The sequence below is a fragment of the Benincasa hispida genome, chromosome 9 (assembly GCF_009727055.1).
Source record: "Benincasa hispida cultivar B227 chromosome 9, ASM972705v1, whole genome shotgun sequence".
Lineage (NCBI taxonomy): Eukaryota > Viridiplantae > Streptophyta > Magnoliopsida > Cucurbitales > Cucurbitaceae > Benincasa > Benincasa hispida.
Window position 1 is genome coordinate 88,563,513 of NC_052357.1, and position 72,089 is coordinate 88,635,601.

General features: G+C 34.4%; 3 protein-coding genes, 1 long non-coding RNA gene and 1 pseudogene across 8 annotated transcripts in view; 4 read left to right on the plus strand and 1 right to left on the minus strand.

Annotated features, from left to right (window-relative positions):
• Positions 1–93, plus strand: part of LOC120084980 — a 690-nt gene extending 597 nt beyond the window's left edge. Inside the window, exon 1 of the mRNA XM_039040790.1 lies at positions 1–93. This exon is cut by the window's left edge and continues 597 nt beyond it. Within this exon, the coding sequence (XP_038896718.1) occupies positions 1–93 (93 nt within the window).
• Positions 94–15,558: 15,465 nt separating this feature from the next.
• LOC120086655 lies at positions 15,559–18,514 on the plus strand. Of its 5 annotated transcripts, none has more exons than XM_039043392.1 (5): positions 15,559–16,506; positions 16,606–16,791; positions 16,882–16,986; positions 17,449–17,949; positions 18,042–18,514. In XM_039043392.1, the coding sequence occupies exons 1-5, from the start codon at positions 15,718–15,720 to the stop codon at positions 18,303–18,305; spliced, it is 1,845 nt and encodes a 614-aa protein (XP_038899320.1). In that variant the 5' UTR covers positions 15,559–15,717; the 3' UTR covers positions 18,306–18,514. The 5 variants fall into 5 exon arrangements, with proteins under 5 accessions (XP_038899320.1, XP_038899317.1, XP_038899319.1 ...); XM_039043389.1 differs by having other exon boundaries at positions 15,561–16,506; positions 16,600–16,791; XM_039043391.1 differs by having other exon boundaries at positions 15,561–16,506; positions 16,600–16,791; positions 18,048–18,514.
• A 1,358-nt stretch (positions 18,515–19,872) lies between these two features.
• On the minus strand, positions 19,873–20,658 carry LOC120084981 (probable protein phosphatase 2C 55). Its single transcript, XM_039040791.1, has one exon. The coding sequence runs from the start codon at positions 20,656–20,658 to the stop codon at positions 19,873–19,875; it is 786 nt and encodes a 261-aa protein (XP_038896719.1).
• Positions 20,659–25,431: 4,773 nt separating this feature from the next.
• Positions 25,432–28,213, plus strand: LOC120085089. Its single transcript, XR_005483808.1, has 3 exons — positions 25,432–25,866; positions 25,965–26,110; positions 26,881–28,213. It is a non-coding gene; the product is annotated as an uncharacterized LOC120085089 (long non-coding RNA).
• Positions 28,214–48,238: 20,025 nt separating this feature from the next.
• Positions 48,239–49,096, plus strand: LOC120084982 (annotated as a pseudogene).
• Positions 49,097–72,089: the final 22,993 nt, after the last annotated feature.

Here is a 72,089-nt window from a genome sequence, read left to right on the forward strand (position 1 = left end):
CATAACCGCCAAAATTGTATCGAACCGCTTACAACCGTGCGACATGCTGAAAATGCCAGAGACCAAGACACAAACACCCCTCATCTAGTTTAGTTTGTAACTAACTTGTAACATTTCATTTGTTATAAATACCATTGATCCGTTTTTCATACATCATACTTATAACATACTTCATAGTTTTTCATACTTGTAACATACTTCATATTTTTTCATACTTCATACTTGTAACACTTCATACTTCATATTTTCATCTTGTAAACAAAAAATAATAACAAGTTGAAGTATTTCTATAATAGAAATCTTCATACTCTCTCAATCTTCATACTTGTAACAAAAAACAATAACTTCATACTCTTTCAATCTTGCTCCCTCTCAAAATCTCGCTCTCTCTCAACATCTCGCTCTCTCAATGTTTGAACTTTGAACCTTGAACCATATAATGTTCTACATACCATCGATACAATGAAAAGAGTAGTAGCTCAATTATGCATGCTCTAATAAAATTCTGATATTGAACTTTGAACTTTGAACTTACATAAAAAATACATGTTCAATTATACAATGAAAATAGCAGTAGCACCATTATACATAAAAAATGCATGTTTCGATAAATTTATGATATTGAACTTGGAACTTTGAACTTACATAAAAAATACATGTTCAATTATACAATAAAAAGAGCAATAGCTTTATTATACATAAAAAATAAATGTTTTTACATAAATAAAAAATACAATAAAAAATACATGTTCTATACACATAAAATATGGAGTGTTTGCCTATAGTTGACAAACTAACTGCATCCTATATTCACTCATCTTCTCCTGAGTGATTACGGATGGATCAGCACCAATCCCCAGGTGTTCTAGTAATTTGATTGCGAAGATGCCGCAATCAAGCGACCTGTGTTGTATGTCGACGTTCATAGGTTGCGAGATTTTCCAACTGGCTGTGGATAAGTCCGACTTTGAACGATCCACATCACAGTAGTGAAGTAGGGATTATACTGTGACCGTCAATGGCTCTAGCCAATTTACCAGCTTTGTCGTTGGTGTGTATGACGAAAGTGAATCGAACACGAACATGTGGCCTCTGTTAATGTCCATTGCAAGGACCATCCAGTGGTCACTGATATTCATCGCCGTATAAACAAAATCCACATCTGCCCATTTGACATCCGAATTTACCGGTGACGTAGTCTTTATATGTGTCTTTATCTTCCCATGCTAGGGCAGCTTCTAGAAGTGTCTTATTCTTTATTCGTTTAAATACCCCACCACGAGCATTAAGGTGACTCTGTCAAATAAAATGAGAAGTTAATTAACAAAATATAATGAGAAGTTAAGAAACAAAATATCAAAATTTATCGTTACACCAATTGGCAAGATGGTGAACTTGTGCATGCACATGTCGGGTCGGGTATAAAATTTTTATTTCATAAAATAAAATAAAGTATTTATAGTCTGCACAAAAAATTACTATGTCAGTAAAAGTACAAGATAGCCAACATGTAAATAAGTAAAGACTAGGAAACTTACATCGCACTCGACCAACGAATTCGGGGTAATCAATTCCTTGAAGAATTGTTTGGCGACTGGTTTAAAGGAGTTCTTTTGAACCTCGTTGTCCGTATTGTCATCCGAGATCCAGCCCATCATTTCTATAAGGATATTGTGTGGAACATCATGTGCTATGTTATATGTGACGATTACTCTGGATAGTGACGTAGCTACACCTGGGAGAGGATGCTTAACCACACTTTTCTTATTTACTTGAGCTGGGAGTGTATATTTATCAATAGGTTTTCTCTTACAACTAATTCTTCGAGATTCCTACATAAACAGATAACAAAATGTTACTTATCAAGAAATATAAAAATATAAACAAAGATTACTGATTATTTGACCAGTGTAACTCCTTCTGTGGTCGTAACAATCCCAAAAGTGTCGGCCTCTAGGATGCCAGACATGTCAGCCTCTATATGTGGCATGGTGAGTAAGGCAGACATGTCGGGCTCTGTTTGTAGGATGTCAGCCTTTATAGGTTCGACATCAATTGGTGATGTCATGGTGGTATCGGGTTGTAGAGGGGGGTGGGAGTAGGTGAAGTGGTGGTATCGAACTGTAGAGGGGGGATGAGAGTGTCAGAGGTAGTTGCATTATTGGTATCGGGATCTCGAGATGGGATGGGTGACCTGGTCGTCTCCTCATTCACCGTGGAACCCTTTAACTAGTAAAGTAAAATGATAAGTTCATGAACATGTAAAAACTAAACACATAAAGACATAAAATGATAGTAAATGCAAACCTTGCACATGTTGGGATTGGTGTCCTAATTCTCCCGGAGTCTCGTTGTTTTATAAAGATACACATTGTTCAATGAATAAAATAAGTGTTATTTAATTCTGACGTTTACTCATATCAAATAAACAAATCTTCTTGGTTATCTTATGTAAACTTAAGCATGTATATGTGATAAACAAGTGGATCATGCCTTAAAAGATAACCTAAATCGATATGTAGTATAAGGATTAAGGTGAGATACCTGATCCTGGTGACACTACGGATACGACCCGCTTTGTAGAGGTTTGCAAGTGTTGTAAACTACTACAGATGGTAGATCTTGACCATTCGTGTGGAGATGTGGAGCAGGGGTGTCCTATACAAAGAGTTTGTATAAGATTTAGACCAACGAGATGACTAGACTTTGTATATAAAGGCGTTTGATACTAGAGACTTGCATCTCACCTAAACAACCATAGGTGACACGACGTCAATCTCGAATGTTTTGAAGCCTTTGAGGGCGGTTCTTTGATTAGTATGGGTGAGAGTGGCAAGATTGCCAACTCAACATGCCTACCTTTTTGGGAACTTGTCTGATCTGGGAGCTGGGAACTCAATCCACAAGATGGAATTTACTCATTTCCCGAAACAGGGATAAGTAGAGAGATTGCTCCCTTAAGGGCTGATTCCGGGGCTTGAACATAATGGCCACTACTTCTCTTTGGAAGAGAAGACTCAGTCATAGTAAAACTATGACTTATGTTCATTAGAGGGATCAGTGGTACTTAAGAAGACAGATGTAACTACAGGGGCATAACGATTATTGGCCCAGCTGTATTTACGAGCGATCTGTGAAGGGTTATCGCACTGTTGATTAGTTAAGATGGACACATAATATATCTGTAGTAAGGAGAGTTCAACTGTCGATCTTTAGTGGAGTGCCTGGCAGTTAACGGATGGTGGATCCCGTGACTAAAGAGTTTAGTCAGTTATTCACGTAACGTTGGAGCTTCAGAGCTACAGGTTCATGAGGTTCCCTTGGTAGCTTGGATTCTGTTGAGGATCAGTTCTTGGTATTGATTTGAAATGTTCAAATTGACAAGAGGTATTTTGATTATATATGATATAATTGGTATGATGTATAAGATACATCTAGTGGAGGATTGATGTAAATGAAATTTACATTAAGTACCATGGAATAGAGATAAAATATGGTTTATATGTTTCATGAGATGAAATATTCAAACTATAGGATATGAATATAGTAAATAAGTTGGTTATCATTTATGTTATATAATAATATTAATTATTAGATAATTAATTATTTTCTTTTTAAATAATCAAAGTAGTGGTGGTATGGATCATGGTAACCGTGAATTTAAAAGGAAAGTGGTTTCCTATTTTGAAAAAATAAGTTTTTACAAACAGTTGAAAAGGTTTTTGTTTTTTCTCTTGCGAAAAAGAAACTCACGAAGTCGCCAAGTAATAACAGATTTACTAAACGACGGCTGGGCGAGCTAAGCGATCATGCAGGTGCAAGCTAAACGATTGTGCAGTGTTTACTAAATGATCGAATAGCTTTGTTAGACGATCGCTGGCCCAAGGTAAACGATCATGTAGAGTCTGTAGGCGACAGACAGCGATAAATATCGCATAGCTTTTGCTAGACGATCGCATAACTTTATCTAAACGATTGGGCATCGACCTATACGATAGGTCTCCACCATCTCCCACTTGCCCAGTCGTGTATACGATCTGTGTTTCCTTCGCTCGTCTGCCTCATACCAAGTTTGAACAGAGCCCACCCTCTGGATTCCACATCGAGAATACCAAGGTTGCCTTGTTGGTGGTGTCAGACTCAATTCGACACTGTCGAGGTGTTCTGGAGGCCGTTCGTGGTACTTGGAGAAGTCCGTTCGTGTTGCGGAGGAGTTCGTGACTAAGGAGATCGTTGAGGACGAGCGCGAGTGTTTGTGCTGTGTTGCGGTTGTGTAGATCGAGTGTTCGTGGTCGCTATTGTTCGAGCGGTCACGCAACGGAGTGTGAGACGCTTCTGCCTATGTGCTTAGAGTTTTACTCTCTGTTCCTTTGTTTATTACATGTTGTTTTTTATATTGTATGAATTGCTAATTGTTTGTTTTGAAGTCGATGTAAATATATGTTGATTTCATGATTGTAATTTGAAATAGTCTTATTCTGCTGCTCATGAAAATCTCAATTTCGATTTCCTTCAGCACATAGACTGCAACAGTGACAGGTGGCCGACAATTTCCCTTTCATGTCCGTCATGTTTTCCTCATACTGGATTCACGACTATCTAAACCCGATATATGGTTATCCAACCTTGATAGTGAGCTGTCAATGGTCCGCAGGTACGAATAAATAGACTTGTCGGATTGGCTCCTTCTCTGCAGCGGGCAGCACACTCAGGACCACTCCTCATCCACCAGGTCGCTCTCTATGGGAATCCGCAAGTTAGGCATCAAAGTTGGTTCAACTCGTCCTCATCGCGTACGTCCCTCATCACATCATGGAACGTATCATCACTAGGTGTGTATGTCCCTCCTTCCACCCTTCCATATTCAGCATCCTTGTACTTAGAATGCTCGTTCATCCCCTCCCTCCACCCTGACAACTTCATCATTGTCATCTCCACGATGATCATCATCGTCACTTTCACTTTCAGGACTACCCTCATCACTAGTCGATCTATTGCCACTTTTAGAACTATCATCATCCGCACTTAGATCAAATATAGGTCAGTCATCCACTGGGATATCCCTAAACTCCTTCTCAGTATCTGACATGACAGTACCCTCTTTAACCTTTATCTGCATTAACAACTTGGTAAACTGGTTAGTTTCAATTTAACAACTAGATAAACATATTATGCATAGAGTAAACGGATATTGCTAGACTCGAATATCTCTCTCTCGAGTACTTTGAAGGACACTGAGTGAGAGCATGACCATTGTAATATACGGGGCAAAGCCACCTTGCTCCTTCACTCCGCAATGTTCCTAGTTATCGATGAAGTTAGGATCTCGTACGTCTATAACTAAATAAAATTTAAAATATATTAAGAACAATAGTAATGTTAAATCAAACAACACGATTATTATGTTAAGCAAATTTACCTGGAACGCTTGTGGAAATCCACGTAAAGAGTACTTCACCACGTAATTTTTATTTCCTTTGACCCTCGTCTTGTATAGACTGCTCTTATCACTCAACGCATTCTTTAGGGCATCCAATGTCCTCTCCCAAAGAATGGTACCCCAATCAAGATTGTTGTAGTACTCTAAGTTTTGAACGTCCTTAAAATGTTTGAGGTCCACTGCATTTTTTTGTTTGTTTTTCCCCATCATTGCGACCTCAGTATAGTAAACTGTGATCTTCACAGCATCATCATCATTTTCAAACTCCAAGTCCTTGTATTTTTCTTCAAGTTGATAGAGATGTAAGGTGTCCTTTGTCACTCGATTACCAAAATACTTGATAGCAAGTTCATACGAGGACTACTGGTTCTGATCAACTTGTGTTGGGGATTGCCACTAACTAGTCATCAACAAAAAAATCACCCTTCGAAAAAGTGACAATCTTTCCACAAACAGAGAATGACATTGAGTCTGATCTCGTCCTCTTCACCTCTCACAACAACATGTGATGGATAATTGGGCTGTTAAACACCATGTCAACGTCTATAAAGTGCCAAAAAACTGTTCTCTTGAACATGTCCAACTGCCTTAGCGTAAGCTTCTCTTTCACAATCTTGTTTGCATTAGTAATGTGGGTCAAGCTAGTTACTTGACCGGGAAATCGATCGGCTTCGAGTATTATGAAATGTGTTGCCATCTTAAATCACTCCTGCATGAAATAAAGATTCAATCAGTAAACTCCTTCAGGAAAAAAAAATTGTAAAATAACATTCTGTTTAAATCTCGCTGGATTTGCTCTCGCTAGACTCGCTCTTGCTAGTGTCGCTCTTTCCGATATCGCTCTCTCCGATGTCGCTCTCACTTATCTCACTCACAATCTCTCTTTTTACTCGTCTTCAACCACATAACACATCGAAAACTAGAAAAACAAACAAAAAAAATCATAGGTTCACTTATCTCGCTCACATTCGCTCTCTCCAGTGTCGCTCTACCGATTTCGCTCTCACTTATGTTGCTCCCAAACTCTTTTTACTCGTCTTCAACCACATAACACATCAAAAACCAATAAAACAAACAAAAAAACCATATCAGTGTATTTTTAAACCCAGAACGACCCACAAAGTCCCATTACCAATCATAAGACATTTTCAAGCACATATTTACCGATCAGATTCGATTTTTCAGCAGCAGTAGAATCGTTTGCAAGTCGAAATGATGGATTCTAAAGAGTTTTTTAGTTTATGAGCGATATGAAGCCGTTAGCCTTGGAAATTTTGAATGAAGAGTATTTAGTTTTGGTGGGTCCTCAGTAAAAAGGTAAGAAGACGAAGAAGTAAGGGCAATTTACGTAATTTGGTATGGTGATGATGTTAGCAGAGGGTCAATTGACATTTTGGACCCAAAAATTAGGTCTTCCGTACAAATTTTCTTAGCAAGAGGTGGAACAAGGAATTTGAGAAATTGTAAGATGTAATCTGGGCAAGGGTTATCATTGAAATATAATAAACACCTCTTGCTATAGTAAAAACTATTTCAGAACCTCCAATTAACTACAGTCAATATTATTTCAAAACCCATATTTGTTACAGTGTTTACTATTTACTATAGTTTTTACTATTTTACATTATCATTTTTTTAGATTTTCTATTATAACCCAAACTAAAATAATTACACCCCAAACACAAACTATCATAACCCAACTATAATAACATAAGATTATAATAATTAACTCATTGCCCCAAACGCCTCCTAAATCTTTTGCAATAGCACACTTTTCAAATAATTCAATTAAATAATTTTTCTCGTCCTTCCCGATCAAGATTGACCACATTTTCATCTTTTTTTGAAATTGTTTTTAAGCTTAACTAATTTAAAATAATCAACCTTAAAACTTAATTAATTATCATTCTTTTAGATTTTTAAATTAATCATTTAGTTTTTTAGTTTTTTTTTTTTAAAAAAAAAAATCTAGACTACAAATCTAAATCTTGAAACCAAAGAATCAAATTCAATAAAACTCAAATGTAACATCACACTTACCGATCCATAACTAAAATTAGTGTGATTTCAATGAGATTCTATTGATAAATCAATTATATAATATTTCACGCAAACGCAATTGTGAACTAAGATCACTTTTACCAACATGTAATCATCCTCTGTTTCTTGATATGTGTTTTGGTTATAGCTTTGGAGGTGGGCCTACAATTCATTATGAATATAAAATACACTAAGGCCATGTTTACTAAACCGTAATGAAAATTGGTATAATGGTAATGGAATTCCATTGGTGGATCGATTATAATGAGCCTGAATCGTAAATATAATTGGATTGTTTTTATCAAGTTTACTTAGAATTACGAATTTTGTCACATTTACTGTTGCTATTATCGTTGCCTCTGAGGGCCAAACGGTAATAGTAACAGTAAGGACGTCGATAACAATAATGGTAATAGTAACGATACAACGTAATTTCCATATGCAATTGAACTGAGCACTCTTCACTTGTCAATCAGCTTGTATTTTTTTTTATTACAAATTTAGAAATGGGTCCCATATGTCATTTGGAACACAAGTAAACAACACTAATCAAATGCGACCCACTTTCCACATTACCATTGATTTATTATGTTTTCTATTAGGCACACGACCTAAAAAACAAACGTAGACGTAATCATTGAACCAACTAATAACTTAGAGTCTGTTTGGTAGAGAATCTAGAAACAAGAACTTAAAAACAATGAGTTCAATGAAAATAATGGTGTATTTCATGTTTTCATATATGTGTCAGGTAGACGATTCTTTGAATTATAATTTAAATAATTGTTTAAAATGTGTTTGATATTATATTTGTAAATCATAAAACTATTTGTAGTTATCACTAATGTTTAATTGACAATAAACTATTATTAATTTATTTATGAATATGATTTATGATATAAAAAATTTATGTAATTATTATTTTGTAGCATTATATAATTTACAATACATTGAATAATGCATCTCTTTTTTAAAAATGAATTTAATTTATAACATTAACATACTCTATTTCAAAATATTTTTATCTTTATTTAACATCATTATGCATTTTAAAGTTTAAAATTCAATATCCGAATATAATGAAAATATAAAAACGTTATTTGTAGAATTTACACTATTTGAATCAATCTAAAAACATAAAATATAATCTAGATTTTTTGTCAAACAAAACCTTAAGGGGGGTGTGTTTGGCTCACCAACATGAGTTGACTTGGTATAATATACCAACTTAATGTTTCGCCCACTAATTTTAAATGTTGGTAGAGTTGAGTTGGTATATTTTATCAACTCACCCGAACTTTCTATTTTTCCAATGTTTTCAATGGCTCAACCCATTGACCACTATCGACGACTATCGTTGTCACACTTCAGGCTCCAACAACCACCTCTAGTGATAACTATGCGTGACCAACTTTAGGTTATGACAACCACATTTGATGACAACTTTGGCAGCCAACTTCCGACCCCAACAACCACTTTCGGTGACTAACTCTAAGCCCCGACAACCTTTGCATGACCAATTTCGGCTCCCGCAATTACCTCTAATGACAAACTCCAACGACTACCTTCACACGACTAACTCCGATGACCAATTTTAGGCTCTAGCAAACCACCTCCGATAACAAACTCCAATAACCAACTTCAAAAACTGCCTTCTAGGCTCTGACAAGTACCTTCGACTACAAATTCCGATGAAAATCACTTTTGACGATCAACTTTGATGACCACCTTAAAGCAAGTAACTCCAACGACCAACTCGAGGCTTCAACAACCACTTTCAATGACAAATTTCGACAACCAACTCTAATACCATCTTCTGAAACCAACTTCAAGCTCCGACAACAAAGTCCGATAAAAATCATATTCAATGACCACCTTTATGTAACCAACTCTAGGCTCCAAAATCCACATCCGATGACAAAACTCCGACGATCAACTCCAATACCACCTTCATGCAACCAACTTCAGACTCCGACAACCACCTTCGATTATAAACATCAACAAAAATCAACTTCGACAACCACGTCGGTCTATTATAAGATTGATGACTGTTAAAGTATGTTGTAAATGAAGGAATTGAATTCCTGAAGAGGAAGCGTATGAACACATTTGTGTCTCAGTTTTCGTTTTACAAAACTTAAGAAAACAGAGGACAGAAACAAGGATAAACAAGTTAAGTCCTAAGCATGTATACTACTGAATTAATAGAGAGGAAAATGGATGACGATATGCATACCCTTGAAGAACCATTTTTTTCACTTCCTCTTCGATGAGTGTTCACAAACAAAAGGTGTGGGCTTTGCAAAATTTTGGAAAAGGGAGAGAGTTTGAGAGGAGAGGCATTTTTCTTAGGAGAAAAAAAATTACACAAGATTCTCTCACTTTTTTTTTCTAGTCTTTCTTCTATGATGGGATGACTGAAAAGAAAACTTTTGCGTGAATATATATATATATCTCCCCATTTCCACGTTAATTGAGAGAGTTAAGGGAAGGAAATTATAATCCCTCCCTTTACTTTGAAATTTTAATTTTAAAAAAAATTAAATAATAATTATATATATATAACTTATTATATGTAAATATAACTATATGTTATACCAAATAATACACATAACCTATAGTTTTTATATTGTATCAAATACAGTATAACCTATAGTTTTAATTCTCTCATTAATTTGTGGTATTTAATATAAATCACATTTATACTAAATTTAATTATATGAATACAATCTATATAATTAATATTTGAATCATATTCAAATATTTATTTTCTCTCAAATAAATTTTATATTATAATGTATCAAATACATTATATTAGTTATATCACATATAATTAATTCCCTCAATTATTAAACAATTCAAATTAATTCTCAATAATCCATATTGAGCTAAAAGGGGACCTTATGGACCTATAGATTGAAGCTCCAATGGTACTCGAATAATTGATTAAACTCTTTAATTAAATTACTCAACATATTAACTGCAAATCACTCCACCAAAAACCAACATATGCACTCTTCGCACTATAGATATATTTTTGTGTTCATTGATTAAGCTACATATGATAACTTTAGATGTTAGTTTATTGGTTTATGGGTTAATGCTACTAAATATTAAATAAAACATCTCATAGTTTATTAAATAAATAAAATGTTTGTATATTACAATTACAAACTACCAAACCCACGAGATTTAGGGCATCGACCCCAACAATAAATGCATGCAATCATATAATATAACAATTATATTTAATATGATGCATGGACATGCTTAATTAAATAATGCAACTATATAATATAACACTTATATTAAAATGATACATGATTTTATATATATTATATAGTGGAATTTTTATACTATGTGACATACATTATGCAATATAATAAATAAATCATACATTACATGTATAAAATAATAAAATAGCAACATTGGACCAAAACTTGGCAACCTAATTAATTAAATCAATATAACTTTTATATTAATTTAATCAATTAAATTACTAAGTTAATTCAAAAATACAAAAAAGTGCATCAAACTGTCGCAACCACGCTTGAACCCACGATTAGGAAGTTTTCTGCCTGCATGCGTCCCACTTGGAGCGTAACAACGCTCGACGATAGCGTCATTAAGTTGGATTTCACTTTGTCGCAGCATAGCGTTACACTCCACACAACGTTGCTATGCTCCACATCATTGTTGCAATGTTGCTGCCAAGTGTAGCTACGCTGAGCATTCTGCCTTACAACATAAGGCACAATGTCGCAACGTTGTGTGTTACGCTCCAAGGCAGATTGTTATCCTCTGCTTCGATCTCCAACCTGTTCTTGCTCCAATAGCCACCAAACTCTTCAATAACCCAAGCAAATAGATAGACACGAACTTAAAGACTTGATAGTGAAAAATAAATGCCCAAAATACCATGCCCTTACAACTTTAAACTCTTTAAAGTAGTAAATCTAATGCCAATTTTTTTAAACATCCAAGTGCAAACCGAAATATACATTCACAATGCAATACTGAAAACCCACCAAAATTCTGAACTCAAGTTAGAAAACAAAATTCAGAGACACTACCTGGCTCTTATACCAACTGAAGAAATTGAATTCCCAAAGCGGAAGCATATGAATGCATTTGTGTCTTAGTTTTTCGTTTTACATAACTTAAGAAAACAAAGGACGGAAGTAAGGATAAACAAATTAAATCCTAAACATACACACTACTGAATTGAAATAGAGAAAAAAGGATGACAATATACACCATTGAAGAATCCTTCTTCTCGCTTCCTCTCTGGTGAATGTTCACGAACAGATTTCCTATGCTTCCCACAAACTCAACAACACAACAAAATCTCAAACACCACAATGAGGATACCATCACAATGTTACCTTGTTATTCTCAAGGTGAGAATCAAGGAAAGTCTGGTGAGCTTCCTTTATTAATTTGATGAAGGAGAGATAGATTGTTCTTGAGAGAACTTGGTAAAGGAAGAAGATGAAGAGGTAGAGAGACTCTATAATAAATTCATAAAATGTGAAAAGTAATCTTCCAAAAACCAAACTCCTCTGCACATCATGAGAGATAGGAGGGATAACTCCCCACGTAGTGAAAATATCCCTAGGAGTTATTTAATTTGAATTTTGAAAAGTCAAATTTAATTTAATTATATTAACCAATTAGTATAACTAAAAGATAAATTATATCTTAAATAATATATAACCTATAGTTTATTATATCACATAATATAACATATAGTTTATATTTTCTCACATAATCTATAGTATTAGTATGAATTATCTTCATATTGATTTTAACTTAAAGGTTTTATATGGAGCATATTCATATAAATAATATGTGAATTACATTCAAATATTTATTTCTTTCATTTAAACTCTATATTATAATGTATTAGCATACATTATATCAATTGTATCACATGCAATTAATTTTTTATAATTAATTTGAACAATTCAAATTAATCCAAAATTAATTTGATTCTTATTAATCTTTAATTAGCTAACACGAGACCTTATGAACATACAGATTGAAGCTCTAATGATACGAGATCAATTAATTAAACTTTTTAATTAAATTAATCAACCTTCATTAGCTGTCGGTAACTTCACTAAAGACTGATAGCTGTAGTACTTATATTTTTGTGTTCATTGGATATAACCAATCAATAGTGTGTTGACGACTCTTCACAAATTGCTCGTAAGTACAACTGGGTCAAAATCACCGTTTTACTCATGTAGTTATATCCAACTTCTTAAATACCACTAATTCCTCTACTGAATAATTAGTCATAATCTAACTATAATTGAACCCTCTCGAGTAGGCTGTGATGCCACAGTATTCAAGACCCAGAATCAACCAGAGCAATTTATTTACTTGCCCTAACATCTCATATTAATGCAACTAAATGTCAAATAAAATAACAACTCATTTTATTAAATAAATAATTTGTTTATGCAAATACAATTTACAAACTACAAGACCACGGGATTTAAGGCATCAACCCCAATAGTAAGGTTGTTAATTATATAATGATAACAATTTGTCTACGTTAAGTGCAATATTTATACGTAAAAATTTGTTAAGAATATTTAGACGAAAAGTATGTATATAATTAGAAAGTATGTAACATATAAATAGAAAAACCATAAAATGAAGATTTTTTTCCCAAAATATTTTTTAGCCAGAATTAGTGAAAAATAGAGATTTGTTATCCTCCAGATTTGGAGACATTGAAAGTGAAACTGTTGAAGAAATGTGGTGACATTCCATTACATGCTATTCTGCTAAGATCTGTGGGAGATTCAACTAAAAAAATTCATGACAGAGTAAAAATGTAGAGTGACATCAGGAAGAAGAAAAAGAAGAAGATGATAATAAGATTTATGGAGAAAAATTAAGAATCAAAAGTTTTGATTTATCTTTGGTTTCTCATTTATTGATTTAACCATATTTTGCAATAAATGTAATATGTTAATTTTTGTTCATCACAAAAAAAAAAAAAGAAAGACAGAGAAAAAAAAAAAAAAGAAAGAAACAAAGAAATTAAAGCTTTAAAAATTAGAAGAAAAAAAATTACAATTAATATTTTATTCAAACAAAGCTTGGCAGAATTATTGAATATAAGAGTTTTAAAACAACATAATAATAATAATAAAAAAAAACATATTATTTAAGTCCCGTTTGGTAACCATTTTGTTTTTTGTTGTTATTTTTAGAACTAAACTTATGGACACTACCCCAGCTCCAAATTTCCTCATTTGTTATTACTTTTTCACCAGGGGCTTAAAAAAGCAAGCCATATTTTGAAAACTAAAAAAAATGTAGCTTTCAAAAAATTGTTTTTATTTTTTAAATTTGACCAAGAATTCAACAATTGTACTTAAAAATGATGCAAATCATAGTAAGAAATGTGGGTGTTATAGGCTTGATTTTCAAAAACAAAAACAAAAAATAAAATGATTATCAAACGGAGCCTTAGATTTCAAAAATCTATCCTAGATACCCTAGACATATGAACCCAAACCTTTCAACCTAAATACATAAAATAAATATGAACTTCTGAGATTCTATCTCAATTCAACTCTCCAGACCTAACTACTTCTAGATTTATAAATCGACTAAAATGGACCCGAACATTTAGAGGGAGTTTGGCGCACAAGTTTGAAATTTTAAACCTGGGAATGTTAAACTTGGGAATTAGGTTGGGAGGTTTAAGTAGCCCGAGTTTAAGAAAATTGTATTTGGAGTGCATGTTTTGGAAGTCTAAGTTTAAGAAGGCCGTGTTTGGAGTGCAGTCTTAAGTAGCTAGAGAATGAAGTGCAGATTTATAAATGTTTTGTTTGTGAAATATTTTATTGTATTTAATCACTAGTTAGATTTTAGATTAGTTTAGATTTGTCATCTTAATTATTTTAATATAGTTAAGTTAAAAATAAACTAAAAAAATTTAGAAGAATATTTTTTAAAAAAATTTGAAATAGAGATTTTGACTAAAATTATAATTTTATTTAATCTATTGTTTTAATAATTTAATATTTTAATCTTACTAGATTTTGAAATAAAATTTCATAGATTTTTGTCACTTTAATTAATTTGAAAATGATCATTTTTTTTACTATAATACACGGACTTAAAATTGAAATAAACTAGTATTTTAATATTAAATTCAATGATTGGGAAACTATACATTTTTTCTTATCAAATTACATTTGTGGAATAAAAAATTATAAATTTTGAGTTTTAATTTTTATTTGGTCAGTAAGTTATTTTAAACATTTTAAATCCTTACGTTTAGAAAATGATTCTAAGTCTTCGAACTAATTAAATTGACCAACAAAAAAAATTTAAATATTATTAAATTAAGAGTTTTCAAACATATATAGTTCCACACATATAACCTAAATAAATATAACTATACAATTGCAGTCTATTGGCATGTTTGAAATGACCTAGAAAAAAAACATCTTTTAAAAATTCATTTTTAATTAAATACTTTTGATAAAAACTCATTAAAATAATAAAAAAAAACATACATGTATTGCAATTCTTTGTTTTTATATACAAATTTGTCTAATTTGTTATATATTAAGAGTATTTTTTATTATTTTTTTTCAAGGTTGGTTGGTGGCAATTGTTGGAGGTGCCAGTCGAAGGGTGGCTGGAATTTTGCCAAGGGTTGCTAGAGGTTGATTAATTGTGATTGGAGTTGGCTAATGTTGACTGGAAGTTGGCCGACGATGGGCGCCACCGGAAGTTGCTCGGTGGTGGTTGGAGTTGGCCAATGACAGTCACAGGAGGTGGCGACCAGAGTTGGTCCACGGCGGCTGTCGGTTGTCGGAGGTGGTGCCGAAGTTGGCCAATGACGTTCACCGGTGGTGGCTATTGGAGTTGACTGTGATGGTCATTGAAGGTGGTGTCCAGAGGTTGACCGACGTATTTTCTATATTAAATTAGAAGAAAGAAAGAGGGATAACCCATGGTTTGAATACTGTTAAAAAAATGATAGACTTCCTAAATCCATGTCCCACACAAGAGTTGGACTCAGGATGCTTAACCCATCTAATCCCAACCCTATCAACCAAACCGAAATTTTTCAAGGAAAAAAATAATAAAGAAAGGAAGAAATGCTCGTGCGTTGGAGTTGGGAATGGAGACGATGATACGGAAGCGATTGACACCAAACCTCCACTACACTGTCTCTTGATTACGCCATTTTTCCACCCATGGATCCCTACTCCGAGGAAAGACTCACCGAAGAGGTCCTCCATCTTCACACTCTCTGGCGCCGAGGCCCGCCGAGGAATCCTAAACCCATTCACAACCATTCATCCACCGTCGTCGCCGCTGCCGCCAATCGTAACCCCTCCAACAAGAGACCCACAGATCCAAAGAATCGAAACAACAAGAAGAAGAAACCACGCCTCGAGCCACGGCAGGACTCCGGCCCGGAGTGGCCCTGTCCAGAGCCGGTTCAAAACCAGCCCTCGACGTCATCTGGGTGGCCACCAATTGAGCCCGTTGCCACTCCGGCGGCCCATCCCGTGTCGTCCGAAGAGCGAGCAAATCTTGCTGCGTTGCAATTGCAGTACAAGGGTTCCGATGCTTGCCGGGGTTTTTTCGCTAGAAATGCCGATTCGGGGAGTGACGAAGAAGGGGAGGAGGAGGAAGCTAATGGGGAAATGATGGAGAGTGAAGAGTATAAGTTCTTTTTGAAGCTGTTTGTGGAGAATGACGAACTTAGGGGTTATTACGAGAAGAATTGTGAAAGTGGGTTGTTTTGTTGTTTGGTTTGTGGTGGAATGAGGAAAAGGAAATTTGGGAAAAAGTTTAAGAACTGTGTTGGGCTTGTTCAACATTCGATTTCGATATCGAGGACGAAGAAGAAACGGGCTCATAGGGCTTTTGGACAGGTTGTATGCAGGGTTTTTGGGTGGGATATTGATCGACTTCCGACGATTGTGTTGAAGGGCGAGCCTCTTAGTCGATCATTAGCCGATTCTGGAAACTTGAAGGTACTTTACTGGCCTGACCATGTATTTGAGAAGTTGAATTATTTTATAATGGGATTCAGTACAAAATTGCTTTCGATTATAACATAATTGTAGGTTCAGCCAGAGGAAAATCATGTGGCTAAAGAGCATGATTCTGGGGTTCAAAATGAAAATGTAGCTATTTCAATCGATGACATTAATAAGAAGAATGAAGTGGTTTATTTGGATGGGAAGAAACAAAAATTGGAGGAAGAAAGGACAGCTGAAGATCCTACTTCTAATTCTAAAGATTTGATTTCTGGCAAGGTTAGTTTTCATGTAATAATTGGATTAACTTGTATTTGATCTGTGTGGTTGCTTATGTGAAATACCCATTTTGATTGCTTTTCATTATAGAATGATGATGCCTGCAAAGTTAACGATGTCAAACTGCAAGCGGAAAATACAGATAATTCAGTTTTAGGAATGGAAGAAAGCAATGCAGAAATGGATAATTTGCCTGTAAGATGATCTTATAGCATTTACTCTTTTCAAATTTGCAAGGTCTTAAAGTTAGTCAATGGAGAAAACAATCTAATGCAGTTTTGAACTGTCATATTCGTGATGGTTTTCTTGAAGTGACATTTACTAATTTTATGTGATCCTTTCCCTAGTATATTTGCACAGACAGCATAGAATCTATGGTTCAGTTCAGGTGTTCTTTATGAGCGTGCAATTGATTTGTCTTGTGTTCATTAGAAAAAGAAAAACGATGATTTCTTTTTTTTTTTTTTTAATTTAAAGAAAGTGTTTTACGGCGTTGTGAAAACATGGATTATGGTTTCTTGGCAGCAGTAACGAACTTACTTGAACAGATCTGTTCCATAGTTTGTACATCTGTGTCCTTGAGTTCTAAGGTTTCTTTGGCAGCAGTAACTGAATGCCTTGTCCAAAATTTGTAGTTTCTGCTGATGGGTATTTAAGTCGAATGTGTTGCAGGTACCAGAGTCGATTTTGAAAGCATGTAAAGAATTTTGTGCAGCCTTCTTTACATCTATGAGCGACAATGATGTTAGTGAAAACAACTTAATCGACGGAGAGGGAGTTGAGGAACGCGAAGAGTTCAAATTCTTTTTAAAGTTGTTCACCGAAAATGAAAGCTTGAGAAGATATTACGAGAACAACTATGATGATGGAGAATTTTTCTGTTTAGCTTGTGGAGGGGCAGGAAAGAAAATGTTAAAGAGTTTTAAGACATGTGGCCGCCTTCTCCAGCATACAACTTCTCTAGGGAAGAACAAAATAGTGAAAAAACCGGTTCAGAAGCCTCACATCGCTAAAATGTTGAAAATGAAGATGGTGGCTCATAGGGCATGTAGTTTTGTTATATGCAAGGTTCTTGGTTGGGACATTGAAAAGCTTCCTGCAGTTGTATTAAAAGGCGAACCTCTTGGTCGTTCCTTAACGAAGACAGACGGGGCGAAGGTATGCTAGTTCATCCAATCAATCTCTTACTACACCGTAACTTCATGTTCATGTTATTTATTTCTATTAACAACTTCGTTGCTTCACTGAAGTTGCAGGATGAATCTGTTGGCAATTCAGTTGATAATACGAAGGAAGACGACTCTACAAAGATTAACAAAATGCAGGAAGAATCTGTTGGCAATGCAGTTGATAATATGGATGATATCGTCGAAGATGACTCGACAAAGGTTAACCAATTACAGGGTAAATCCGCTGGCAATGCAATGGGTAATATGAATGATTTAGATGGTGTCAAAGAAACTGATTCGATGAAGGTTGATAGCAATGGTGAAGCAACTGATTCTGTAAATTGAGGTGTTGATGGCAGTTAACCAAGTATAGAATATAGATAGGACTTTATCAGGCGGCAGGCTTAATGGTAAAATCTGCCTTCAACAAAGTTCTCAATTATTTTTCTTGTTATTTCTTTATCTCAGACTGTTAGATGAAGGTTTTGTGAGATTTTGACTGTTTATGAGATATGGGATAAGGCTTTTTCAAAAGAAAACCAGTTTACAATTTTTATGCTTCTTCCTTTCATTCTATCTTTTGCTTCTGATGCATAAATAATATGAAGTTTTAATTTTTTTTTTTAAGAAAAAAATATAAATCAAGTTAAATATCCTATATTGGTGAAATGTGAATTGATATTTCCTTTTATAGTGTAACCGAAAACAAAATATCACAATATAATATAAATAAAGTTAAAAATCTCTTTTAATCTAAAAGTAATAATTTTTTAGTCTTCGAATTTTGGTTTGTAATGATTTAATTCCTAAATTTTATTATATAATAATTTAATCTTGTTAAGATTTCATGAGAATTCTTGCATAAATAAATAGCGATTAAATTATTATAATTTTGAAAGCATAGGGATTAAATTATTACAAACAAACTTAAAGACTAAATTGTTATGAAATTGGAAATAAAATGAAATTATTACTTTATTTTTTAACCTATAAATAATAAGTGTTTTAACTCATCGATAAATCAAAAAATATGTATTCATTAATCTAACTAATTTTGAATTTGTTGTTTAATAGTTTTTTAAAATCTATTGAAATTGATATTTTAATGGACATTTTAAATTTACAATCAATTTAATTAAGAATATGCTACAAATTAAAATTTTCTTTTTTTAATTACATAATTTATCCATATATTTTATTATTATTTTTTATATCTAATTTTTTTTTTAAAAAAGCGTGATAAAATAAATCGTAATTGTATTAAATTTCACCCATTGAAAAGTAAAATCTTTTTCTAAAGATTTGATTGAAGTAGATATGATTCAGAAAAACAGAAAATCTTATTAAACATCAAATTTGTTATCTCGTAACAAATCTAAAGATTCAATTTAAAATAAATAATAATAAAATAATAGAAAATATACATTTTTGACCCTTACATTTTGGGTCTAGTTTCCTTTTAGATCATAGGTTTCAAAATGTTATAATTTTATCTTGACATTTGAGTTTTGCTTTAATTAGTCCTATATTTCAAAGATTACGCTTCTAACTTTGATTTTTTCAAAAATTACACTTCTAACCTTGAATTTTCACAAAATATCCACTTATCTTTAGAGTTAAGTTGTGTTAATAAATTAAAAATCACTAAAATAATTATAATTAATTAAGTTTTATTATTTTTATCACTTCTAAAATTAAATTTAAAATTTTACTTCATAATTAAATTTAATTAATGAATAGGAATTGATGTTAATGATTGAAAGTAAATATTTAATGAAAAATTGAGATAAAAAATGTAAAATCTTGAAACCGATAGGAATCAAATTGAAATAAAATAAATCCCAAAAGTAAAATTATAATCTTTTAAAAATTATGGACTAAAATGAAACAAACTCTTTTAAGGAAAAATAAATTACGATTCTGCTTCTGCACACACAACCCGTCCAACAATTACTGTAATGTCATCGATTTTCCCTCCGGTTTGCATCCGACCGGCGGCCCGAACCGCCACCGAAAACGGGCTAACAAAATTTTCATCGTACGAGTTATACATCGCCGCCATCGCCAATTGAGAGGCCAAACTCTCTGGCGTCGCCGTCTCTGCCACCGCCTCCAAAACCCTTTCTATCTCCTCCACGAACAAGTTGTCCATCAACCCGTCAGTTCCGACGACCACTATATCTCCGGCCATTACAGTAATAGACGGACATAATGCAACCCCCGGTTCATCCGAACCCGGTTCTCTCCCCAGCTGATTCGGACAGTTAAACTCTTGTTGTTGAACCGGCGATTTGTAAATGCACTCGTATCTCCTAAACACCATGAACCCACTGTCTCCGACGTACACCGACCGGAGCTCATCGCCGTCGAGCCGGACAATGCAGACCGTCGACGTCCCACGTGCGACGGTGGTCATGTGGAAGGCCGTGTGGAGCACTGTCTGGAGGAAGTCGCCGGCGGGTGCTTCAGTGGAGGCGTCGACGGCGACGGCGCAGTTGGAGATTAGCTCTCTGGCATACTCTCCAGCGTCGATGCCTTTCGTGACCCACCCGCCGACACCGTCGGCCACGCCGGCGGTCTGTTTATCGGCGGAGATAAAATGGGCGTCTTCTCCGAGGGGCTTTGAAGGGTTGTCTTTGGGAATGTAGAAAGAACCCATCTCCAATTTCAGTGTCGGCGCCGACGGAAGGTTGCTCATTGTGAAAGGAAATAAAAAAAATTGGAAAAGAAAAAAATAGAAGATTATGGAGGTGAAAGAGGAGGCGTTGGAGTTTATATATTAAAGGATTCCAAGTGGGAAATGGAGAAAATAGGGAAAAAATTGCTCAATATGATTCCAGAAAGTCTTCATTTGATTTATATATAATAATAATATCACTGAAGTATTTAGTTGGGCAGTTATTTTAGATCACACAATTCTTTACTATATTTGTAAATAGATTCATTATTTTTTGATTTTATTTTTCAATATAGGAATATCACTAGCTAGCTCATTCAATATTTAGCGTACAATTTTTAAAAGTTTAGTTTAGTTTAGTTTTTTGTTTTTGTTTTTGTTTTTTTTTTCTTTCTTCTTCTTCTTCTTTTTTAAATCACTTTCTTGATATATGGTTAATTTTAATAATACTCGGTAAGCTTTACATGTATTTTGTTAACAATGTTGAAAGACATTATGTATATACGTTAATCTCGAGATTAGAAGTTCGATCATCATTTTTTAAGTTCGATCATCATTTTTTTTATTTATATTTTTTATTTGAGTTATTGTCTATCAGAGGTGTACATGAGATGGATTGGATTGGATTGAGAGAATTTTTTAGACCAACCCAAAAATTCGGATTAGTTGTGTTTGTTACCCCAATAACTACTTAAAATTCGGATTAACTTGGGGTGGGTTGTCCGATTATTTATTTTTCTTTTCTTTTTTAATATATTTTTTATTAACTTAAAATACTTAAATTTGTCACCAACACATATTAATAATTACAATTTCATCAAACTCAAATGTTAAATATTTATTACGAACTTCGAACAAACGTCATAAAGATGTATATGAATTACAATATTTATACATTATAATATNTATTTATTTATTTATTTCCAATAACATTAGAAATTTCAGTTTGATTGGATCAATCCGAATTTTTAAAAGTATAACCCGAATCTAGTCGTACTCGAAAGAAAACATAAAAAATTCACTCAATTCAACCAAAGATTAAAATAAACCTCACTCAAGTTTTATAATTTAGGTTAGATAGTTCAAATGGTTTGGATGATGAGTTATTTGAACACCCGTATTGACTATTCAATTATGATAATTCTTTCCCTCGATTATTATGTCAGGACCTTAGTTTTAAACTAGAGGTTTCAATATCTCTGTGAACGTTTTCTTTATTTCCTTTATTTTTTACATTTAAACTTTTCAAATTCGATTTCCTCTCTTTTTTGTTCCTTTGTAATTTCAATATCATACATCGAGGATTTTTTTTTTTTTAATTTTTTTACCATATTTTAAATTTAATACTAAATGCTAGTTTATTATTCATTTTTAGAAACATTTTGATGTATTAGAGTTTTCACTATAATTTTTAAAAATATAATAACATATTATATTTCTTTTCATGAAAATTATTATTATTATTTAACTAATTTCAATAATATTTCATTTTAGGGATTAAATTTAAGATTTATTAAAAATATTGGACCTAAAATTCAATTGAAAATATAGTATTAAAATTGAACAAAATTCAAAATATAGAGATGATAGTCTAACTTTTTTTTTAATTAAAATTAAGAGCAATCTATGGACTTTTATTGACTTTCTGCATATTAATTTTCTCCAATTTTCACTTATTTATTTTCTATAAATTAATTTTCTAAATTCTTTCAGACTTTGGGTTTTATTAGTGTTTTAGCACACGCAAATTCACGGTGAAAAAATTTATTGGAATTCTTTGTAAAGGAATAAATAAAACTTTTTGTGGCTCATCCTTTTAATTTTTAATAATTACAACTTTTTTATTTTTTAATACATGGTCGACAATTAATTTACTCTTTATAATTGATTAAAAAAGTTTAGACACGAGGTTACATAGTTTTTTTTTCAACGAAAGGAACATACACGTATAATAGATTGATCTATTGTGTTTTCAAAAATCATTTTAAATAAAATAATAATATACAAATTATTAAAAAAACGCAAAAAAATAACAAAGAAAATTTAAGACCTTAGATATACACATTCCCCATTGATTCTTTTTATTTTTTCAACAAATATTTAAACAATCTAATGATTATAAAACAATAAATAAAAATAATCAACAAATAAATAAAAAAAACATTAGTTATACAGTCATTTCACCATCACAATAGGTATGCAAACACTCTTTATTCAACTTCATCAAAATTGAGATATCACTTCATAATCTTAAGATTCAAGATATAGATGTGAGACATGTTTTTTTTGCTACTTGAATGGAACAACATCTTGAGATATTTTGAAAATTGAAGAGACGGGAAAGCATCGAAACAAAAAATAGATAGAAAGAAGCTTTAGGTGTCGTCGAAAAATGGTGATCAAGATGTTGAGGTTGATGCCCTAAATCTCGAAGGATCCTATAATTTGTAAACCTTGTATAAACAAATATTTCAGTGATTTATATATTTGATATTTTATTCACTCTGTCTATGAAATATATGATATTTTAGTTACATTAACCACAAACCAATAAACGAACATCCATGGTCATCGTTGTAACTCGTTGTAACTTAAACATGTATGTGGAGACATACAAGTAGATCGTGTTTTAAGTGATAACCTAAATGATCTATAGTATATGGATAAGGAGGGATACCTTATTCTGGTGACATTACGAGTATGGCCCGCTTTGTGGGTGTTATAAATGTTGTAAAGTGCTACAAATGATCTGATTCTGATCATCCATGTATTAGATATGTGAACGGGAATATTCTATACAAAGGAGTTTGTATAAGATCGGACCACAAAATGTTCAGTCTCGTTATATAACGTTGTTCATAATTGAGACTTTCATTTCCTAGGCCTTAATTCTGAGTGAGTTGTGAACTTCTGTCTATGAGGGCGGTCCTTTGATTTGCATGGGTGAGAGTGACCAGATCGCCGATTCAATAAGCCTACCATTTTGGGGATTCGTCTGATTTGGGAGCTGGGAACTCAGCTACACAAGATAGAATTCATTCCTTCATCGAAGTAGGGGTAAGTAGATAAATTGTTCCCTTAAGGGCTCGAGAGGGATTTAGTCATAGTGGGACTATGATCTATTGTTCATTAGAGGAATTAGTGGTACTTAAGGAATTAGATGTAACTACAAGGGCAAAACGGTAATTTGGCCTAGCTTACTTACGAGCAATTTGTAAAGGGTTATCGTACTATTGATTAGTTATATTCAATGGACACAGAAATATATCTATAGTGCGAAAAGTGCATCTGTCGGTCTTTAGTGGAATGCCCGACAGTTAACAGATGATGGATAATGTAATTAAAGAGTTTAATCAGTGAATAGTTTATTCACTTACCGTTGGAGCTTCAAGCTACAAGTCCCATAAGGTCCCTTGGTAGCTCAATGAATTTAAGTTAAAAATTAGTTTTTGGGTTAATTTGAAATGTTCAAATTAACAAGAGGGAATTTGATTAATATATATATAATATTAAATTCATTCATTATATATGAGATAATTGATATAATGTATTTTATACATTATTGTTTAATTGGAGGAACAAATATTTGAATATGATTCAAATATATTTTCTATGAATAAGATTCATAGTTATTAAATTTAATATAATTATGATTTATATTAAATGCCATAAAATAGAGAAAAATAACTATGGTTATATATATTGTATAATGAGCAATATTAAAACTATAGGTTGTAAATATAATATGATAAGTTAATTATCATATTTATTTATAATTTATTAATTATTTGATAATTATCCTTTTTCTCTCTAACCATCCTTAGTGGATAGTTATTTAGTTTTATGGAAAATGTGGGATAAATAAAAATGTGATTTGATTATTCCAGAGATCAATTTTTAACCGTCGAGTAAAAGAAAGTCTTCTACACGATTTCTTGAGAGGCCAAACGATCGAATAATATAGTCTATGCGATAGACTTGATCGTCTACACAACAACCTCGTTCCTTCTCAATTGTCTTCCTCCTCTAACTCAAAACTTTCCTCTAACCAAAATTAGCCAGAGCCCACCACTCATGGATTCTCATATTGAGAATACCAAGGTCACCAAGTGGTAGTGTCCTCCTTTTGGTTCGAGTTCGCGTTGTTGTTTGATGCTGTTCGAGGGAGTTTGTGACTTGTTTGACGCGTTCGTGAACGAGTATGGACAAGGGATTAACTTGAAGAACGGTTCTTCAAAGGTATAATCTCTAAACTTTGTTTTTATTTTAAAAGCATGCTGTAATTTAAGTTTTATGCATATTCTGTTCTTGTATGACTGTAAATTAATGCATTCAATCGAAATGGGATTTGGACGATCCACTTCCGCTCAAAGTCCTCTGTAAATAGAGTTCCTTCATAAGAAACTCATTTGTATAGTAGTTGTGACATTTCAAATTAGTTCGTCATTTAAACTCAACATTTTGTGGTAATTGCGAATTTTTTAAATTTCGGAGGATAAATTGAATTGTTGTAAGGGATGATTCGATTTAATTATTTGCTCAGAGAGGAATTTTGGAATTTAAATTTGATTAAAGGACAATTTGGGACTCATGTCTAATTGTATCAATTTTTAATTTAATTTAGAAAATTGAATTAAAATTTGAAATTTCGAGTTCTTTTTGTATTTTATGGAGAAGATAATTAAATTAAATCGAGTAATTGTGATAATTGGTTTAGAGTATTCTTCCCAAAAAGGATTTGAGATTCTAAATCCAAAAGGGATTTGGATATTTTTTTTAGAAGGTTGGAAGGGTTTAAGTTGCTTTTTCATTTATGGGTTGAAAGAAAAAAAGAGAGAGAGAAAAAAAAGAAGTGTTATTATTTTCTCTTTCTTTCTCTCTCTCTTTTCACGCACACGCCAGAGCTTCTTTCCCCCCTTTCGTTTTTCCTTCTTTCTGGTATGCGAGCCCTAGCTGTTTGAAGCCACCGCCACCAAGACTTCCAGCCGCCGTCGCGTCCCAGACCGCCACAGACCCTCGTGTCGAGCATCGATTAGCTTCGCCGCACGCCCTCGTCCGTGCCAAGCCCCAGCCATCCGTTCCTGTCGCCGCACCGTCGCTCACCACACCCAGCGTCGATCTCCGTCCTATCCGTCAACCTCCATCAGTGGTAAGTCGCATGACCCCGCCAGTCGCCGATCGGTGTTGTCACCACTGCCCTAATTCTTGCCAGAATCTTGAAAAATTTGGGTAAGATTTGTTTTCTTTGGATATTAGGGAGTTTAATTTACCCATTTGGGTTTTGGATTAAATTTTTAACCTCTTTTTGTTTGGAAATTTGATTTAAGATTTAGGAGTCTTAGGGTCGTCGTTCATCAAAGTAGAGACCACTCTTTTTGGCGGAAAAAGAAAGTTGAGGTTTGGGCTGATTCAAGTTGATCCAAGAGGTTTTTAAGAAGATTAATTGCGTGAACTTTTTGGTTACCAATTTGAAGTAAGTGGTACCGATGCCTTCATGCCAGGCAGCCTAGATTAGATTTATCAAGTTAATTAATGGACTTCATGATTTTGTCTTTGTGATACACTTGTTGCATGACATTATGGGTATTATGAGCATGTTTGAACTTCCATGTTATGTTATGATCTATGCGGTGGGATCAATATTGAAATTTTGTATGTGATGCATGATTAGACCAGCAGAGGCAATTTACTGTTTGTCTTTGCCTTGATGCATGTTTTTATTTCAGGTGACCGACGAGTCTAATTTCATGTCATGTCTTGACGGTGTGTCTAGACATGCGTGAGTTCAAGACTGCGTCTAAGTGTTAGAGATTTCTTTTTCAGTTAATATTTTATTTCAGTTTTTTAAATTTTATTTTCATGTTTAAGGGGTACCCCGAATCAGATGGTTTGAAATCTTGAGTTCAAGACTAGATTTTTTATTCACTCAAGCAGTCCAAAATCATATTATTTTCAATGTAAGCATTTATGCATGCATGCAGTAACGACCTCTTTTAGCTGTCTTAAGAAATCAGGTTGTTATAGTTGGTATTAAAGCCCATGTTTTGGGTTCTATAGACTGACTTACTATGTCAGTCTAGGTTGTTCCTTCGGCCAATAACGGATTCTTCATCATCGCCAGATATGACCGTTATGAAAAATATTTAGGATAATATGCACCAGAATATGTAGTGTTTATGATCGTGTTTGACATGTTTTATTGGTAAGGAGAGTTGTTAAAGGTTGGTTGTGAACAATTTTCAGGGAATGGTACGTTTTAGGGGAAGAGGCAGAGGCAGTCACAAGATTACCAGAAAGGGGTGCGATCTCGAAGGGCAGAATCCAACGGTTCAGGATCAAGATCCACATGATGAGGATCCACAAATTCAAAATTCACAAGTATAGGACCCGCTAGGATCCCTTGCCGCCTAGAGACCCCTCAGGGTCAGGGTAGCAGCGAACCCATACATGACGTCGAGCCCAACACACGGCTGTGCCCTCGCAAACACAACACCCCCAGTTGTCCCAACAGAGTTCACTGATTGGGCAACCATTATAGGGGAAGCAATCACATCAACTGTATTGAGTAAGGTAAAGGACATGTTGGATGAGCGAATGACCCAATTTTCCCAACAGTTACCACTGTCGCAAGTTTAGATACCGCAAGTTTAGACTTAGAACATAACTCTAAATGAGAGCATGTCGGACCTTTTAGTGGAGGCCAAACACTTGTGAGATTTCAGGAAGTACAACCCCAACATCTTCAACGGGTCACTAAAGGATCCTACCAATGCAGAGTTATGGATATTAACGATTGAAATAATTTTCCGTTATATGAAATGCTCAGAAGATCAGAAAGTGCAGTGTGCCGTCTTCATGCTCATTGACAAAGCACATATTTGGTGGCAGTCGGCAGAAAGGATGTTAGGTGCAAGGGGGGAAACATGGGAGCAGTTCAAAGAGCGCTTCGACGTGAAGTACTTCTCTGCCAACTTGAGGTACAATAAGCAAAAGGAGTTCTTGGAGCTGAGGCATGAGCACATGTCGGTGGAGGAGTATGACCAGGGGTTTGACACCCTGTATTGTTTTGCCCTAAAATTGGTTGCTATGGAGGCTATGAGAGCGGAGAGGTTCGTTCAAGGTCTAAAGGACAGTATACGAGGTATCATGCGAGCCTTCAAACCGACCACTCACACTGAAGCACTTCGTGATGGAATACACAAGCATGCAATGAAAGAAAATAGAATCAATAAGCACTCTAATTATATTTAATTTGAGTTCTAAAGCATGCTATTTCATCAACTCAAAAGAAAGTTTCAAGAAAAGCATACCTTTGACGATTTCTCACGATTCCAAGCTGCTCTTCACTCCAAATCAGCTCCAAATCGACAGTGAACCACCAAAAGATCTTCTCTACTATTCTAAGCCTTGAATTTGAGTGGTGGAACTCGAATTTGAGTGAATATGGTGAAGGATATTGAGGGTTTTTGTGAGGAAGAAGATGAAGAAGTAGAAACTCTTTTCAGCTCCAGAACCACTTACTTTGTTCTTCAAAATTGAGAGTTTTATAATTCTTCAGCATGCAAGCATTTCTTAACCATCAAATGGCCAACACCTACTTCTTAATTCAAGTGGGATTTGTGTATGCTTGTATGAAGAACACCTCCTACTCAAGGTGTTTTGTGTGCAAAACCCATGTAATCCAGTTTTTCCAATTCTACACTTCAATAATCAATTAATTCAAAAATTAATCAAAAATTGATTTTGTCAATCCATAATTAATCAAATATCAAAATTCAATTTCTTAAATTGAATTTAAAATTGGAAATTAATTTGAATTTTAATTAATTAAACATATTTATTTAATTAATTAATTTAATATCAAAATATCAAATTAATCACACATTTAAATTTAAACATGAATCTAATTCATGTAATTGATATTTAAATCAATATTTAAATATCATAAACTCTCCAATTTCGTAAAATATAATTTATACAAACCTTAATTTGAATTTGAACTTATCCAAATTCAAACCCTAAATTTAATTTAAATATTTCAAATCGATATCATTCCAAATTCACTCAATTTAATAATTCAAGATGTTCATGTTACGAGCTAGTAAAGGGGCCTTATGGATCTACAGATCATGAGCTCCAACGATTTAAGATTAATTGGCTAAAACTCTTTAGACTAAATTAATCAGTATTCATTCGTTAACTATCAAGTCACACCACTGTAGCTCAATAGTTGCATTCTTCTCACTGCAGATATATTTGTGTTCACATAATTTAACCATAACTAGTAAGTTGACCCTTCACGGGTTGTTCGTAATACCGACTAGGTCATTGTGTTGTTTGTCTTGTTCCTTAAGTTCCATCTGATACTCTAATGAATAATTGGTTTATGATCCAATCACTAAACCAGATCACTCTCAACCCAGTGAGAGGGTAGGGCCCCTTGTTTAAGACCAGGATTGAACAACCTTTATCCTATCCTTAAATCTTGTAGGCGTGAATTTCGTCTTGCACCCTATGTTCCCAGCTATCTACCCGTTCTTACTCATGAAATGGGAGGCTTATTAAGCTGATGCTGTTGAGCCAACCCTCACCTATATAGATCTAAGGATAATCTCGAATAAACAAGAGTTCATGGTTAGCTCAAGATTAAGATCGAGTTACCTAGCTCATCTGAATGAAATAGTCAGTCTTATACGGTAAACAACGTTATAAAGTAAGAGTGACTTATTTCTTAGTCCGATTTTATGCAAACTCATTGCATAGGACACTCCCACTCCTCATGTCAGTACATGAATGAATATGGATCACTTCATTTGTAGTATCTTTACAACAATTTAACAACTACAGAGTAGATCGCATCCAATAGTGTTACCAGAATAAGGTACCCAACCTTAATCATGTACTATAGACCGTTTTTGCTATTTACTCGAAATTGATCCATCTTATGTCTCTACATAAAGTTCAAGTATTCATATAATAGCCATGGATCTTAATTTATTAGATTTAGACTTTTACGTATGCAATTTATAGAATCAATAATAAGTTTATTGACTATAGAATATGTTTACTTTTACAAATTGCGAGTTTTAGGACATAAAACCCAATAATACTCCCACTTGGACTAAAATTCTAGTGGATCAATATATATAAATATATATAATGTTGAGTTTACACAGAGAGAACAAAAAAGTATAAATACGATAAACTAGGGCATTAGATACCCATAAATTCTCCCACTTGCCGTAGTGATAAATATCTCATAGACCTAGTCCTACTAGGTGACCCTCGAACACTTTAGCCGAGAGAGCCTTTGTAAATGGATCAACTAAGTTGTCTTGTAAGGCTATCTGCGTGACAATCATGTCTCCTCTATGTACAATCTTCCTGATGAGATGGTACTTCCGCTCGATGTGCTTTCCTTGTTTATGGTTTCGAGGTTCCTTTGAATTTGCAACTGCTCCACTATTGTCACAATAGATGGTGATAGGCAGGTGCATATTAGGAACTACTTCCAGGTTAGTCAGGAACTTTCTGAGCCATACGACTTTTGCTGCTTCACTTGCAGCTACATACTCAACTTCCATTGTGGAGTCAGCAATACAACTTTGCTTGATACTTCTCTACACAATAGCTCCTCCATTCAGAGTGAATACTGACCTTGAAGTTGATTTCCTAGAATCAATATTGGTTTAGAAGTCAGAATTAGTGCATCCAGTAAAGACAAGATCCTTATCACTATACACGAGCATAAAATCTCTTGTTCTCCGAAGATACTTGAGAATGTTCAACGCTAGTCCAATGATCATATCCAAGATTGAACGAAAATCTGCTGACTATTCCAACGGCATAGCATATATCAGGACAAGTACACAACATTGAATACATTAAACTCCCTACTGCTGATGCATATTGAATTCTTTTCATTTCCTAAACCTCTTGAGGTGTCTTAGGACTTTGTTCCTTAGACAGATGAATTTCATGTCTGAAAGACAATGTTCCTTTCTTGGAATTTTGCATTTTATATCTAGACAACATCTTGTCTAGATAAGATGCTTGAGATAATGCTAATGTCTTGTTCTTGCGATTCTGAACTATTTGGATCCCAAGAACATACTGTGCTTCTCCCAAATCTTTCATTTGGAATTGCACAGCCAACCATCTCTTAAAGTCAACTATAAATTCTACTTTATTCCCAATGAGTAGAATATCATCAACATACAAAACTAGATAGGCGACAGTTTTGTTAACGATTTTCTTGTAAACACAAGGTTCGTCAACATTTTGTTCAAAGTCATAAAATTTGATCACAGTGTCAAATCTCATATTTCAGAATCTAGATGCTTGTTTCAACCCATAAATGGACCGATTAAATTTGTAAACCTTTTTCTTTTGATCCTGTTCAATAAACCCTTATGGTTGAGACACATAAATACTCTATTCAAGATAGCCATTGAGAAAAGCTGTCTTGACATCCATTTGCCATATTTCATAATTGTAAAATGTAGCTATGGACAAGAGTATTCTAATTTACTTTATCATGGCAATCAGAGAGAATGCTTCTTCATAATCTACTCCCTCTCTTTGGGTAAACCCTCTTGCCACAAGTCTTGCTTTGTAGATCTGTACCTTACCAGCTTAGTTTCATTTTCTCTTGTAGATCTATTTGCAACCGATGGGTTTTACCCTTTCAGGTTGTCTACAAAATCCCAGACAGAATTGAAATACATAGATTCCATTTCAAGGTCCATGGTTTTAATCCATTGGTCTTTATCCACATCATTCATTGCTTGTTTGAAAGATAATGGATCGTCTAAGCCATCATCTAGTATGATGACTTGAGTTTCAATTAAACCCATGTACCGGTCAGGCTGTTACATAACCCTCCCACTACGACGAGATATTCTCAACTCTTGAGAATGATGTGAAATACCAACTTCATCAATAACTCTTGTTGATGGACCTGCTCTGTCAACAACTCTTATTGATGTGTTTGCCATTTCTCTGTACATTTCATCTATTACTAGCTTACTGCGAGGTTGATGATTCTTTATGTGGTCTTCCTTTAGGAAAGTTGCATTTGTCGATACAAATACCTTGTCTTCCTGAGGATCGTAAAAGAAACCACCTTTTATTTCTTTTGAGTAGCCTTTAAATAGGCATACTTTTGAATGACGTTTCAACTTTTTAGGATTTTGCACTAGGATCGTAAAAGAAACTACCTTTTGTTTCTTTTAGGTAGCCTAAAAATAGGCATACTTTTGAACGACGTTCCAACTTTTTAGGATTTTGCACCAACACATGTGCTGGATAACCCTAAATTCTGAAGTGACGTAAATTTCCTTTACATCCTCTCCAGAGCTCGTAAGGTGTTTCAGAAATACTTTTTGAGGGAACCATATTCAAAATATATGATGCAGTCTAAACTGCATAACCCCAAAAAGAACTTGGTAATTGAGCATAACTCATCATGAAACGAACCATGTCCAACAAAGTTTTATTTCTTTTTTCTGCCACACCAGCTGAGGTGTGTCAGGGTTTGTGAGTTGAGACTGGATTCTATGTTCTATCAAATAGTTCTGGAATTCTAAGTCCCTATACTCACCACCTCGATCTGATCGAAGCGTTTTAATCTTTTTACCTAATTGGTTTTCAACCTCAGCCTTAAATTCTTTGAACTTTTCAAATGTTTAAGACTTTTGGTGCATCAGGTAAATATGCCTATACCTGGAATAGTCATCAACGAAGCTGATGAAACATTCATACCCTCCTCTAGCTCTAACATTCATAGGACCACAAAGATCTGAGTGTACGAGTTCTAAAGGTTCTTTGGCTCTAAGACATTTTCCTGAAAAAGATCTTTTAGTCATTTTACCCTCAAGGCAGGATTCACAAGGTGGTAATGAATTGTTTTCTAACATATTTAGATGACCGTTCTTAACCATTCTCTCAATCCTGTTGAAATTTATGTGACCCAGTCTCAAGTGCCAAAGATAGGCATTTGGAGAAACTTTCCTTTTCTTATGAGTCTTAGCAATTTTAAACATCTCTATGTTCAAAATAGCTCTAACCTCAGTCAGTTTTAACAAATACAAGTTATTTTCTAATTTTATAGAACAAATTTGTTTATTTCTTGTATTGATGAACACTTCATCATTTTCAAAAGAAACTTTATAATTTTGTTCTAGCAAACAAGAGATAGATATTGGATTCCTTTTCATAGAAGAAATGTAATAAGCATTTTTCATATAAATGTACTTATCTCCTATAAATAACTTCATATCTCCCACTGCTTTAGCTAAAACAACCTCCCCGGTCCCTACTTTAAAGATTGTTTCGCCTTCTGCCAACTGTCTCCAGGAACTTGTTTCCTGTGAGAAAGTACAAACATAATTAGTGGCACCTGAATCAATTATCCAGGTTTTATCGTTTTTCACTAAACATGCTTCGATAACAAGTAAATCATATTTATCTCGTTGTTCGAATTTTGCATTCTCATCCATATTATTCAAAATTTTAGATGAGTTAGGAGATAGAGGACAATCCTTTGTTAAAACTCTTTTGGTATTATCAACTGCTAGTAATTTGTTTTTTGATTCAATTTTATCGTTAATTAATTCTAAAGTGAGCATTCTAGAAGAATTCGACATCCTGGAAAAATTTAAACAAATTTTAATTAGCAAATTGCAACTAAATCCAAAATCTAGTTTTAGCAAAACAAGTAATAATGTACCCATAACCATCATTTATTTGCAACGATACTCACTATCTCCAGAAGAACTCTTATTCCTATAGTCGTTTAGTTACCGTTTTTAGTCAGAAATTACTAACACTTTAGTAATTCTGTAAGTGTAACCCTATGTTTTTCAGACGTCAGAGGTCGGGCCCAACTATGCTACCGAAATGGAGAGTCAAGGTTGGGAATGGACCTAAAAAATTCTATCCATTTCTAGAGTTTGAGTTGTTCCGAATCCTATGTTACAACCCTTCGTTGGGATAGCCGTCGTTAAACGACTAGCAAGGGTCGCCTAAAGCAAACCAACAGACGCAACATAGGAATCTCACGGTTTAAACTAATGGAAGAGACCGCAGGATATGTTGACACATATCCTTCACCCATTTACTATGAACTACTTCCCCCATTCACCTTGTTATTGACTCATACAAACACTTTCCAAATGAAGCAGTCGAGGTATAATCGACACGAAACGTTGTATGGATCTCACGACGTGAATTTTATGAGGACGTGAAAGTTGAAATCAAAATGTATCATATACTTGATTCTTATATTTGAACGACTTCCCCTTATTCACTGAAATCCAGATTTATGCAAACACTTTCCAAATAGAGCAGTCGAGTAATCGACACGAAGTATCGCTTAAATCTCGATTGTGAACTCTTAGGGACGTGAGAGCTAAAAATAATGTATAGTATATGTTATTAATCTCCCACTGACGTATTTTAATAACTTTATCATATATAAGTTATTAAACTCCCACTGAAATGTTCTATTAATTTGGGTAAAATTATACTTAGGTTCTTTTTCGGCTAATTTAAATAATCCCAAGTCTATGTGGTTTATCCAAGTATAACGCTTACAAATGGATTTTAAACATAAAATTTCTAGGTGATAAACCATTTTATTACCTCATAATGCTCACGTATGCTTATAAAACCGGTTAACAATGCTCAATTATTCGGCCATAATCCCTAAGTAGAAGGTGTTCCGTAGACCGTCAACTTAAGTACCTCCAGCCTTAGACAAGATTATCTATTGGTTGAGTTTGTAACCACATTTTACAAGATGTCAACCTATTTTAACTTATTTAAAACGGGTGATTAACTTACGTGAGCATGCAACTTATCTTTGTTATAGATTTTAATGTCTAATCCAATTTTATAACAACTTATAAAAAATAGACATGCTCTTACATCCACAACATGCATCAAAGGCATTCAAATTTAATATAACAATTAAATAACAAAAACCTTAAACATGCATTCTATACATTATAACAAATTATAACATATACGTAATGCGTGTAACATGCTTCCTATGGTGGGTTTTTAAATCTAAATGGCATACAATATGCACAAACATGTTTAAATTTAAATACAACATACATCACATGCACTTCGATCAGATCGAAGTGGTGAGTACATGGACTTAAAATTCCAGGACTATTTGATAGAACATGAAATTCCGTCACAACTCACAGCATAGGGCACACTTCAACAAAATGGTGTTGTATAAAGGAGAAATAGAACATTGTTGGACATGGTTCATTTTATGATGAGTTATGCTCAGATGCCACGTTGTTTTTGGGGTCACGAGTAGGGATTGCGATGTATATATTGAATATGGTTCCCTCGAAAAGTGTTTCTGAAACACCTTACCAATTATGGGGAGGACGTAGAGGTAGTTTACGTCACTTTAGAATTCGGGGAGGACTTAGAGATAGTTTACGTCACTTCAGGACTTGGGGAGGACGTAGAGGTAGTTTACATTACTTCAGAATTTGGGGATGCCCAACATATATGTTGGTGCAAAATCTAAAAAAGTTGGAACACGGTTCAAAGGTATACCTATTTGTAGGCTCTCCCAAAGAGACAAAAGTGAAGGAACTCTAAATAGAGAACCAGTGATCGGAAACAGATCGTTCTAAATCCCATTAAGAAATAACACAAACAATTACAGTCCAATGGAACAAATTATGCATAAACAATAAATTACAGCATGCTTCTTTAAATGAACAGACAAGGAATAGAGTATGCAAACCTTCGAAGAACCTTTCTTCAAGTGTCCCTTGATTATTCAGCAACTCGTTCAACAACATGAACTCGAACGAAACGATCAGAACTCGATCTCAGTGAGTGATTAGATGAACCTCGATCATAATAGAGTTCAACTCATTCCTCAAACCTCGAACGAAACATAACACCACTACAAGAATTACCTTACTATTCTCGGTGTGAGAATCCAAGAGGTGTGGGTTCTGTATGACTTTGGAAAGAGGAATATAGGAGGTAGATGATCGAGTAAGTGGGATATGGATGAAGTGACACACCCCGCCTCGAGCCCGTCTCCTGAGCATGAGGAGAGGCGTGAGGGACCGTAGATACCACCCTTTTGTGATACCTACTGCCCTCTGAACCTTTTTACTCTCAGTAAACTTTAAGTCAAGGAGATAAACAACAACTGATTGAGTAGGCCCATTTTATTACAACAATGTAATGTTTATACAACTCCAAGACTTAACTACAAAGTTTACAACAACAACTCTTAAACCCCGGAAGTGTAATTGTGGTTGTGGCAGACCTTGACCTAAGCAGCACCCTAGAACTCCCCACCTTTCGCTACCTGGGAAGAAAAACATGAAAGAAAAGAATGAGCTTCAAGAAGCTCAATGAGTGGTAAGAAACTTCTAGAGTCTACTTCAACTCATAATACAAGCATATCATAAATACAAGGTTAATACTCAAACCTCAGTGTTTGAATGAGTCTGATCTCTGGCTACACACATAGTAGATAGTTAATTGTTATTAATCATAAACACTTACTCTCTTGCGTTTCCCCTTGCTCCCTATGTGCACATAGCTCCCCACTCATGGGCTCAGAAGCTAGGCCTGCGATCACTTGATTTATGCGTTGATCACGATTCCTACCTTCGTTTTGGATTGTTCCCACGGGTGTAATGCGAACATCCAACTACGAGTAGGATCTGATCTCAACGTTATGATTTTTTTTTTTTTAATGAATGTCTAAAAGTAGCAATTGAAAATAAATACTGGCACCCTCAAATTTAAACGCAGCAATGTCCTCATTGCTGATAGACTGAAATGATTCATGCGATGCTCTTAGGAAATTTCGTAAAAGTCATTTTGAAAGAAAGCTGGTGGACCACTAACTTCTAGAAATATTTTATGAAGTGACTGCTCTGAAATTAAGTTGATTCTAGTACATGCGATGAGAAATAGAGGCATGCGTTTCATCATTGAAATCATAATTGGTACAGAAAAAAAATGTGGTGACGAACTAAAGTAATCAATCATTCAATGATTGCGCTAACTAAAGAGGATGCGATGATAAAATTTTCAATGTTATAAATGAGATGCGCGAGTGCAAAATTTGGAATAGAAAAGTCAAAGAAAGATACAACCCCCAAATTTGCTCTGTTGCCTACATCATCTGTGATCGCATCCTTCTTTGCGGCAGGTTGATTCTTCGATTGTGATGGGTTGAATGAACTTGTTGCGTTTTTTTGTTATCGCGTAGCTCCACCGTAGTCGTTTACCACGATCGTTGCTAAAAAATCAAGAAGGTAAAAAATATGAAAGCCAGAGTTGATAAAAAAAATCTTTTTTTTTTCTTTTTTTTCCCCAAATAGTGGTGTTTGTATGAGAAAAGGTAGATTAAGTTCATGAAATAAAGATATAAAAAGGATACTTCAAAAAATTTGCGTCCCTGATGAGTTTGTATCGCATACTATCGTAGGGACTGCTCATTTCTTCTTCAGTCAGGAATTCCTCAGGTCCACCGAGGTTTTCTCGCGATGCAAGTCTCCTCCATGATACATCTTGACTCTTTGCCCGTTGATCTTGAATGCGTTGGTCCCTTCTTCATTGGTTACCTTGACTGCACCATGTGGGANCGTTGATCTTGAATGCGTTGGTCCCTTCTTCATTGGTTACCTTGACTGCACCATGTGGGAATACCTCTTTGATTATAAATGGTCCGGACCAACATGACTTTAATTTTTCGGGAAAAAATCGTAGCCGAGAGTTGTATAACAAGATCTTCTTTCCAACCTGGAGATTCTTCTCGCATAGTTGTTTGTCATGCCAACGTTTTGTGCGCCCCTTGTAGATCTTGGCATTTTCATATGCTTGAATTCTCCATTCGTCTAGCTTGATCAGCTGAAGTTTTCTTGCCTCCCCTGCTGTCTTTACATCAAAATTGAGCTTCTTCACTGGCAGTGCTTTGTGCTCAAATTCAAAAGGTAAGTGACATGTCTTCCCAAATACCAGCTCATATGGGGACATGCCTATAGGTGTTTTATAGGCGGTCCTGTATGCCCTCAAGGCATCATCTAGCTTCATGGCCCAATTTTTGCGTGAAGGATTTACCACCTTCTCTAGGATCAATTTGATTTCCCTATTGGACACCTCGACTTGGCCATTTGTCTGTGGATGGTATGCGGTGGCGACCTTATGGTGGATATTATACTTGAGCAACAATTTTTTGATGACACTATTAACAAAGTGGGAGTCTTCATCACTTATTATGGCACGTGGGGTGCCAAAACGAGTGATGATATTTTTTCGCAAGAATTTGGAGACTATCGCCGCATTGCTTGCGACGTGCGATACTGCTTCAACCCATTTAGAAACATAATCGACGGCTAACAGAATGTATTTGTGACCATTTGATGGTGGAAATGGTCTCATGAAGTCTATACCCCATACATCGAATAACTCTAATTCTAAGATAATATTCATTGGCATAGCATTCTTCCATAAAATGTTTCCCGTGCATTGGCACCTGTCATATCTCATAGAGTAGTCTCTTGCATCCTTGAATAAAGTCGACCAAAAATACCCACTTTGTAACACCTTTGCTGCTGTGCGTTGACCTCCAAAATATCCACCATATGGTGAATCATAGCATTGGGATAATATGCGCTGGTGAGCAGCCTCTGGTACATATAGACACAAGATCTGGTCTGACCCTCTCTTGTAAAGATTTGGCTCATCCCAATAATAGGATTTACATTCGTGCATGAGTCGTCTCTTTTAGTGGGCTGTGTAATTCTCCGGAAATTGTTCACAAACCAGATAATTGACCACATCTATGTACCATGGTAATTCTTCAATTATGAACAGCTGCTTATCTGGGAAGGTTGTGTTCACCTTCGACTGGTTGCAGTCGACTTCCGGATTTTCTAATCTTGATAGGTGGTTCGCAACCTGGTTCTCCATTCCCTTGCGATCAATGATTTTCATGTTGAATTCTTGAAGGAGGAGAACCTATCGAATTAACCTCGACTTTGCATCTTTCTTTATCAATTAATTATTTAATTTTCGAGTGGTCGGTGTGAACGATCACTTTGGATCCCAGCAAGTAAGCTCTAAATTTTTACAGCGCAAAGATCACTACAAGAAGTTCTTTTTCAGTGGTAGTGTAATTCGCTTGGGCAGGGTTCAAGGTTCTACTCGCATATGCGATAGGGTGCAACATTGCTTTTTTCTTTTGTGCTAGCACTGCCCTTATCACATAACTGCTAGCATCGCACATCAGCTTAAATGACTTTTTCCAGTCAGGTGTGATTAACATAGGTGCGGTTATCAATGCGTTCTTCTGTATTTTGAATGCGTTGAGGCATTCTTCATTAAAGTCAAACGTTCTTTCAACCTCCAAAAATGCACTCAATGGTTGAACAATCTTCGAAAAGTCCTTCACAAAACGATGATAAAATCCTACATTTCCCAGGAAACTCCTGACAGCCTTCACAATTGTTGAAGGTGGAAGCTTTTCAATGGCCTTAATCTTCGCCTTATCCACCTCCAGCCCTTCCTTGGAGATTTTGTGCCTGAGCACAATACCTTCATTCACCATGAAGTGGCACTTCTCCCAATTCAGCACAAGATTTGTCTCTTCACATCTCCTTAGTATCTTTTTCAAATTGTTTAGACAGACTTCATACGTTTGCCCGTAAACCGAGAAATCGTCTATAAAAATTTCCTCTGAATCTTCAAGATACTCAGAGAAGATGGCCATTATGTACCTCTGGAACGTGCTCGGCGCATTGCATAATCCGAACGGCATGTGGCGAAAAGCAAACATTCTGTAGGGGCAAGTGAATGTGGTTTTCTCTTGGTCTTCAGGAGTAATCATTATTTGGTTGTAGCACGCATACCCTTCCAGAAAACAGAAGTAATCATTTTCTGCTAGGCGATCTAGCATCTGGTCAATAAAAGGCAGGGGGAAATAATCCTTCTTCGTCGCCGCATCAAGTTTGTGGTAGTCCATGCAGATCCGCCAACCAGTGACGGTCCTCATTGGTATTAATTCATTGTTTGCATTTGGGACTACCGTCATTCCTCCTTTTTTGGGCACACATTGCACGGGACTGACCCACGTGCTATCGATGATTGGATAAATAATGTTTGCGTCCAACCATTTTATTATCTCCTTTTTCACAACCTCCTTCCTCGTAGGGTTTATTCTGCGTTGAGGTTCGATAGACCCTCTTTGGTTTTCTTCGAGACGTATCCTGTGCATGCAATATGCGGGGCTCATTCCTCTTATGTCTGCTAGCGTCTATCCTATTGCTTTTATATACTTCTTCAGGATGCTAAGCAACGCATTTTTTTGTTCTTCTTGAAGCATAGAGGAAATTATCATTGGCAAAGTTTCATTTTGCCTCAAGAAAACATACTTCAGATGGCTTGGCAAGGTTTTTAATTCCACGGTAGGTGGTTGTTCCAAGGATGGTTTTTGTGCTTTTCTCTTTTGATTCAACGTCAATTTTTCTTCTTGTGTATGTTCCCTATTGAAACCAGTGTGGTGAATAGCTTGATGTGAGAATTAATGTGTAATTGTAGAGAAAAGGGTGAAAAGTTAGAAGAAAAGTTTGAGTTTGAAAGCTTGACTCTTGGGTGAAGCTAGAAGAAATGGCTAAGTATAACCCATGCGTTGGAAGCAAGAAAAATGGCTAAGTATTTGTCAATGCATTGGCCTTGTGCTAAGTATTGGAGTTGAGCCAAGGGCGTTGGCCATGCTCATTTGAAAGGTTATTTGGGCATTGAAAGAAGCTAAGGTATGGCCAAGAGAAAATCTATGTGTGGGAAGGCATGTGGCAGCCTAAGTCTTGAGAGGTTAGCATGCATGTGGCAGCCTCAAGTGTGCGCGAGCATGGGCGCTGGGCGTTGAAGTTGCACGTGCTGGAAAATCGTGTAGCAATGAGCAGGCGCTGGATGATCGTATAGCAAATTAATAGCGCTGAAGGATGTGGTAGACGATCGTATGGCAATAAACAATGCGAAGAGTCGTGGTAAATGATAATGTTAAATGATGGGGGCGTTGGCACTACATGATCGACATCAACGCTAGACGATGATGCGGGGCGATGGCACTACGCGATGGATGTGGGCGCTAGATGATAGTCGAGACGCGTTAGACGATGGGTGTCAGCGCTACACGATGAGCATCAGTGAGATTTGCACGATGAACGAGATTTGTGCGATAGGTTGTGTGCTGCGCGATGGGCGAGAACGAGATCGTTGGATGACAAGCATCAGCGTGAGATCACTGAACAATGAGCTACACGATGGGGCGGTGAGCTAAACGATTGAACTTGTGTTGATTGGTATTAATCACCGATTAAAAGCACCAGCTGTCTTTAGCACCGAATTTAACTCCATGAAAGCTGAAGGTGTCATGCTATGCTTTAATGAGAAGCGGTGGAAAAACAGTGTAAAAAGGGGAGGCCGAACTTCAAATGATCAGTTTGATCATTTCCTCCATGCAAATTTAGAGTTCTTAGTGTCGTTGGAAAGCTCTGATAGTCTACTTTCAGAGGTTAGACTACCGGAAGAAGTCCTAATCGAAGGAGAAAAAGGACTAGAGGTTCTATTCTTGGGTGAATCCCAGCCATCATTACAAAATTGAGTCTCTAGGATAGACCACGAGAATTTAAGGTAAGCTTCTTGAGACAATTTTTAACAAGTTTATAGAAGAAAATTTCTTGAGATGAGCTCTAGAATTTGAGTTATTGTAAGTTGAATCTGGAATTTCATGAACAAGCAAGCAACTGCTTGAGTTTAGTAAGCTGACAGCTTGAAGGAAACGCTTGGACAGACCAAGGGCTGAACTTTTCCATGCATTGGACCTGCTGTGTAGGCCGAGGAGAGCTTGCAGTGGAGTCTTGGACGCATAAGCAATCTTGAGGACGACCATGTACAGCTATAAGAACACTTAAAGAAAAAAGTGTTAGCTACATAAGTGGTGTTGCATTTGTGAAGAGCGGTTGGAAGCTTTGCATGAGCTAAATCCCAAAGAAATTCCCAAGTGTTAAGACATACATCAAGGTACGTTGAGTGAAAGTCTTCAAAAGGGAAGGTTAAATTCAAAGCTTACTTAAGGGTTAGTCTCAAAAGGTAGACCTATGCTAGTAGCTAATATATGCTTTTGTGTTCACAGGATTGACACTAGTGATAGAAGCATATCGACCCTTGAGGAGTAGTTCTAAAAGTTTTGAGTGACTAAATATTTACAATGTTTTAAAGAAACTATATTTTAAAGAAAGATTATTCTCGTGTTAATTAGTTTTAGAAAGTAAATTCCAAGCAAACCATGAGTTATGTTTTAAACACATGCCATGTATGAAAGTTTATTGAAAAACTATTTATGTGTGTTTAATTACACAAAGTATGCGTTAGCATCTTTAACGCCATGTTTTCTATGCGTTATGCTTTACATGCTTTAATGAGAAAGTCATAGTATGACTAGTTTTACTTGAAACTCAATACCGAGGGACATTTGAGAAGGTATTCGAGCAGCTCGATATTGAGGGACATTTGAGAAGGTATCTGAGCAGAAGTACCTAAGGTATGATGATACTTAGTTATAACCCCGTGCACGTAGGTAGTGAAAGTCAGAGATCGAGCAAAAAGGGTTCTCTCTTGACTATGCAGTTGATGTTGGGATTTAACCACAACAGGGTTATTCTCAACTAAGGAACAATTAATGTTTTATGATGAAAATAGCTTTATATGATTAATGCTTAGAAAATGTTTATATCTCAGTACAAGATTACTGTAGAGATTTATAATTTCAGTTTGAATCTCTTTATTGAACTTTTGCATGAGAATCAGTTTTCTTTCTTAAGCTACTCATTGGGCTAACAAGCTCACCTAGTTTTCAAACTTTTTTCTTTCCCCCAGGTAGCGGTCAAATTCTCAAAAGGTAGCTCTGCATTTTCTCTGCCACTCAAGGACAAAAGTTATTATAACCCGTCTGCTAGGTGCTTATTGTAAATATTGTATACATGTTATAGTTATTCATATAGGGACATAAGAGTTTTGGGTATCGGGACTTATGGAACTTGTATTGTAATCTCTGTAAATGTTTCGTGTTTAAACTTAATGTTTTTAGCCATAGAGTGCATGTTGGTATCAAATTATTTTTCGCTAGAGTTATTAAGCAGTAAGTGTCAGCAAAAGGGTTGATAATTGTTGCAGTCATATCCTTTCCTAGGCTCAAAGAGTAATCTGGGAGGGGGTGTGACATGACGTCTATCATAAAGACTAGATACTCGATCGTTTAGTAAGAAGAAGCCTATTGTATAGACTTTCCTAGGCTCAGGAGTAGTCTGGGAGGGGGTGTGACATGACATCTATTATATAGACTAGATACTCGATCGTTTAGTAAGAAGAAGCCTATTGTATAGACTTGTTACTCGATCATGTAGTAACGAGTAAGTATCATATAGTAAACTCGATATTCAATCCTTTAGTCTGTGAGATGATATCGTTTAGTAAAACACTTTTACTCGATAGTATTTTCTTTTGTGAAATGATACAATGAACCAACCACTTAATTTTTTGAAAAACCATTTTCCTTTTATCTCACAGTTACCATAATCGTGTGAAACCTCCCACTCAAATCGGTTATTAAAGAAAAAGAATAATTAATTATCATATAATTAATATGTTATAAATAAATATAATAACCAACTTATCATATTATATTTATAACCTATAATTTTAATATTTCATCATATGAAACATATAAACCATAGTTCTTTTTCTATTTTATGGTATTTAATATAAATCATATTTATATTAACTCCTCCAATTATAATGTATCAAATATATCATAGCAATTATATCATATATAATTGAATTTCCTCTTATTAATTTGAACACTTCAAACTAACCCAAAATCTTATTCTCAACTTGAACTCATTGAGCTACCAACGGGACCTTATGGACCTATAGCTTGAAGTTCTAACAGTACGTGAATAACTAACTGAACTCTTTAATCAGGAGATCCACCATCCGTTAACTGTTGGTCACTCTATTAAAGACCGACGGTTGCACTCTTCGCACTACATATATATTTCCGGGTCCATATAACCAATCAACAATGTGATAACCCTTCACAAATCGCTCGTAAGTATAGCTGGGCCAATTCACCAATTTGCCCGTGTAGTTACATCTAACTCCTTAAGTACCACTGATTCTTCTAATGAACAATAAGTCATAGTCCTACTATGACTAAGTCCTCTCGAACCAGGAGAGGGTGTGGCCACTATGTTCAAGACCCGGAATCAGCCCTTAAAAGAGCAATTTATCTACTTATCCCTGCTTCGAGGAAGGAGTGAATTCCGTCTTGTGTAGTTGAGTTCCCAGCTCCCCAATCAGACGAATCCCCAAAAAGGTAGGCTTGTTGAGTTAGCAATCTGGCCACTCTCACCCATACAAATCAAAGGACCGCCCTCATAGGAAGGAGTTCCCAACTCACTCAGGATTAAAGTCATGTCACCTATGGTCATTCTAGTGTAATGTAAGTCTCAATTATCAACGACGTTATATAAAGAGACTAATCATTTCATGGTCCGATCTTATACAAACTCTTTGTATAGGATATCCCCACTTGCATGTCTCCACATGGATTATCAGGATCAAACATTTGTAACATCTACCAAGCGGGCTGTATACGTAGTGTCATCAGGATAAGGTATCCCTCATTTATCCATCTACTACAGACCATTTAGTTATTACTTAAGGCATGATCCACTTATATGTCTCCCATATATGCTTAAGTTACATGAAATAACCACTGATCTTAGTTTATTGGATTGAGTAAATGCTTATAAAATAACATTTATTTTATTAATAACAATATGTTTACAAACTACGAGACTACCAAGAGAATTAGGATACCAATCTCAACAAAAATGTGGTTTCTTTTATGATCCTTAGGAAGATAAAGTATTTGTGCCATCAAATATAACATTCCTGGAGAAAGATTACATTAAAAATAATCAACCTCGCAGTAACCTAGTATTAAGTGAGATAACCAGAAAAACTATAGATAGATTAACAAGAGTTATTGATCGAATAGGTCCTTCAACAAGATTTGTTGATGATACTGATACTTTGATCGAATAGGTCCTTCAACAAGATTTGTTGATGATACTGATACTTCATATACTTCAGTAAGAGTTGAGAATGCCTCGACGTAGTGAGAGGATTGTGCAACAGCTTGATCGGTACATGGGTTTAATTGAAGCTCAGGTCGCCATATCTAATGATGGTTTAAAGGATCCATTGACTTTTAAACAAGCAATGGGTGATGTAGATAAAGACCAGTGGATAAAAACCATGGACCTCGAATTGGAGTCAATGTACTTCAGTTCAGTCTGTGATCTTGTAGATCGACCAGAAGAGGTAAAACCTACTGGTTACAAATGGATCTACCAGAGAAAACAAGACTAAGTTGGTAAGATACAGACCTACAAAGCTAGACTCGTGGCAAAAGGGTTTACCCAAAGAGAGGAGGTGGGCTATGAAGAAATCTTCTCTCCAGTTGCCCCGATAAAGTCTATTAGGATACTCTTGTCCATTGCCATTTTTTATGATTATGAAATCTGGAAAATGGATGTCAAGACAGCTTTTTTGAACGACTATCTTGAAGAGAGTATCTATATGTCTCAACCATAGTGGTTTATTATTGCACAGGATCAAGAGCAAAAGGTTTGCAAGCTTAATAGATCTATTTATAGGCGAAAACAAGCATCTTGATCCTGTAAAATGAGATTTGATACTACGATCAAATCTTATGGCTTTGAACAAAATGTTGATGAACCTTGTGTATACAAGAAGATTATCAACAAAACTGTAGCTTTTTTTTGTTCTATATGTTGATGATATTCTACTCATTGGGAATGAAGTAGAATTTTTTTGTTGACGTTAAGACATGGCTAACCATGCAATTTCAAATGAAGGATTTGGGAGAAGCACAATATGTTCTTGGGATCTGAATCGTTCGGAACCGTAAGAACAAAACAATCGCCTTGTCTCAGGCATCTTATATAAACAAGATGTTGTCTCGATATAAAATACAAGATTCCAAGAAAGGTATGTTGTCTTTCAGGCATGGAATTCATCTGTCTAAGGAATAATGTCCTAAGATACCTCAAGAGGTTGAGGTTATGAGATGAATTCTATATGCATTAGCAATAGGGAGTTTAATATATGCCATGTTGTGTACTCATTCCGACATATGCTATACATTGGAATTATCAGCAGATATCAGTTCAATCCTGTATGATCATTGGACTACCATTAAAAACATCCCCAAGTATCTTTGGAGAAGACTATATGCTCGTGTATGGTGCTAAGGATCTAATCCTTACTGGATATACTGATTCTGACTTTCAGACCAATATAGATTCTAAGAAATCTACTTCGGGGTCAGTATTCACTATGAACGAAGAAGCTATATTGTAGAGGAGTATCAAACAAAGTTATATTACTGACTCCACCATAGAAGTTGAGTATGTACACCGAAGAGATGTGATTGTCATGCAGATTACCTCTGAAGGCAACTTGGTTTATCCATTTACAAATGCCCTCTCGGCTAAAGTGTTCGAGGGTCACTTAGTGGGACTAGGATTGTGAAATAGATAGAACTAGGGCAAGTGGGAGAAGTACTGAGTATCTGATGTCCTAGTTAATTGTATTTATTCTTTCATTACTCAACATTATATATCATACACTGGAGTTTTAGTCTAAGTGGGAGTTTGTTGGGTTGTATGTTCTAAAACTCACAATTTGTAATGTTAAACATATTCTATTATCAATAATGATGTTATTGGCATTTATTCAATTTGACTTTTAATGAAATTTTGACCAATTCCGTTTAATTGCAAATTGTTGACTATGTCAAAAAATACAATGGAAGTCAAATTGTTGACTTTTGACTTTTGAAAGTTTAAAAGTCAAATTTATTGACTTTGGACTTTGAGAGTCAAACTTTGTGGGTGGAAAGATCCAATATTTGTGAGTGAAAAATTCCAACTCTTGCATTGCATGGCTAAGTATCGTCTTCATTTGAAGACACACGTCCCACTAAATCCCACTTTGAGTTAGTGGATTTTTTAGTGTCAAATTGTCATCAAACTCAAAGTTGCATGTTTTGCATGTAATTGTCTTTAAAAGGGAGTATTTAATGAATTTTAAAAACTCTTGGACTTAGTGGAAATTGATGAGAATATGTGATAATCTCATCCCTTTTTTATCTCAAAGTTTTTAGCTTTTTTCCTCTCCAAATTATTCACTCACCGGATTCCACAATCCCGTTCTAAGGCTGGAGAATAGTCGGAAAGACTCTCGTGGTGGTCTACGAACGTTCGTGAGGAGATTGGAGCTAATTTGAAGAAGATTCAAAGTCTACCAAAGTTGTATTCCTTTTCCCTTTTATTTGTTTCTATTGTATGCTTATCTTTGTAATTAACCTAATTAGAGTACTTTAGATCCGTTTTTCTTCCGCTGTGCATATGTTCGTTCCATCAATTTTGGTGATTAAAGAGACTTGAAGAACAATACATCAAAACAACAAAATACATAGAAAGAAGCTTTAGGTGTTTTCGAAAAATGGTGATCAAGAAATCAAGAAACTCATTTGTATAATACTAGAAATGGAGAGTTACAAACTTTTTGAATTCTAAAACAATTAAAATTTCATACTATCAACCTCGTGGTTTGAGGTTCGATTCCCTCCCTCCATACTTTAATTACAATACCTCTTAAAAAAAATCATTTTGGAATTAAATCAAAAGTAAAAAAAAAATTAAGTAGGAGAAACTTTTTATATTCCAACTTTAGAATTTCTATTACATTTTAAACTCATAAGTAATAATTAATTAATTATATATTATATTAGGAGATTTTCAAAAATAGAAAAATAAGAGAAATTATTTATACAAAATAACAAAATTTAATTTTCTTTTATAGAGACTGATAAAAGTCTATCAGTATCTATTAGTGATAGAAATAAATAGAAATCTATCATTGTTACTATGTTATCGACACTAATCGAAATCTATCTGTATCTATTAATGTATTTTTTTTGTTATTTCTGTAAATAGTTTAACATTTGTTCTATCTGTCAAATTTTTTTTATTATATTTGTAGTTAATAATTTATTATTTATAATTAATCTTTAATAGATGAGAAACTATTTATATTCCAACATTTGAAATTCTATTGCATCAATAAAGAATTAATAATTATATATTGTGTATTATATCGATAGCAAATAGTTATCTCCATACTTTTTAATCCACTGTAGATATCGATTTACAAAGTGGGAAAATAAAATCTAAAAAGGAGTTCAGTATTTTATACGTTTTTATTTACCACTTTCTATTTCTACTTAAAAGGTAAAAGTTAAAAACTTTCCTAATCGGAATCCAAATACTTGCTTAATCTTTTCCATCATATATATAATCAATCTTCATTATTCCCAATATCACAATGCCCTGTTCAATTCTTCTCTCCTTTTTCACAACGATTATCAAAAGAAAATTAGTCTCAACAATTTTCAGAACCCAAGAATCTCTTGATCAAAACTTATCAATGGCGGCCGCGGCGGCGGAAGTTCCGATTCTCAAAGCAGAGATCGGCTCCTTCTACATTCCCAAAGACAACCCTTCAAAACCCCTAGGAGAAGACGCCCACTTCGTATTTTCCGGCAAACAGGCCGCCGGCGTGGCGGATGGCGTCGGTGGCTGGGCTTCTAAGGGCATCGACGCCGGCGAGTACGCCAGAGACCTCATGAGAAACTGCATCGCTTCTATAGCAGGCACTGACGGCGTCGTGAAACCAAAACGCGTAATGAAGGAGGCCCATTCCCGGACCGCCGCCGCCGGGTCGTCGACGGCGTGCCTAATCTCCTTCGACGGCCAGTTTTTACGGGCGGCGAATCTCGGCGACAGTGGGTTCATGATTTTCAGAGGCGGGAAGCTGGTTTATCGGTCGTCGGCGCAACGGCGAGGGTTTAACTGTCCGTACCAGATGGGAACAGGGGAGCGATGCGATAAGCCATCGGCGGCGGCGTGGAGTGGGAAGATTCGGATGGTGGCCGGAGATATTATCGTCGTCGGAACGGATGGTGGCCGGAGATATTATCGTCGTCGGAACGGATGGGTTATTGGACAATGTGTTTGAAAAAGAGATTGTGGAGCTACTGGCGTCGGCGATGGCGGAAACAGCGACGGATTTAGCGAGACTACTGGCGGAGCTGGCGTGGCTTAATTCATTCAGTGTGCTCAAAGACGGGCCGTTTGCGGTGGAGGCTCGGAAAGCTGGCCGGAGCCACCGTGGAGGGAAAATTGATGATATTACTGTCGTTGTTGCAAAAGTTACTGCGGCTTCTTTTTCTTCTCGATGAACATATATATATATAATCTTTTTGTTCGAAGAAATTGTATTTAAGGTCCAGTTTAGTAACTTTTATAATGGAAGGTAGATAACAAAGTCACAGTTAATGACATCTAAATTTGTATTAATTGATTGCTAATTACTCTATTGATTTTAATAGACAGCAACCTAAATCTTTTTGTAAACTTACTCATTTTAATAAAAATAAGATTGATCAGTTGAAAAATGAGTCATTAAATAGTTTTATCTAACCTTAATAATTTGTAATAATAAAATATATAATTTCAATTAGAAATATTTACGGAGTAGGAACGGGAGAGCCATCCTTGTCCATATCTCCTATTTCAATCCCATCTCGACAAAATTACTTAGGAGGAATTTGTAGACATCATGTAAATATATTGGGACGGGAGTTGAGATTCTCTGTCCTTATTATTCTCCTCATTCCTTCTTCAATTTGTCCAATTGAAAATTTGCTGCAAAATGAATGAACGTCTCTAATTCTAAGGATAGCTTTTTTCAAAAGCTTATTGATTTTGTTATCGCAATATGTTTTATAATTCTCTTACGACATTTTGACTAAAATAATATCAAAATTTGAAATATGGACCCACATAATCCAAAGTCTCGTGATTTGGGCTGGATCAAATTTAACATATATTTGAAAAAGACCATTGGTTTGGGTCACAATGTCCTTTAACCCAACCAATGAATGCACTTGCCCAATCATATCTACATACCAAACAAAACATAATGGGACAACTTAGCCAATTTCTATATAGGTCAATAAGATGAGTAATTAGAGTAAGAAATCTTAAGAAATAAAAATAAGGACTGATTAGATAAATGATAAAATTTAAGGTCCATTTAGATCAATAGTAAAATAAATTTAAAATTGTGGAAACGGCAAATTTGAAAAAATAATTAAAAAAAAATACTAATATAAAAATGTCAAAAATACCCTAAATACAAAGAAAAACCTCCAACGTTAAAATATTGAAGTTGGAGAGTTTCTAACCAATTCAAAAAAAGATGAAGTACACTAACTAAACCAAATATCAAAGATCACGGTTAACAAAGCAGTCTGCCACACATCAATTCCAAAGCTACCTGATCTTATTGGTACACAAACCAAACCATTAATTTAAATTACCAAAAAAATCTTCCCGAGAGCAAAATTCTTTTTAATCCCACAACAAACGAAATTAGGGACTTCAAGTTTTCTCACCCAACATCGATACATGTTGGAAACGTGAATAAGAAAACCCATCGCTAATCAGCCAACCATCTACAAGAACAAATCTCTGAAACTCTCAAGATAATCCATTCCATTACTGAAAACCCAACAAATACACTAAAGAAACCTTTACATTGTCACAAGGTAACTGAATCTAAATCTTGGACGAACTCTAACCTTCTAATATATACTCTTCTCTCGCACTCGTTTATACTTCTAAAGGACATCAAAATTGATAGCGTTGCAAGTGAATCCGAAACTAATCTTTTTGCAAACGGAAGCACGATTCCAACCAATCTCTATTATGGAAGAATGAAATCGACAATACCACATCGTCTTCACCGGTAGCGGAATCAAACCAATCCTACAATCTTTCTTTCATCCATGCACTGTAATTCCCTCTATATATTGTTTCCACCATTAAAGATAGGAAATAATTGTTGAAGAAAATCCTTGAATATCATTTAGAGAGTTGCATATTTTTTTTTTTCATAAATGTATACAGATTTTTTTAAAAAAAAATAAATAATATTTTATTTAAAATATTTAAGCAAAATTGATAAAATCTTTGATATAAAAAATATATACCTACTTTTTAGAATTCCAAAACAAAAATGGAAGAATATTTGTTTAGCAACGTTTTTTAACTAATAACTTTGAAAATAATTAACCCTTTAAATTCATTCGAATAATAATTAAGGTTATGAAAAAAAAATAAAATAAAGAGAGAATAAAGGTAAGTGAAAGATTGAGGGTTGCTGGAATAACTAGTGGGGAAAAATTGACAAATAAAGAATTAATAATTCTCACTAGTAAGAACAAGATATGTTTCTAATCTCTACCTCCAAGGATTTTGTCAACCAAAAATCTAAAACCATATGTACAACAGGGAAACGCAAGATACATAGGACACTGAAGATATAGATGAAGTGATAAATGAAGTTATCTGATCGATAGATGAAGAGGAAATTTATGAGAAGCTGGAAAGATAAAAAAGGGAAAGCCTACAAAAATTGGTATGATGATCAATTTAAAGATATTTATATATTTTTCTCCATTGTCATACTACATAGTTAATCGTAGATTTTAACCTTTTTATAGAATGATATTGTAACATCCCAAATTTTCAAATAGTTTTAATTTATTATTTCGATGTATTTTGTGAACTTGAAGATTTAAAATTGAATTAACTTGATAGGTAATTCAATTTAAGTTACAGATAAAAGGATTTGAGGGACTTGGAGGTTTGAATTTATTTTGAATTTAATTTAATTAGGAATTTGAATTTAATTTGGAAGTTAGAAAGGGAAGAGGAAGATGTATATATATATTAGGCTAAATTATAAAAAATGTCCATGAACTTTAAACTTTGTGTAAAAAATGCCCATGAAATTTCAAAAGTTTCAAAAAAATACCCTTAAACTTTAAAAAATAGTTTTAAAAATACCCTTACCGTTAGTTTTGGATGGAAACCGTTAAAATTTTATTTAAAAATACCTCTGAACTTTCAAAAGTTTAAAAAATACCCTTAATTGAATATAAGTTCAAAAATTCTTCCACCATTAGTATTTGAACAAAAACTGTTAGTTCCTTGTGAGAAAAATAACTTTAAGAATTAAAACAAAAAGTTAAAAAAATGCTCCTACCATTAATATGGTGATCAATTTATTTGAAGTTCTCTTAAGTTTGAAAAGAACCAATTTTAAAATAAATTATATAAATATCCTATTTTTTTCATATTGATACTCCATATTTCTCTTAATTTTTGAATTCTTAGCTTACACAAATTTTCTTAACAATCAAAATAAAAACCAAAATTTTAAGTTAAAATACAAAATCCCACAAAATTTCACAAAACTCCAAAATCAAAATCTCCTCTTAAAGTATACCAAAACAATAAATAGTAAAATAAAAAAAGTATTTGGCTATTAACACATACACACAACTACTACCGTACAATTTTGTTAAAATATACCCGTTTTAAAATCATTTGGTACTTTATTTATTATCTTTCTTCTTATTATAGTTCATATACTTTAATTGAAGTGTGTAATTTTATTTATTGATTTATTTATTTTAAATAAACAAGTGTCAAATAGTTAACGAAAAGAGAAGTAAGAGTGTATTGAAGAAGGAAGGGGAGAAAAAAATGGAAAATAGAGAGATAAGACTGTATCAATGGTTTTTGTTCATATAACATGTATTTTTTAACTTTTTTTTTTTTAAAGTTTAAGGGTATTTTTGAAACTTTTGAAAATTCAAGGACATTTTTTAAACAAAACTTTAACGGTTTCCATCCAACACTAACGACAAGGATATTTTTTTTTAACTCATTTTGGAAGTTTAGGGGTATTTTTGAAAATTTTGAAACTTTAGAGGTATTTTTGACACAAACTGTAAATTTCAGGGGCATTTTTTATAATTTAGCCTACATATTAAATTGAAATCCATTTAGGAAAAGCATCATATGTATGTATGTATGTATGTATATATATATGTATGTATGTATGTATGTATGTATGTATGTATAGTGTTTTATTAAAAAGAAATTAAGTGAACCTCATTTTGCATGCCATTTATCTTCACATCTTCTTCTTCATGTGTGAGTTAAACAACCAGAAACCCCTCTCCTAGCTACCGTTCAAGACGTATCGCTCACCTCGTTGGTGTTCATTCGATGTAGCCATCACTCGCTGCTCGTCCATCCGTCGTGCCACTGCAAAGTTCTATCATCAATCAATCGTTTCAACGCATCTTCATTCGTCGATCGTGGTTCGAACGCCATTGGTCGCACGTGGAAAGGGTTTCGTTTGATTTGTTAATACCCATCACTTTTTGGTGTTAGACTGAAGGGTTGAGGCGTGATTGATTGCTGGCCAGCAGGTGCAGAGTTGATTTCGATAAGATTTTGTAAATGTGTGGGGGTTTTTCTTGAATGTCCATCAATTTTTTGTTCCGATTTGAAGACACCCATGAATTTCTTATGTTAGGAGTGTGTTTTAGCGAGCTTTTGGTGGTTATCCAGCAGAGTTAGAGATTTTCTAGTAATTATAAGTTATTGGGTGAGTTAATTGGAGATATTGAAAAAATTTGGTTATTTGGGATTACGTCCTAAAAGTTTAATTTGACTTTTGACCCATGTCTTAGGATTTAATTCAAAGGTTGTGAAGGTTGATTGAGGAGGTTGTTTGCTTGCTATTTGGGCTTGTAATTGAGAGATAAGTAATCTTACTACTAGAACCGCCTTTGAGCTAGGCGACTTAGACAATATGATTTAATAGATTTATCTAGGTGTTATTGAGAAGCATGATGTGGTTAGTACTATTTTATGAGTATGATGATTAAAGCATGTTACTAATATGATTAGGCGTGGGACCTTGAGACTGTTGGGTTTTATGTCCTAAAACTCGTGGTTTGTAAACATTAGAACTTATTCAGAGAATTCAATAAAGTTGTTGAATATATTGTTTTTTAGAAATCCAATAAACCTAAGTCCCTTGACTATTATATGAGTACTTAAACTTTATGTGGAGACATACAATTGGATCAGGTTCGAGTAAATAGTCAAAATGATCTATAATATATGAATAAGGTTGGATACCTTATTTTGGTAACATTATTGGATGCGGCTTACTCTGTAGTTGTTACAAAGATTTGTAAAGTGTTGGATATGAAGTGATCCTAATTCGTACATGTTGAGACATGAGAAGTGGGGGTGTCTTGTAAAAATGAGTTTTGTACAAGATCGGACCACGAAACCTGTCACTCTTACTTTATAACATTGTTTACTGTTTAAGACTAACTATTTCAAAGCAATGACCTAGGTAACTTAACCTTAATTTTGAGCTAACTATGAACTCTTGTTTGTTCGGGATTATCCTTTGATCTGCAAACGGTGAGAGTAGACCAATTGCCTCTACTCAATAAGCTTACCATTTTGGGGATAAGACCGGATGAATAGCTGGGAACATAGGGTGCAAGAGGGAATTCACTCCTACCCGATTAGGGTTAGTAGAGAGGTTGTTCCCTTCAAGTGCTGGTTCTGGGTCTTGAACAAGAGGCCTCACCCTCTCATTGGCCTGAGAGGGATTCGGTTTGTTGATTGGATCACAAATCAATTATTCATTAGGGGATTAGTGGAACTTAAGGAACAAGAGGTAATTTCGGGAGTAAAACAGAGATCCGACCCAACCATTATTGCGAGCAACCTGTGAAGAGTTAACTTACTAATCATGATTATATCGAGTGGACATAATATATCTACAGTGAGAGAGTTCAACTATGAGTTTAGTGGAATCACCTATTAGTTAACGAATGGGAGTTAGATCGGTCTAATGAGTTTAGCCGATTAATCTCGGATCGTTGGAGCCTATGATCTGTAGCTCCACGAGGTCTCCCTACTAGTTCATAAATGGATAAGCTCTAGAATAGCGTGATAAGTTAATTTGAAGTGTTCAAATTAGAATTAAATGAATTTGGAGAAATAATATTTAAATATGATTTAAATATTTGAAGATGGAATTGTGTTAAAAATTAATTTAATATTTGATATTAAATTAATTAGAATTATTTAAATTATTATTTATTAATTTTATTAAAGAAAATTAATTTATGAAATTAATAATATTTTTCAGTTTTATTAAATAAAATTGAAAGAGAAAAGAAAAACACAAAATTGGAAAAATTGATTTTCCATTTGCTTCATGAACTAGCTCACCAACAACCCACTTTAACTCTTCATTAACTCCAAGCATGAGGTGTATCTCATGCAACAAACTTCTTTGCATGAATGCTTACAATATATAGAAGATTTTGGAGTGTTTTGAAGAGAGTGCAACCGAACAAAATTTTGAGAAAAATTTGAGAGAAAAAGGGTGTTCTTCTACATGGTTGCTACTATGAGCTTCTCTAAATTCCCTTAATTCCAGCTTATTTTGAGTCCCACTACTCAATCTTGAACTCCAAGAGGATAGTAGGGAAGACTTGGGGTGGTCTACAAAGAGATCCTGTGGAGATTTGCAGCTGAATCGAAGCTTAGAGGAAGTTCTTCAAAGGTATGTCATGAAACCCATTTTTTTTCCTGTTGAAGCATGTTTTCTTTTCTGCCAAAATTAATGATTTATAGTGCTTATGGATCCTTGTTTCTTCCGCTGCACATTGGTACCTTCCAACAGAGACATGTACTGAAGGTAGAAACTCAGTTGTACAGAGTCCATAAGTTCAAGATCCACCAGCTTTGGACCCTTCTGCGTCGAGAGTGCAAAACCCACAAGTTCACAACTCTCCTACACCAGAGAATCCCCTGCCACCTAGTGACCCTTCTAGGTTAGGGTGGTAGAGAACTCATACATGAAGTTGAACCTGGAATATGATTGTGCTTTCGTAGACACGGATTCCCCCAGCCGTCCTGATTGAGTATACTGACTGCGATGATATGACTGCGGTATTGAATATTTGACTGCGATTGAATATTCCCCCAGCCGTGCTTTCGTCGAGAGTGCAAAATATTTGACTGCGATGATATGAGAAGCGGTCATGACAGCGGTATTGAATAAGGAAGGACATGATGGACGAGTGAATGACCTAATTTGCTCAATCCTAGAAAACACCACCCTTGTGTGTTCAGACGCCATAAGTTCAAACCCAGAACCAGACATAGAACCGAAATATGTCAAACCTTTCGGTGGAGGCCAACCACTAACATGATTTCAAGAAATACAACTCCCGCACCTTTGATCGGTCACTGAAGGACCCTACCAATGCAGAGTTGTGGATGTCAATAATTGAGACGATATTATGATACATGAAATGCTTAGAGGATCAGAAGGTGTAGTGCACTATCTTCATGCTCATTGATAAAGTGCAGATTTGGTGGCAGTCGACAAAAAGGATGATTGATATAGGTAATAAACTAGTAACGTGGGAACAGTTCAAGGAGCGCTTGTGCACAAAGTACTTCTATGCTAACCTGAGGTATAATAAGTAGAAGGAGTTTTCAGACTTGAAACAAGGGCACATGACCATTAAGAAGTATGACCAGGAATTTGACACGCTATCCTGTTTCACTCATGAATTAGTTGTTACAGAGGCTATGAGAGCATAAATATTCTTCCAAGGTTTGAAGGACGAGATATAGGGTTTTGTGCGAGCCTTCAAGCCGACCATTCATGTAGAGTCCCTTCATTTGGCAGTTGAGATGGACTTCCAGTTAAAGAGTGAGTGCTTAAAGTCATTTGGGGTGGGACCTTCCTTGAGTTAAAAGAAGAAGGCAGGCAAGAGAGCTCTAGAACTTCCATAAAAGAACCAAAATTTAGATCGACCTCCACGAAATTGAAGGCAACACACTTTTCAGCCTGTAACTATTAGAGAGGTCAAGCCAACTTGTAGTTCTTGTTGGAGACGTCATTGGAGGTGTTATTTAGCCCGTAGTGGGCATGTTTCCATTGTAGTCAGGAAGAGCATACAACTGATAGATGCCCTAAAATAAATGCATATGATGAAAGGGGCGTACACGAGTTCGTAGGGTGGTTTTAATAATTCGAAGCAGGAATATGGTCGAGTGTAAATTATAACTCGGCAAGAAGAAAATAAGTTAGGTACAGTGGTGACAGGTATGCTCCCAATCTTAGGACACTATGCATTGGTATTGTTTGATTTAGGCTCATCCCGCTCATTTATATCACCAGTATTTATAAAACATTCTATGTTAGAATTAGAGCCTTTGCATTATGTCTCATTAGTTTCCATTCCATCTGGAGAAATTATATTAGCAGATAAAAAGATAAAAACATGTCAAATTGTGTTAGCAAACCATACACTAGATATGTTTTTAATAGTCTTGGACATACGTGACTTTCACGCTATATTAGGCATGGATTGGTTGGCTGCTAACCATGCCAGTATAGATTATTCATGCAAGGAGGTAATCTTTAACCTTCCTATGAAAGCTAGCTTTATGTTTAAAGGGGCCTGAATTGTGGTCTTGCCCAAAGTAATTTCAGTTTTGAAAGTCAACAAATTTCTTAACCAAGTTACTTGTAATATCTTGGCCAGTGTGGTTGACACTAAAGAAACTGAGGTCACCTTGTCTTCAGAGCCAGTGTAAGAGATTATCCAGATATTTTTCCAAAGGATCTTCTGGGTTTGCCATCGTATCGAGAGAGAGACTTTACGATCGAGTTGGAGCCAGACACAACTTTTATCTTGAAAGCTTCTTATAGAATGACCCCAGCATAGTTGAAAGAGTTTCCCGAGTGTGTCACTATGGGGTACATCGATGCTATTTGTGAAAAAGAAAGATGGTTCATTCTGCCTTTGTATTGACTATAGAGAGTTGAATAAGGTAACCATAAAGAATACGTACACTCTTCTCAAGATTAATGACTTGTTCGATCAGTTGCAGGGAGCTACGATTTTCTTCAAGATTGACCATTGATTAGGCTACCATCAATTGAGGATAAAGGACAACGATATTCCTATTGGGGTCGATACCCTAAATCTCATGGACCTCGTAGTTTGTAAATTATTTATTCACAAATTATTTACGTAATAAAGTAAAGTATTAATTTATTTTGACATTTAATTTACATTAACTCAATCCAATAAACTAAGATCCAAGGTTATTTTATGTGACTTAAATATGTACGTAGTTCGGACCACGAAATGATTAGTCTCTCTTTATAACACTACTACTTGAAGAGACTTATATTTCACTAGGATGACCATAGGTAGCTTGACTTTAATCTTAAATAAGTTGTGAACTTCTATCTATGAGGGCAATCCTTTGATCTATATGGATGAGAGTGGCTAGATTCGCCGACTGAATAAAGCTACCATTTTGGGGATTTGTTCGAATAAGGAGCTGAAAACACAACTACACAAGATGAAATTCACTTCTTCCCATTTTCAAGGTAAGTAGAAGAATGTTTCCCTTAAGGACTAATTTCGAGTCTTGAACAATAAGGCACCTCACCCTCTCACTGGCTAGAGAAGGGTCTAGTTTATAGTTGGACTATAACTAATTGTTTATTAAAAGGATCAATGGTACTTAAGGAGTTAGATGTAACAATAGGGATTAAATGGTAATTTGACTCGACTGTAGTTACGGGCAATTTGTGAAAGGTCAACTTACTGTTGATTGGTTATATCTATAGATACAAAAATATATCTACAGTACGAAGAGTGCAGTTGTCGGTCATCAGTGGAGTGACGGGCAGTTAATGAATATTGATTAATCTAATTAAAGAGTTTAATTAATTAATTTCATATCATTAGAGATTCTAATCTGTAAGCCTATAAGGTCCCTTACTAGTTCACTAAGGATAAAACAAGGAATAATTGTTTTTGGAATAATTTGAATTGTTCAAATTATTTGAGGGAATTAATGGTGTTGGTTTTATTAATGTGATTAATATAAAGTATAATGTATTTTGCTACATTATAGTATCTAGTTAATTATAAATATGGTTTATAATTAAAACTACATAATATGTGAGAGATAAATATTGGTATAAGATTCAAATATTATTTATATGAATAAGATTTATATAAATACTATAGGTTAAAATTAATATAAATAAAATTCATATTAAAATTATATGTTATAAGAGAGAGTTGCATTTTAATATGATTAAGATGCATAATATATAGCTAATTAATTAAAGATTGGTTAATTAACTATATCATCATCATCATTATTATTATTATCATCATCATCATTATTATTATTATATTTTACATAATATTAATCTAATAACTCCCCATTATAGGGGAGTTATTTTTTGGTCTTCACGTGGAGGGATTTATATAACTCTTTCCTCATCATTTCTTTATCTGTATTTTAAATACAGAATTGAAAAAGAAGAACAACAAACATGTTTTTCAAGAAGGCTCTCTCCAAAAAATATTCTCTCATCTTCTCTACATTCAATTTCCCTCTCTCAAAACTCTAAAGAAGTCTCACAACTTAATTCCTTACCAAAGAATAGCAAGGTAACTTTGTGGTGGTGTCAAGAGGTTTGTTATTACAATGTTCTTGTTTGTTGAAAAATTTCCAATGTTCGTGCCATATTGAGTTCAAGGTAGAGAGGATTTACGTGAAGAAGAAACTTCTACAAGGGTGAATAATTTCTATTCCTCTTCCTCTCAAATTTGAAAGCATGCTTATAGGATCTAATTTTTGATGTTTATGCCACACTCTTGTATATATTTCTATGTTATTTCATGGTTTCAAATTGTTCAAATTATTTGAGGAATTAATGGTGTTGGGTTTTATTAATGTGATTAAATAAAGTATAATATATTTTGCTACATTATAGTATCTAGTTAATTATAAATATGTTATAATTAAAACTACATAATATGTGAGAGATAAATATTGTATAAGATTCAAATATTAATTATATGAATAAGATTTATATAAATACTATAGGTTAAAATTAATATAAATAAAATTCATATTAAACTATATGTTATTAAAGAGAGTTGCATTTTAATATGATTAAGATGCATAATATATAGCTAATTAATTAAAGATTGGTTAATTAACTATATGTTATCATCATTATTATTATCATCATCATCATCATCTTCATTATTATTATATTTTACATAATATTAATCTAATAACTCCCCATTACAGGGGAGTTATTTTTTGGTCTTCACGTGGAGGGATTTATGTAACTCTCTCCTCATCATTTCTTTATCTGTATTTTAAAATATAGAATTGAAAAAGAAGAAACAACAAACATTGTTTTCAAAAAGGCTCTCTCCAAAAAATATTCTCTCATCTTCTTGCATTCAATTTCCCTCTCTCAAAACTCTAAAGAAGTTCACAACTTATTCCTACCAAAGAATAGCAAGGTAACTTTGTGGTGGTGTCAAGAGGTTTGTTATTACAATGTTCTGTTGTTGAAAAATTTCCAATGTTCGTGCCATATTGAGTTCAAGGTAGAGAGGATTTACGTGAAGAAGAAAACTTCTACAAGGTGAATAATTTCTATTCCTCTTCCCTTCTCCGCAAATTTTGAAAGCATGCTTATAGGATTAATTTTGATGTTTATCCTGCCACAACTCTGTATATATTTCTATGTTATTTTCATGGTTTCAAATTGAATTACGTTTGTACGACGTCCACACGTTCCACAAAGAAATTCCATTCTTTCAATTCCTAAGATATTATTTCGTTCTAGATATGGACATTATGAGTTCATCTTAATGTCATTTAGTTTGACTAATGCTCCTACAGTATTTATGGATCCTATGAGTAGAGTGTTCAAGGAGTTTCTTGACACCTTTATGATAGTTTTCATTGATGATATCCTGGTTTATTCCAAAACGAATGCAGAACATGAAGAGCATTTATGAAAAATTTTGGAGACTTTGAGGTCAAATAATTTGTATGCCAAATTCTCCAACAAGTGTGAATTTTGGCTATGTCAAGTGTCCTTTTTGGGACATGTGGTGTCGAAGAAGGGAGTATCCGTTGACCCTACCAAGATTGAGGCAGTTACGAGTTGGCTTTATCCCACCACAGTCAGTAAGGTGCACAGTTTTCTGGGTTTTGCAGATTATTACCCCCAGTTTGTCAAAGACTTTTCTTGCATAGCCACTCCTTTAACTTAGTTGATCAGGAACGGAGCTTCCTTTATTTAGAGTAAGACTTCTAAGGATAGTTTTCAGGATCTTAAACGAAAGTTGGTTTCTACACTAGTTCTTACAGTGCCAGATGGATTCGAAAGTTTCGTTATTTACAGTGATGCCTCCAAGAAAGGATTGAGGTGCGTGCTAATGCAACGTGGTAAGTGAAGGAACTCGTTTAAAAAGAGATCCATGAGAGGAAGCGGATCGTCTAAATCCTATTTTGATTGAAAACATAAATTTGCAGTAAACACAAACAGATTACGCATTTTAACAAAATATCTACATGCTTTTGAACAAGAAAAAGAGTTCAAAGATTATACATTTGAAGAATACTTCTTCGCATAAATCCCTCGAACTATCACGAACCTCGAACAAACAGTAAACTTAAAGACCCTCTTCAAGAAAACTCAAACCAGATGGTTGAAGACACTACCACTTGGAGTCCTCGGTATTCACAGGGTGAAAACCCAAGAGTGGTGGGCTCGACTATTTTGGTTAGGAGGGAGTTTGAGAGTTTGGAGGAAGAAGACGATTGAGGAAGAAGCACTATCGTATAGTTTTTGCTTCAATCGTTTAGTGAATTTGTCTATCGTATAGTCATGTATTTTTCGTATAGACTAGTTATGGAAAAATAAAATCACATTTTATTTATTCCATTAGACATAAAAAAAATGCTTAACCACCCACTAAGGTGGTTTGAGAGAAAAAAGGGGATTATTATTCAAAATAATAAATAATATAAATAAATATGATAACCAATTTATCATATTTTATTTATAACCTATATTTTTAATATTGCATCATATACAATATAAACCATAGTTCTTTTTCTCTATTTTATGGCATTTAATGTAAATTATATTTATATTAAATTAACAACTATTTGAATCGTATTCAAATATCTATTCCTCCAATTAAACTATAATGTATCAAATACATTATATCAATTATATCAAATATAATTTAATTAATTTAATTATATCATATATAATTAAATTCCCTCTTATTAATTTGAACAATTCAAATTAACCCAAAAATTGATTCTCAACTAAATTCTTTTGAGCTACCAAGGAGACCTTATGAACTTGTAGCTTGAAGCTCCAACGATACGTAAATAATTAATTGAACTCTTAATTACATTATCCACCATCCATTAATTGTCGGATGCTCCACTAAAGACCGAAAGTTCCACTCTTCGCACTACATATATATTTCTATGTCCATTAGATATAATCAATCAATAGTACGATGACCCTTCACAAATTGCTCGTAAGTACAGCTGGACCAAATTACCGTTTTGCTCTTGTAGTTACATCTAAATTCTTAAGTACCACTGATCCCTCTAGTGAATAATAGATCATAGTCCTACTATGAGTAAACCCCTCTCGGGCCAAGAGAGGGTGTGGCGCCACATTGTTCAAGACCCGGAATCAGCCCTTAAGGGAGCAATTTATCTACTTGCCTTTGCTACGGGGAAGGAGTGAATTTCATCTTGTGTAGCTAAGTTCCTAGCTCCCCAATCAGACGAATCCCTAAAATGGTAGGCTTGTTGAGTCGGCGATCTGGCCACTCTCACCCATACAAATCAAAAGACCACTCTCAAAGGCAGAAGCTCACAACTCACTCGGGATTAAGGTCATGTTACCTATGGTCATCCTAGTGAAATGAAAGTCATTATTATGAACGACGTTATATAATGAGACTAAACATTTCATGGTCCGATCTTATACAAACTCCTTTATATAGAATATCCCCGCTCACATGTCTAATATATGAATGATCAGGATCTGATCATTTATAGCACTTTACAACATTTTTAACACCTACAAAGTGGGCCATACTCATAATGTCACCAAGATAAGGTACCTAACCTTATCCATATACTATAGACCATTTAGGTTATCACTTAAACATGATCCACTTGTATGTCTCCACATACATGTTTAAGTTACAATAATAACTTTGGATGTTAGTTTATTGGTTTGTGGTTAATGCAACTAAAATATCACATATTTCATAGACAAAATGAATAAAATATCAAATATTATTAATCACATACAAGTTTGTTCATATAAGGTTTACAAATTATAGGACCCTATGAGATTTAGGGCATTAACCTCACAATCTCTCACTTGTCCTAAAGTTAGTGGGGTGTACAAGATAATAAAATACAAGTACACAAAACAATAAACTAAGGCATAACATGCACAGTACAAGAGTAAGATGGTTGCTTATGCCTCTCATTAGTTTAAAAATCATGAACGAAACTACTCTATACATGATTTGGAGTTATCAACGATGATTTTCACTTTAAAGAATTAGCGAGAATCCTCCACTAATTAATAAAGTAACAAGCATTAAGATTAAGGGGGGCGCTAAGCCGAGGAATTGATTTCCATCGTCTAATCAACTATTCGATAGAGATTTATCTAGATTAGAAAGTAATGCTTATCAGATGTTCCCAATTTGACTTCACAAACGTACTTAACCTTTGCTTGTTGATTAACTACCCAACGATTACAAATTAGGGCTAATCAAAGCAATCGTTCACACTAACATAGCTAATTGTCAGATTATCCCATGTAAGATAGATTGAAGAACGAATTTAAGATGAAATCTCATAAAATTCAGAACAATCTCAACAGAATTACAACCCAAGTCTCAAGAATGAAGAATGGATGGAGATAAACTAGAAAACCCAAGCTAAGTACTGATAGAGTAAACATGCAAAATACAGAAGCTAACAGAATCATTAAACACTCTAATCACATTAATTTGAGTAACAAGCATGCAAGCTCATAGTTTTTCATACAATAGGGTTTCAGCTTACTACCTTTGTAGATTTCCTCCAATTCCTTGCAAGCTCCACAAAAATTGACCTTCAATTTCTTCAGTAGACCACCAAAAGTATCTTCTCTACTATTCTCAGCGTTGGATTGAGTGGTGGAACTCCAAATTGAGAGAGAATTTTTAGTAGTTTGGAGAAGGTTTGAAAGAAAATTTTCGAACAAAATTTTCTTTTTCAAAATTCAATTGCATGTCAATCAAACCGATCAAATTGAAGTATATATTCAACTTAACCATGCAAGCACTCATTCAATCAGCCCTTTGACACTTCAAGCACTATATGAGTGGGCTAGGTGTTAATTTAGGGGAAAATCTACTATGAAAATAAATTTAGGATAAATCCACTAACCTAACTAATTTCTAATTTTATTTATATTTAAATTAACTTTAAATTAAATATAATTAAAACTCAATTTCTGGAAATTGAATTTCTCTTAAAATTGAAATTAACTTAGTTAATTAATTAAATAATAATTTAATATTAAATATTAAATTAATAAAACACCTAATTCAAACATGAATTTTATTCATGTAATCAATATTTAAATCATTATTTAAATATATAAAACTCTCCAAATACGTTTAATTTCAATAAATTTAAACGTTAATTATATCAAATATAATTATCTAAACCCTAAATTGAATTTGAAAATTTCAAATTCACTCAATATTTTAACCCAAGGTTTAATCTTTTATGGGCTAGTAGAGGGACCTTATGGACCTATCACGAGCTCCAATGGTTTGAGATTAATTGGCTAAACTCTTTAAACTGAATTAATCAATATTCGTTAACTACCGAGACATACCACTATAGCTCAATAGTTGCACTCTCCTCACTACAGATATATTTTTGTCTACTTGATTTAACTATAATCAATAAGTCAATCTTTCACAGGTCATTCGTATTTGCAGCTAGGTCAAAATTACCGTTTTATCCCTGTAAATACATCTTGTTCCTTAAGTCTCCACTGATCCTCTATTGAACAATTGGTTTATTGTCCAACTAATAAACCATATCCCTCTCTATCATGAAAGGGCGGGGCTCCTTAATTCAAGATCAAGAATTAGTACTTAAGGGAAAAACTTATCTGCTAACCTAAGATGAGTAGGAGTGAATTCCATCTTACAAGATTATGTCCCCAGCTATCTATCTGGTTTTATCCCCAAAATGGGAGCTTTTTGAGCGGTGATATTAAACCACTCTCACCTATACAGATCAAAGAATAATCCCAAATAAACAGAAGTTCATAGTTAGCTTAGGATTAAGATCGAGTTACCTTTGGCCATCAATTTGATATAATAAGTTTTAACAGTAAATAGTTTTTGTAAAGAAATGTCATTATTTCGTGGTTTGGTCTTATGAAAACATCTCTTACGTAGGATGTACCCATTCGCATGTCTCCACATGAATGATTTTTGGATCACAACATTTGTATCAATATACCAAATGGGCCGCATCCATAGTGTCCCCAAGATAAGGTACCTAATCTCATCCATATACTTATAGACCTTTTTGGCTATATACTAAAACTTGATCCTCTTTTATGTCTACATAAAGTTACTATAGCCATGGGTTTGTTTATTGAATTTTATAATAGGACGCAATTTCAATAACACTTTTATTGAATGAAGTCTCAATAATACTTTTATTGTAAAATAGTATATGTTTAAAAATTATGAACTACGAGTTTTAAGACATTCCCAACAAGTACTTACCTTTTAGCCACAAATCATGCTCTAAAACCAATAATCAAGCTCTATGATGCTAAAAATAGTAAGAAATTACAATATTCTATTGAAGGGAGGAGGAAAACGAGCCAAAAATGGCAAAACTACGTGATAACCTACATTTCGGACATAAAATATTATATATAGCAGGCGTCACAACGTTGCAACGCTCTGATTGAGGGTAGAATTGTAATTCTTCAGTCTTCTTTCTCTTTTTGTGCAATTTAGCTCCCAACTTGGCCGTTTATTGTCTTTTCATCCCGAATGCTTCATTTGGCTTCATATACACTCGAGACCTATAAAATCATCAATTAAACACATTAAATAGTCTAACGATCTCGAATTAAGGAGAGAGAGGTAGCACATTTTCAGTGCTATCATCCATCCGAAGCACACCCTCAACTTTTGCATGGTTCTAAGCACGATTGTTGTTCTCCTTGGGAGACCCATAGCCCATGCTTGACGTTGATGTGCGCTTCTTCTACCAATTCAGGTATGTCATTAGAAGATTTGGTTAGAGAACTTTCTAACATCTCTGGTGAGTTTGAGCAGAATCCTCATTTAGTCAACAGGAATTCTCGAGTTTCCTGTAGGATAGCTTCCATTCCGAATCAGAAGCTAGAGTTGAGTTTAAGAGTCTGATTGACCTCGTTGCTTAGATCACTAAATCACTTGGGAGACTTGAGGAGTCTTTGTTGCAATCTTCTGAGACTACCAAGGTAATCAGTGAAGACGATCATCCCGTTGAGCAGGTGGTTCCTCAGAACACCTGTTAAGGTAAGACTTTGGTTTTTATAATGCGTGAACTTGCTGATAATTCTTCTCATTGTGTGCAAGATTCTATTGAGTCTCACTTGGAGACTCGAGCCCCAATGATTCTGGAGGTAGATTATGTTCCTCAACTTGCAAATTCCATGTAGACACTAGAGAACAGTTCAGAGCTCCTCCTCGTTCATACCACTGAGGTTGAGTTTGTGGAGGAATTCTACCCTTTCAGTAATGAAAAAGATGTCTATCCTATGCCTTGTTAGAAACAAGTTAGTAAAGTTAAGTGTGAACCCGTATTTCATTTCGAGGAGTCTTAGGTAAAAGAGTTAGAGGCTTCCAAGCCTCGATCTGTTCTTTCTTCTGACATTTCTTACATTTTCTAATATTGCTCATCTTTTCTGAATGAGTCAGTATCAGTCGAGTTAGAGTTTGTTGAGTCTTTTCTTTATTTCGACTCGTTAGGTTTATTTGAGTCTTTTGATTCTTGATTTTTATTTTTTTTGACTAATATGAAAAATACCAAATTCGATTTGTCTGATTCTCTTCAAAAGATGAAGATCCTTATAGCCTTATCGAGCTTTATCGACTCATCTAAGAAGGGACTAGAGAAATACGAGAATTTCTTTGTGTTGGGTTTTATGTCCTAAAACTCATGGATTGTAAACAAAACTTATTCCGAAAATTCAATAAAGTTGTTATTGAATATATGAATTGCTTATTTAGTTTTAGAAATACATCCAATAAACTAAAAGATCCTGACTATTACATGAGTACTTGAACTTTAGGTGGAAACATAAAAGTGGATTAGGTTCGAGTAAATAGTCAAAACGGTCTATAGTATATGAATAAGGTAAGGTGCCTTATTCTGGTAACACTATCAGATGCAACCCACTCTATAGTTGTTACAAGGAGTTGTAAAGTACTACAGACGAAGAGATCCTGATTCGTACATGTAATGATACGAGGAATAGGGGTGTCCTGTGCAAAGAGTTTGCGCAAGATCGGACCACGAAATAAGTCACACTTATTTTATAACGTTGTTTACTGTTTAAGATTGACTATTTCACAACGATGACCTAGGTAACTTAACCTAAATCTTGAGCTAACTATGAACTCCTGTTTATTCGGGATTATCTTTAGATTTGCATGGGTGAGGGTTGGCTCAACAGCATTGGCTGAATAAGCCTCCCATTTTAGGGGTAAGACTGGGTAGATAGCTGGAGACATAGGGTGCAAGATGGAATTCACTCCTACCTGCTTTCAGGGATAGTAGAGAGGTTGTTCCCTTAAGTGCTGACTCCGGGTCTTGAACAAGGGGCCCACCCTCTCATTGGCCCGAGAGAGATTCAGTTTGATAATTCGATCACAAACCAATTGTTCATTAGAGGATCAGTGGGACTTAAGGAACAAGAGGTAATCTTAAGGGTAAAACAACCTTTTGACCCAGCTGTTATTACGAACAATCTGTGAAGGGTTAACTTACCAATCATGGTTGTATCGAGTGGACACAATATATCTACAGTGAGGGAAGTGTAACTCTGGGCTTTAATGAAGTGACCCAGTAGTTAACAAATGAGGGTTAATTTGGTGTAAAGAGTTTAGCTGATTATCTCGGATCATTGGAGCCCATGATCTGTAGGTCCACCTGGTCCCCCCATTAGCTCACAAATGAATTAGCCTTATAGTAGGATATAAGTTGATTTGAAATGTTCAAATTAGAATTAAGTGTATTAGTAATTATATGTGATATAATTACACGTTTAATTTTGGAATTAAACGAAATTGGAGAATCAATTAGTATTTAAATATGATTTAAATATTGAATTCATGAATGGGGATTCATAGTAGTGGAATTCGTGATTAATTAATTTAATATTTGTTATTAAATTAATTAGAATTAATTAAATTGTTTAATTAATTATTAATTATTAATTTTATTAGAAAATTAATTTTGAATTAATTTTTGTAAAATTAATATAATTTCAGTTTTAAATGTAAAATTAAAAACTGAAATTAATTTATAATTTTGAAATTTCTTTCAAAATTAGAAAAATAAAGAAAAATTGGAAAAATCCTAAAATGAGATTTTCCCACTTCTTCTTGAAGTAGGTTAGTCACCAAACCACTCACTTTCCTACTCAAATTTGAAGCTGGAGCTGGAATGTTTTTAGACATTTAAGTGTTTGCATGAATGACTTGTATATATCACTCAGTTTGGAGTGAAAATCGGGCATGCAATTAACTAAAAATTGTTGAGAAATCTTGAGGTAGAAGAAGGTTTTCAACCATGGTGATCTAGTGACCTTTTCTCCATTTTCCCCTAATTTAAGCTTATTTTGAGTCCCACGATTCAATCTAAGGCACCAAGAGAATAGTAGGGAAGACCTTGTGGTGGTTTACATCAAAGGAAGAGAGAATCGCAGATAAAATTCTTGATTCAAATAGATCTTCAAAGGTTAGTATGAAACCCTCTTTTTAATTTATGAGCATGTTGAATTTGAAGCCAAAATTAATGAATTAAAATGTTTAATAATCTTGTTTTCTTCCGTTGCATACTTCCTAATTCTAACAATTGGTATCAGAGCATCATTTAAGCATTCAATTTGGTTTAATTTTGGCTTGGTGGGTGTTTTTCATAAGATATATGAAAATGGTAAACTGATATGGTTTTCTATGTTTTGGCATTAAAATCATCTTCAATTATATAGTAATTCTTGTAATTGGCTCTTGGTTGATGAGCCTTATGTGATTAAGTGTCTATAATTCGCTTGGAGTCATTAGAGTTGAAATTTGGTTATAATTGAAAAAAGAAGTGAAGAAGGTTGAGCTGCTGCAAATTCCAGTGGAGCTTCTGCAAATTCCAGTGGAGCTTCTGCTCAGGCAGCGTTGCAACGCTGCTCACCCAAGCCCAGCATGCATGCTTCATCCCAAATCGACGATCCAACTGAACCAGTCCAGCCGGTTCGGGTCAAAGAGGTCCAGTTCGATCAAATTCTGTTGGGAATGGTGTCCTAAATCTCCTTGTAATCTCGTAGTTTGTAAATCTGTATAAACATATTATTGTTAATAAAATAAGTGTTATTTTATAAGCATATACTCAATCCAATAAACTAAGATCCAAAGTTATTTTATGTAATTTAAACAAATATGTAGAGACATACAAGTGAATCTTGTTTAAATAATAACCTAAATTGTCTATAGTAGATGGATAAGGTTGGGTACCTTATCCTTGTGACACTACGGATATGGCCCGCTTTGTAGGTGTTACAAGTGTTGTAAAGTACTAAAAAAGATCTGATCCTAATCATTCATGTGGAGACATGCAAAAGGGGATATTCTATACAAAGAGTTTGTATAAGACCGGACCACGAAAAGATTAGTCTCTTTATATAGCGTTCTTAATAATAGAGACTTACATTTCACTAGGATGATCATAGGTGACATGACCTGAATCCTGAGTAGTTGTGAACTCTTTCTCATGAAGGCGGTCCTTTGATTTGTATGGGTGAGAGTGGCTAGATTGCCAACTCAACAAGTCTACTATTTTGGAGATTTTTCTGACTGGGGAGCTAGGAACATAGCTACACAAGACGAAATTCACTCATTTCCCGATGCAAGGGCAAGTAGATAAATTGCTCCCTTAAGGGCTGATTCCGGGTCTTGAACATAGTTGCCACACCCTTTCCTGGCCCGAGAGGGACTTGATCATAGTGGAACTATGACTTATTGTTCATTAGAGGAATCCGTGGTACTTAAGGAGTTAGATGTAACTACAGGGGAAAATAATATTTTGGCCTAGCTGTACTTACGAGCGATTTGTGAAGGGTCATCGCGCTGTTGATTAGTTATATCCAATGGACACAGAAATTTATCTGTAGTGTGAAGAGTGCAGCTGTCAGTCTTTAGTGAAGTGATTAGCAGTTGACGAATGTTAGGTAATTTAATTAAAGAGTTTAATTAATTATCTGAGTACCGTTGAAGCTTCAATCTATAGGTCCATAAAGTCCCCTCTGTAGCTCAACGTGGATTTAATCTTTGGATTAATTTGAAATGTTCAAATTAATTGAAGGAATTAATTATGATATAATTAATTAAATTGATTATACATGTGATATAATTAATATAATGTATTTGATACATTATAATTTAAGGTAATATGAGATGAGTTTGAATATGATTCAAATACCAATTATATGAATGAGATTCGTGTAATTAAATATAAATATGATTTATATTGAGAGGAATTAAATATTTGGATATGATCCAAATATCATTTATGTGGATGAGATTCATATGAGTGGATTTAATATAAATGTGATTATATTAAATGCCATGTATAGTTGAGAGAATAAAATCTATAGTTTATGTTATATTTGATGCAATATAAAACTATAGGCTATATTTTATATTTGATATAACATATAGTGTATATATATAATAAAGTAGTTATTATATATATATACCATGTTATTAATTTATTTGAAATTAATAAAAAAGGAAGGAGTTATAATTCCCTCCCCACATTCTCTCAAGAAAACTAATGTGGGATTCAAGAAGTTGAAAGTATCATCTTCTTCCTGAATTCTCTAGGAGAAGAGTTTTCTGCAAGAGAAAGGTACTCTGAAGAAACGTCCCTCTCCTCCTCTCCATATTTTTCCCACTTCCAAGGATTCAAGCAAAGCCTACAACTCTTGCTTGAATCCTTTAATCCCAAAGATAATACAGAAGGTTCTCGAGTGGTGGTATCCTTGCGTGAAGAAGGAGACTCGCGAGGAAGGAGTTCCGTTCTTGGCTTGTACAAGAGATTTCTTGAAAAAAGAGTTCTTCAAAGATAAGAGTTTCTAAAACCCTTTGTATTTGTTTTTAAGCATGTTGTAATTTTAAATAAATGCATATCTGCTTGTTGCTTTACTGTAAAAATTTATATTCAATAAAAATGGCGTTTGAACGATCTTTGCTTCTGCTCAAAGGATCTTTTTCGAAAATTTCCTTCAAATTCAACTCAATTCAACCCTTTTTGAAGGTTTGAGGTCTGATTTGAGCGGTTCAGGTCCAGTTCGGGGCGGTTTGAATGGTCCAAAAGCATTTTGGAGCCTTTTTTTTGCTTATTTTTGTAATAGTTAGTCCTTTGTTTGCTTGAAAATGTCAAAACTAAAATCATATCAGTCCGTGTTTAATTATTTATGCATATGATGCATGTTATAATTAAATAAATCTTGTAGTGCATAAAACATACCTTGTAGATTTAAAATCCCACCATAGGAAGCATGTTACATGCATTGAAAGTATGTTATAAAGTGTTATAATATATAATATGCATGTATAAGGTTTCTTTTATTTAATATAAGTGTTATATTAAATATTGAATGACTTTGATGTATGTTATGGATGCTTAGCATGTCTAAGTTATAAAATTGGGTTAGACATATAAAATCCATAACAAAGATAAGTCGTATGCTCACGTAGGTTAACCACTTGTTTTAATAGTTAAAATAGGTCGTTATCTTGTAAAACTAATATTACAAACTCAACCGGTATATAATCCTGTCTAAGATTGGGGGTATTTAAGTTGGCGTTTTACATAACACCTCCTACCTGGGGATTATGGCCGGATAATTGAGCATTGTTAACTGGTTTTATAAGAAATATGTGAGCGGTGTGAGGTTTTAAAACTGGTTTATCACCTAGATATCATAGGTTAAATCCAAATATAAACATTGTACTTGTATAAACACCTAAACTTTGGTTGTTTAATTAGCCGGAACAAACCTAAATAAAGAAT

Bases quoted from the DNA above. Each gene is read 5' to 3' on its own strand.
- LOC120086655 (XM_039043389.1), top strand. From the start codon at position 15,718: ATGGATCCCTACTCCGAGGAAAGACTCACCGAAGAGGTCCTCCATCTT. The intron at 16,507-16,599 runs GTACTTTACTGG...ACATAATTGTAG, and splicing joins CCGATTCTGGAAACTTGAAG to GTTCAGCCAGAGGAAAATCA. The intron at 17,950-18,041 runs GTATGCTAGTTC...GCTTCACTGAAG, and splicing joins CGAAGACAGACGGGGCGAAG to TTGCAGGATGAATCTGTTGG.
- LOC120084981 (XM_039040791.1), bottom strand. From the start codon at position 20,658: ATGAGCAACCTTCCGTCGGCGCCGACACTGAAATTGGAGATGGGTTCT.